Here is a 72,089-nt window from a genome sequence, read left to right as displayed (position 1 = left end):
CGGGGAAGAGTAATTTTTCAACATTGATCTCAGTACTAACAGTTCCGGTTATAAAGGCTACCCGCCGTTGGAGTCCCCTCCATATTTCGGCGTATCCGCCACAGAGAAAGCGGTGGATCAATGTGTCAACTGCGTCACATCGGGTGCACACAATCGTGTCACTAAGACCAATGGAGTGCAACTTTTCGTTAGTGGAAACTACATTATTAACAACTCGGTACCAGGTTGCCTGAATGTCGGAAGACAGTTCACGATTACTAATATTTTTCCAAATTCTTTTCCAGTCTTTGTCAGGATATCTGCACTCCATTTTGTTGACATGTTCTTTCGTTGTTAAGAGTTCCATTAATTTCCTGCAATTCCTTGATTGTGGATTCGTGACAATACTGTCCATGTAGCTAATCTCTAAAAAGAACTGGCGAATATATTTCAATTTATAATTAATTCCGCCTATATTTATGGGTGGACGTAAATTTTCTGGCTGTAGGAGTCGATACAGCCTGGCTGTAATACTATGTGGATGTTTTTCTATAATTTGTAGGGTCCTCTTTATATATAACGCCGTAGTCTTCCGCCATATATCTGTTAAACCTAGGCCACCTTCAGCGGAAGGTAACGTAACTGTACCGACTGCTACTCTAAAAATATTCCCTGTCCATATAAATCGGCAAATGATACTCATTATACGTTTGGCAATGGGTTTCGAAACTGGCAATATTTGACCTATATATATAGCTTTTGATAAAATGGACCAATTAATTATTCTGATTCGTAGTTTAATGTTCAGATGTCGGGTCTGATTGAGTATTGTGGCTCCTCTGATTGTATCCAGTACTTTCTTCCAATTGTAGGTCATGGTCTGAAGCGGACATCGGTAAAAGGTGACACCCAGAGCGGTGTGACGATCGACGGAGCGTGCCCATTCCAAACGGACATCTTGAAGACCTTTAAGATTTAAAAACGAACTCTTCACCTCGTTAACCCTAGCGCCTGTAGCTTCACAAAAGATCTGAATAATCGTAGTTAATTTCTCTAAATCTTCGTTACTACGAATAACCACTCCAACGTCATCAGCATATGCATTGGTGACATTGTTAACGCCAGATATCGTGATGCCCTCAAGATCGACATCGAGTCTCCTTAGTAAAGGCTCCAGTGCAACAACATACAGGAGCATTGACAAAGGACTTCCCTGCGGGACGCCGTTGCGAATTTCAATGGGTGGAGTGAAATGCCCATTTACAGACACTTGTGTTTTGATGCCTTCAACAATGTTAATTAAAACTTGCACAAAATGTTGACTAAAACCCACATAGGTCAACGTTCTGAACAAAAATAAGTGGTTGACCCTGTCAAAAGCCTTTGAGAAGTCGATAAAGGCAAGGCCTCCTGGTGAGGATGACGTTGCAAAAATTGCAGAGACATCCCTATATTCAGTTTTAAAAATATTCCGCCCCGAGAGACAGGTTTGGTGGTCACCTATGATCTTCTCCATTAGAGGTCTCAGTCTTTCCTTCAGTACACGTGCAATTATTTTATAATCCGAGTTCATCAAACATATTGGTCTCAATTGATTGAGATCTTTAACTGTCGCGTTCCTTCCCTTTGGTATTAGCACAGTTACGCTTTCTTTGAACTCGCGTGGAACAGTAACACCTTGCAACACTTCATTTATCACTTCTGTGAATTGATTACCGATGAGAGGCCAAAATTTACAATAAAACTCTACAGGTAAGCCATCAGGCCCTGGGGACTTACGGGTAGGCGAATATTTAAGTATATCAAACACCTCCTCACATGTGATCGCAGTGGTAAGGGACACATTGTCCTCGTCATTGATAACGTTGTCGATACCTGTAGTTCGTAGCAAATCGTTCGCACAGTCTAGATTATACCGGGTATCAGTATATAACGTACGATAAAATCCAGAAACTGCATTTAAAATGTCAGAGTGTTCCGTCAGCACCCGGTTATCGCCCACTCTAAGACAAGCAATAAACGCTCGTCTTCTATTTCTTTCATGTTCGAGTAAGTGGTACAGCGATGCGTTTTCGTCCTCCACCGTTGTCGGGACACGAGATTTAATTTTTAAACCCTCCAGCTGTTGTCGCTTGAGACTTATGAGGTGAGCCTTGATCTTCTTTATTTCAATGAAAACCTCATCAGTCATCTGCTGAGCTGATAGTTCCCTTAAGCATGTATAGTAAAATTCAACGGTATTGCGAGACCACATCGCTCGCTCCCTCCCGTAAGCTATTAGGGATGATCTCAATTTCTTTTTAGCACATGAGGTCCACCACGCAAGGCGAGAGCTGTATTTATGGCGCATACGTAGAGCAGCCTGCCATACCTCCGCTACTGTTCTTGATAGGGCACCCTCGAACAACATATGGGTATTCAGCTTCCATAAGGGGCGACCCCAATACGTTCCTTGCTTCTGAAACCGAATGCTGCATTTCACTGCGAGATGGTCCGAAAGGTAGTGGGAATTACTTCGATACTACTGATTTTATTTTCCAGGTTTGCTGTGACGTATATTCTGTCTATTCTGCTTTGCGAGCGACTACTGATGTACGTAAATTTGACTAACGTGGGGTATTTGCTTTCCCACACGTCTGTCCACTTCATGTTTGTCACCAAAGCCGCCAGTTCCCTGGAGAAGTTACAATTTGGTCGCTGATCCTTTTTGTGAAGTACACAATTAAAGTCACCACCGATTAAAGCGTCCGCCGGATTCCCCTTAAGTAAATAGACCATATCGTTCTTAAAAAAATTAGCCCTGTCATCTCTAGCGTTGTTACCAGAGGGGACATATACATTTAAAACAGTAGTAGTAAAAAATTTACAACTGATGCCCCTCCCATTTTCTAACAGACAGATATCCTTCACATCAATACCATCGTTGACAAGGATCGCAGTCCCACATGTGGCTTCCGGTGCAATATTTAAAATCTCTTGAAAACCTGGGACATAAAAGTTGTGGACATTAAATTCCTGTAGGAGGGCTATATCAGTATCCGACTGGTAAAGGAAATCTTTTAAAGAAGCGACTTTCTTTTCACTGCAAATCCGATTTATATTGATCGTGGTCACATTATATGTCAGTTCCGTTGGCATAGGTGCAGGTAAAAGAAATTGGCTAATGAAGTATACCCCATGCAGAGTCACGTCTGTACCATTCCATTCTGTCTGTCAGAAAGAAAAATAGACATTAAAAAAAAAATTAAATGCCACTAGCATGTGTCAGGTCCATCTCCATTCCGTGGTCGGTGCGATCTTCTTGGGCATCGGCCCAATCAAGTCCTTTTCCTGAGACAGTTCGGTCTAAATCCATAGTAGTGCCGGTCTGCAAACCTGCGACGCCAAGCGGTGCGCGAGGTTGTTGTTGAAGATCATCTGCATCGGCACGACTCATCTCCGCTTCAGTACACTCGTTAACTCGTGCTACTGGGCATTGTTCTCGTAGTCGTTCATTATCCCTTAAATGTTTTAACTTTTCCCGCAATGCAGGAGCTAAACTCTCTGCTGCTTTGTGTGCCAATCTCCTCTTCTTGCCTTTCTTCGAAGATCTCTTCGGCGATCTAGCAGGAGATGAAGTTTGCGACCTGTCAGGAGAAGTACCGGATGATACGTCTGACGTCGCCTGTTCCTTTTTTCGGACAAAAGTCCGCGTATCGCATTCCACAACGGCAGAAGGAGGCGCATCTTTTTCCATGGCTGCCACTGGTAGCAACCCAGTCTCCAATTCTACACTATCGCCCGTTGTGGTTTCCTTGACGCAAGTGTCTTCTGTGGGCGCCAACGTGAAGCCAATGTCCAGATTGCTATCTTCGTTCATAGTTCCCGCAGAGTGGATGCCTGGAGCGTCCACTCCTCGGAAGCTAGTGGCAATATCCTGACGTTGGTGGGAATCCTGACGACGCAAGGAAACCTCCGTTGCGGGTATTTGGGGATCTTCGGCCGAGTCCGCGGAAGAACGAGCAACCACAGTGGGAGAGTTGGAAAAAGTTGGCGTCGGCATAGATTCGAGGGGCGCGGAGCTGATCGGCAGACCATCACCAAATCTAGAGCTTGAAGCCGGAGTATCATCGACAACCGCCCGCGAGGCAGCAGGCTCCCCGCGCACAGGCGGCACCGACTCGCCTCGGCTGCGGAAGTCAGCAGCGGCAGCGTATGACAACTTCATACCAACAACAGGGCCGGAACTCGGCATCTCGTCACGCGGTAACTGCGGGACACGCCTCCGTGAACATTCTGCACGAATGTGTTCCGTGGAATTGCATAAAGCGCAAGTCCGCGGTTGCCCATCATAGATAATCAAAGCACGATACCCACAAATATTAAGATAAGAGGGGACATGCTTCTGTAATTCAATCTTAATTTGCCTTACGCCGTTCAAGACAGGAAACATATGAGCTTCAGACCACCTTTCTGCCACATTGGAAATAATTCTGCCATAAGGCCGAAGGGCAACATTAAGTTCTTCGGGCGGAATTTCAAAAGGGAGCTCAAACACTCTGATCGTACGAATCCCGTACCCAGCATGACTAACAGCAACGTCACTCACATTCCCATCAGAATGATTAAACTTCACGCTACCTCCGCAACGATCCACAATGGAACTACATAATTCTGGACTTTTCATCTTCAGATACACAGCATTTGTCACAAACGAGAGATAAACTCCGACAACATCATCACCGTTAATCAATACTTATTCGATAAACCATGCTTTAATTTCAAATGCTTTAGGTCGAACGAAATTTCGATCGAAAGTAAATTTGATTGTGTCTTTCCTCAAATAATTCGACCTATTCATTCTAGAACTTCATGAATACAAGTGCAACACGAATAGCGGCTTAGCAGCACCACTAACCTCAAACGCAGCGACTCAGCCTGTGTTTACTACAGCCAGACGTCCAGCTCCGCCACACGTCCGTCCCGCTCGGCGGCTGACTCGCAACTAAATCTGAGCTACGCCCGCCCCCCCGAAGACAAATGGTGCTACATACAGCCATATAGACGACACAGACCCTTGCACTCCCATTATTCAGCAGACAAACACTAATCTCTATGTATCCGTTAGGGTGTCTTTCAGGTTTCGTGCATTCTGTATCGAATCGTAGTTGGCCACAATGAAAGTGGCACGTATAACGTTGAAAATAGAGTTCGGACACCGCTCTGAGTAAGACGAACGTGTTGTCCACCCTCTAGACTTCAATGAGGTTAAGCCGTGGTACCTAAGACAGATCTGCACTCGATGACACCTCGATAACAGCCGGTCCCCACACTTACATCTTGCTCTCCTTACGTCAGTATACATCATATCAGTCTGTGACGCTGGCTTTGCAACATCGTGCGTGCCTTTAGGTTCGCCGCGACCAACACTTACCATGCACTGACCACAAAAAATGGAGGCGCCGCGGCTTGAACCCTGCGCCATTCAAATGCGAAGCGAACGCTCTACCAACTGAGCTACGCCCCATGCACGACCAAACTGCGCTATTCCCCATTCTTTGCGACTCTGATGCGCACGGACACGATGGTTGGTTGGATTGTAGCGGTGAAGGGAGCAGAGTACAAAGGCGCGGACACGTTCATATACACAAAAGTTCCAAGTAGTTTCGATGCACTGGTATTACAAATGTAAATTCCGTCTGTTTTTAACGTCTTAAATTGAAAGAGCCGTCACAAATTGCTCCGTTTTCACTCCTTTTCGACAGTCATACAGCACCTGAGGTAACAAACACATCTCGAGCCCCATTGTGCACTCCATTATTCATGCCAACTCAGTGCCTCGCTCTTTACTACTGTGTAACAATCTTGTCGTCCAACTGCAAAACACTGGGCCACAACAAGTTTCCATGTCTCCATTGCACTGTGCATACTACAAAACGCTCCCCAAACTTGGCACTCACCCACACAGCCGACTTTTCCGACATTCCACGAAGCTCACGCAACGCTCACGCTAGTGACAGCATTATTTATGGTTCGACGTCGCGCCAAAGCGAATGAGCACAGTTCGCCTACGGCTTAGGCCGCCCTCCTAGTGTGGCTGCTCGGTGTCTGCAGGCAGCGAGGGTCTGCTAGCTTCCTGTGTTCGCACCTATGTCACCTGTGCTTGCTTGTCAGAGACCGACTATCGCAAAACATACAACTCACTCCATGAATTGATTGCTACGGCATCTGTTATCAGCAGTCACAACTAGCAACACCAGTAGCAGCCGACTGCACGCAAAGAATAGGAATGTGCAGTGGGATTTACGTGAACTCGGCGCAAGGCAGATCTTTCCGACATAGGCTTGAGAATCTTACGGGAACACTTGTACTGTTTCTAAATAAAGTGTAGGCGTGGGAGGAGGGTGCTTCCCGCGCACTAATAACAGCACGCTTGCCAATTGTGGATGCTAATCATTCGCTTGTATCTTCCTAGACACATCTGCTGGCTGTGAATTATTCCACTTGCATGGCAAGGTGCGCATGTAGGTGTGTAAAAAATTCTGGAGGCACTGGGTATTGATCCCAGTACCTCTCACATACTAAGCGAGCGCTCTACCATCTGAGCTACGCCCCCCTCCCCCCCAAGACTAATGGTGCTACATACAGCCATATAGACGACACAGACCCTTGCACTCCCATTATTCAGCAGACAAACTCTACTCTCTATGTATCCGTTAGGTTGTCTTTCAGGTTTCGTGCATTCTGTATCGAATCGTACTTGGCCACAATGAAAGTGGCACTTATAACGTCGAAAATAGAGTTCGGACACCGCTCTGAGTAAGACGAACGTGTTGTCCACCCTCTAGACTTCAATGAGGTTAAGCCGTGATACCTAAGACAGATCTGCACTCGATGACACCTCGACAACAGCCGGTCCCCACACTTACATCTTGCTCTCCTTACGTCAGTATACATCATATCAGTCTGTGACGCTGGCTTTGCAACATTTTGAGTGCCTTTAGGTTCGCCGCGACCAACACTTACCATGCACTGACCACAAAAAATGGAGGCGCCGCGGCTTGAACCCTTGCCCTTTCACATGCGAAGCGAACGCTCTACCAACTGAGCTACGCCCCATGCACGACCAAATTGCGCTATTCCCCATTCTTTGCGACTCTGATGCACACGGACACGATGGTTGGTTGGTTTGTAGCGGTGAAGGGAGCAGAGTACAAAGGCGCGGACACGTTCATATACACAAAAGTTCCAAGTAGTTTCGATGCTCTGGTATTACAAATGCAAATTCCGTCTGTTTTTAACGTCTTAAATTGAAAGAGCCGTCACAAATTGCTCCGTTTTCACTCCTTGTCGACAATCATACAATACCTGAGGTAACAAACACATCTCGAGCCCCATTGTGCACTGCATTATTCATGCCAACTCAGTGCCTCGTTCTTTACTACTGTGTACCAATCTTGTCGTCCAACTGCAAAACACTGGGCCACAACAAGTTTCCGCGTCTCCACTGCACTGCGCATACTACAAAACGCTCCCCAAACTTGGCACTCACCCACGCAGCCGACTTTTCCGACTTTCCACGACGCTCACGCAACGCTCAAGCTAGTGACAGCATTATTTATAGTTCGACGTCGCGCCAAAGCGAATGAGCACATTTCGCCTACGGCTTAGGCCGCCCTCCTAGTGTGGCTGCTCGGTGTCTGCAGGCAGCGAGGGTCTGCTAGCTTCCTGTGTTCGCACCTATGTCACCTGTGCTTGCTTGTCAGAGACAGACTATCGAAAACATACAACTCACTCCATGAATTGATTGCTGCGGCATCTGTTATCAGCAGTCACAACTAGCAACACCAGTAGCAGCCGACTGCACGCAAAGAATAGGAATGTGCAGTGGGATTTACGTGAACTCGGCGCAAGGCAGATCTTTCCGACATAGGCTTGAGAATCTTACGGGAACACTTGTACTGTTACTAAATTAAGTGTAGGCGTGGGAGGAGGGTGCTTCCCGCGCACTAATAACAGCACGCTTGCCAATTGTGGATGCTAATCATTCGCTTGTATCTTCCTAGACACATCTGCAGGCTGAGAATTATTCCACTTCCATGGCAAGGTGCGCATGTAGGTGTGTTAAAAATTCTGGAGGCACTGGGTATTGATCCCAGTACCTCTCGCATACTAAGCGAGCGCTCTACCATCTGAGCTACGCCCCCCCCACCCAAGACTAATGGTGCTACATACAGCCATATAGACGACACAGACCCTTGCACTCCCATTATTCAGCAGACAAACTCTACTCTCTATGTATCCGTTAGGGTGTCTTTCAGGTTTCGTGCATTCTGTATCGAATCGTACTTGGCCACAATGAAAGTGGCACTTATAACGTCGAAAATAGAGTTCGGACACCGCTCTGAGTAAGACGAACGTGTTGTCCACCCTCTAGACTTCAATGAGGTTAAGCCGTGATACCTAAGACAGATCTGCACTCGATGACACCTCGATAACAGCCGGTCCCCACACTTACATCTTGCTCTCCTTACGTCAGTATACATCATATCAGTCTGTGACGCTGGCTTTGCAACATTTTGAGTGTCTTTAGGTTCGCCGCGACCAACACTTACCATGCACTGACCACAAAAAATGGAGGCGCCGCGGCTTGAACGCTGCACCTTTCACATGCGAAGCGAACGCTCTACCATCTGAGCTACGCCCCATGCACGACCAAACTGCGCTATTCCCATTCTTTGCGACTCTGATGCGCACGGACACGATGTTTGGTTGGTTTGTAGCGGTGAAGGGAGCAGAGTACAAAGGCGCGGACACGTTCATATACACAAAAGTTCCAAGTAGTTTCGATGCTCTGGTATTACAAATGCAAATTCCGTCTGTTTTTAACGTCTTAAATTGAAAGAGCCGTCACAAATTGCTCCGTTTTCACTCCTTGTCGACAATCATACAGCACCTGAGGTAACAAACACTTCTCGAGCCCCATTGTGCACTCCATTATTCATGCCAACTCAGTGCCTCGCTCTTTTGTACTGTGTACCTATCTTGTCGTCCAACTGCAAAACACTGGGCCACAACAAGTTTCCGCGTCTCCACTGCACTGCGCATACTACAAAACGCTCCCCAAACTTGGCACTCACCCACGCAGCCGACTTTTCCGACTTTCCACGACGCTCACGCAACGCTCAAGCTAGTGACAGCATTATTTATAGTTCGACGTCGCGCCAAAGCGAATGAGCACATTTCGCCTACGGCTTAGGCCGCCCTCCTAGTGTGGCTGCTCGGTGTCTGCAGGCAGCGAGGGTCTGCTAGCTTCCTGTGTTCGCACCTATGTCACCTGTGCTTGCTTGTCAGAGACAGACTATCGAAAACATACAACTCACTCCATGAATTGATTGTTGCGGCATCTGTTATCAGCAGTCACAACTAGCAACACCAGTAGCAGCCGACTGCACGCAAAGAATAGGAATGTGCAGTGGGATTTACGTGAACTCGGCGCAAGGCAGATCTTTCCGACATAGGCTTGAGAATCTTACGGGAACACTTGTACTGTTACTAAATTAAGTGTAGGCGTGGGAGGAGGGTGCTTCCCGCGCACTAATAACAGCACGCTTGCCAATTGTGGATGCTAATCATTCGCTTGTATCTTCCTAGACACATCTGCTGGCTGTGAATTATTCCACTTGCATGGCAAGGTGCGCATGTAGGTGTGTTAAAAATTCTGGAGGCACTGGGTATTGATCCCAGTACCTCTCGCATACTAAGTGAGCGCTCTACCATCTGAGCTACGCCCGCCCCCCACGAAGACTAATGGTGCTACATACAGCCATATAGACGACACAGACCCTTGCACTCCCATTATTCATCAGACAAACACTACTCTTTATGTATCCGTTAGGGTGTCTTTCAGGTTTCGTGCATTCTGTATCGAATCGTAGTTGGCCACAATGAAAGTGGCACGTATAACGTTGATAATAGAGTTCGGACACCGCTCTGAGTAAGACGAACGTGTTGTCCACCCTCCAGACTTCAATGAGGTTAAGCCGTGATACCTAAGACAGATCTGCACTCGATGACACCTCGATAACAGCCGGTCCCTACACTTACATCTTGCTCTCCTTACGTCAGTATACATCATATCAGTCTGTGACGCTGGCTTTGCAACATCTTGCGTGCCTTTAGGTTCGCCGCGACCAACACTTACCATGCACTGACCACAAAAAATGTAGGCGCCGCGGCTTGAACCCTGCACCTTTTACATGTGAAACGAACGCCCTACCAACTGAGCTACGCCACATGCACGTCCAAACTGCGCTATTCCCCATTCTTTGCGACTCTGATGCGCACGGACACGATGGTTGGTTGGTTTGTAGCGGTGAAGGGAGCAGAGTACAAAGGCGCGGACACGTTCATATACACAAAAGTTCCAAGTAATTTCGATGCTCTCGTATTACAAATGCAAATTCCGTCTGTTTTTAACGTCTCAAATTGAAAGAGCCGTCACAAATTGCTCCGTTTTCACTCCTTGTCGACAATCATACAGCACCTGAGGTAACAAACACATCTCGAGCCCCATTGTGCACTCCATTATTCATGCCAACTCAGTGCCTCGCTCTTTACTACTGTGTACCAATCTTGTCGTCCAACTGCAAAACACTGGGCCACAACAAGTTTCCGCGTCTTCATTGCACTGCGCTTACTACGAAACGCTCCCCAAACTTGGCACTCACCCACGCGGCCGACTTTTTCGACTTTCCACGACGCTCACGCTAGTGACAGCATTATTTATAGTTCGACGTCGCGCCAAAGCGAATGAGCACATTTCGCCTACGGCTTAGGCCGCCCTCCTAGTGTGGCTGCTCGGTGTCTGCAGGCAGCGAGGGTCTGCAAGCTTCCTGTGTTCGCACCTATGTCACCTGAGCTTGCTTGTCAGAGACAGACTATCGCAAAACATACAACTCACTCCATGAATTGATTGCTACGGTATCTGTTATCAGCAGTCACAACTAGCAACACCAGTAGCAGCCGACTGCACGCAAAGAATAGGAATGTGCAGTGGGATTTACGTGAACTCGGCGCAAGGCAGATCTTTCCGACATAGGCTTGAGAATCTTACGGGAACACTTGTACTGTTTCTAAATTAAGTGTAGGCGTGGGAGGAGGGTGCTTCCCGCGCACTAATAACAGCACGCTCGCCAATTGTGGATGCTAATCATTCGCTTGTATCTTTCTAGACACATCTGCTGGCTGTGAATTATTCCACTTGAATGGCAAGGTGCGCATGTGGGTGTGTTAAAAATTCTGGAGGCACTGGGTATTGATCCCAGAAGCTCTCGCATACTAAGCGAGTGCTCTACCATCTGAGCTACGCCCGCCTCCCCGAAGACTAAAGGTGCTACATACAGCCATATAGACGACACAGACCCTTGCACTCCCATTATTCAGCAGACAAACACTACTCTCTATGTATCCGTTAGGGTGTCTTTCAGGTTTCGTGCATTCTGTATCGAATCGTAGTTGGCCACAATGAAAGTGGCACGTATAACGTTGAAAATAGAGTTCGGACACCGCTCTGAGTAAGACGAACGTGTTGTCCACCCTCCAGACTTCAATGAGGTTAAGCCGTGATACCTAAGACAGATCTGCACTCAATGACACCTCGATAACAGCCGGTCCCCACACTTACATCTTGCTCTCCTTACGTCAGTATACATCATATCAGTCTGTGACGCTGGCTTTGCAACATCTTGCGTGCCTTTAGGTTCGCCGCGACCAACACTTACCATGCACTGACCACAAAAAATGTAGGCACCGCGGCTTGAACCCTGCACCTTTTACATGTGAAACGAACGCCCTACCAACTGAGCTACGCCACATGCACGACCAAACTGCGCTATTCCCCATTCTTTGCGACTCTGATGCGCACGGACACGATGGTTGGTTGGTTTGTAGCGGTGAAGGGAGCAGAGTACAAAGGCGCGGACACGTTCATATACACAAAAGTTCCAAGTAGTTTCGATGCTCTGGTATTACAAATGCAAATTCCGTCTGTTTTTAACGTCTTAAATTGAAAGAGCTTCCACCCATTGCTCCGTTTTCACCCCTTGTCGACAATCATACAGTACCTGAGGTAACAAACACATCTCGAGCCCCATTGTGCACTCCATTATTCATGCCAACTCAGTGCCTCGCTTTTACTACTGTGTACCAATCTTGTCGTCCAACTGCAAAACATTGGGCCACAACAACTTTCCGCGTCTCCATTGCACTGCGCATACTACAAAACGCTTCGCAAACTTGGCACTCACCCACGCAGCCGACTTTTCCGACTTTCCACGACGCTCACGCTAGTGACAGCATCATTTATAGTTCGACGTCGAACCAAACCGAATGAGCACATTTCGCCTACGGCTTAGGCCGCCCTCCTAGTGTGGCTGCTCGGTGTCTGCAGGCAGCGAGGGCCTGCTAGCTTCCTGTGTTCGCACCTTTGTCACCTGTGCTTGCTTGTCAGAGACAGACTATCGCTAAACATACAACTCACTCCATGAATTGATTGCTACGGCATCTGTTATCAGCAGTCACAACTAGCAACACCAGTAGCAGCCGACTGCACGCAAAGAATAGGAATTTGCAGTGGGATTTACGTGAACTCGGCGCAAGGCAGATCTTTCCGACATAGGCTTGAGAATCTTACGGGAACACTTGTACTGTTTCTAAATTAAGTGTAGGCGTGGGAGGAGGGTGCTTCCCATGCACTAATAACAGCACGCTTGCCAATTGTGGATGCTAATCATTCGCTTGTATCTACCTAGACACATCTGCAGGCTGAGAATTATTCCACTTGCATGGCAAGGTGCGCATGTAGGTGTGTTAAAACCTCTGGAGGCACTGGGTATTGATCATAGTACCTCTCGAATACTAAGTGAGCGCTCTACCATCTGAGCTATGCCCGCCACCCCCGTAGACTAATGGTGCTACATACAGCCATATAGATGACACAGACCCTTGCACTCCCATTATTCAGCAGACAAACACTACTCTCTATGTATCCGTTAGGGTGTCTTTCAGGTTTCGTGCATTCTGTATCGAATCGTAGTTGGCCACAATGAAAGTGGCACGTATAACGTTGAAAATAGAGTTCGGACACGGCTCTGAGTAAGACGAACGTGTTGTCCACCCTCTAGACTTCAATGAGGTTAAGCCGTGATACCTAAGACAGATCTGCACTCGATGACACCTCGATAACAGCCGGTCCCCACACTTACATCTCGCTCTCCTTACGTCAGTATACATCATATCAGTCTGTGACGCTGGCTTTGCAACATCTTGCGTGCCTTTAGGTTCGCCGGGACCAACACTTACCATGCACTGACCACAAAAAATGGAGGTGCCGCGTCTTGAACCCTGCAACTTTCACATGCGAGGCGAACGCTCTACCAACTGAGCTACGCCCCATGCACGACCAAACTGCGCTATTCCTCATTCTTTGCGACTCTGATGCGCACGGACACGATGGTTGGTTGGTTTGTAGCGGTGAAGGGAGCAGAGTACAAAGGCGCGGACACGTTCATATACACAAAAGTTCCAAGTAGTTTCGATGCTCTGGTATTACAAATGCAAATTCCGTCTGTTTTTAATGTCTTAAATTGAAAGAGCCGTCACAAATTGCTCCGATTTCACTCCTTGTCGTCAATCATACAGCACCTGAGGTAACAAACACATCTCGAGCCCCATTGTGCACTCCATTATTCATGCCAACTCAGTGACTCGCTCTTTACTACTGTGTACCAATCTTGTCGTCCAACTGCAAAACACTGGGCCACAACAAGTTTCCGCGTCTCCATTGCACTGCGCATACTACGAAACGCACCCCAAACTTGGCACTCATCCACGCAGCCGACTGTCCACGACGCTCACGCTAGTGACAGTATTATTTATAGTTCGACGTCGCGCCAAAGCGAATGAGCACAATTCGCCTACGGCTTAGGCCGCCCTCCTAGTGTGGCTGCTCGGTGTCTGCAGGCAGCGAGGGTCTGCAAGCTTCCTGTGTTCGCACCTATGTCACCTGTGCTTGCTTGTCAGAGACAGACTATCGAAAACATACAACTCACTCCATGAATTGATTGCTACGGCATCTGTTATCAGCAGTCACAACTAGCAACACCAGTAGCAGCCGACTGCATGCAAAGAATAGGAATGTGCAGTGGGATTTACGTGAACTCGGCGCAAGGCAGATATTTCCGACATAGGCTTGAGAATCTTACGGGAACACTTGCACTGTTCTAAATTAAGTGTAGGCGTGGGAGGAGGGTGCTTCCCGCGCACTAATAACAGCACGCTTGCCAATTGTGGATGCTAATCATTCGCTTGTATATTCCTAGACACATATGCTGGCTGTGAAGTATTCCACTTGCATGGTAATTTGCGCACGTAGGTGTGTTAAAAATTCTTGAGGCACTGGGTATTGATCCCAGTACCTCTCGCATTCTAAGCGAGCGCTCTACCATCTGAGCTACGCCCCCCCCACCCAAGACTAATGGTGCTACATACAGCAATATAGACGACACAGACCCTTGCACTCCCATTATTCAGCAGACAAACACTACTCTATATGTATCCGTTAGGGTGTCTTTCAGGTTTCGTGAATTCTGTATCGAATCGTAGTTGGCCACAATGTAAGTGGCACGTATAACGTCGAAAATAGAGTTCGGACACCGCTCTGAGTAAGACGAACGTGTTGTCCACCCTCTAGACTTCAATGAGGTTAAGCCGTGATACCTAAGACAGATCTGCACTCGATGACACCTCGATAACAGCCGGTCCCCACACTTACATCTTGCTCTCCTTACGTCAGCATACATCATATCAGTCTGTGACGCTGGCTTTGCAACATCTTGCTGTCTTTAGGTTCGCCGCGACCAACACTTACCATGCACTGACCACAAAAAATGGAGGCGCCGCGGCTTGAATCCTGGACTTTTCACTTGCTAAGCGAACCTTCTACCAACTGAACTACGCCACATGCACGACTAAACTGCGCTATTCCCCATTCATTCCGACTCTGATGCGCACGGACCCGATGGTTGGTTGGTTTGTAGCGGTGAAGGGAGCAGAGTACAAAGGCGCGGACACGTTCATATACACAAAAGTTCCAAGTAGTTTCGATGCTCTGGTATTACAAATGCAAATTCCGTCTGTTTTTAACGTCTTAAATTGAAAGAGCCGTCACAAATTGCACCGGTTTCACTTCTTGTCGACAATCATACAGCACCTGAGGTAACAAACACATCTCGAGCCCCATTGTGCACTCCATTATTCATGCCAACTCAGTGCCTCGCTCTTTACTACTGTGTACCAATCTTGTCGTCCAACTGCAAAACACTGGGCCACAACAAGTTTCCGCGTCTCCTTTGCACTGCGCATACTACGAAACGCTCCCCAAACTTGGCACTCACCCACGCAGCCGACTTTGCGGACTTTCCACGACGCTCACGCTAGTGACAGCATTATTTATAGTTCGACGTCGCGCCAAAGCGAATGAGCACATTTCGCCTACGGCTTAGGCCGCCCTCCTAGTGTGGCTGCTCGGTGTCTACAGGCAGCGAGTGTCTGCTAGCTTCCTGTGTTCGCACCTATGTCACCTGTGCTTGCTTGTCAGAGACAGACTATCGCAAAACATACAACTCACTCCATGAAATGATTGCTACGGCATCTGTTATCAGCGGTCACAACTAGCAACACCAGTAGCAGCCGACTGCACGCAAAGAATAGGAATGTGCAGTGGGATTTACGTGAACTCGGCGCAAGGCAGATCTTTCCGACATAGGCTTGAGAATCTTACGGGAACACTTGTACTGTTTCTAAATTAAGTGTAGGCGTGGGAGGAGGGTGCTTCCCGCGCACTAATAGCAGCACGCTTGCCAATTGTGGATGCTAATCATTCGCTTGTATCTTCCTAGACACATCTGCAGGCTGAGAATTATTCCACTTGCATGTCAAGGTGCGCATGTAGGTGTGTTAAAAATTCTGGAGGCACTGGGTATTGATCCCAGTACCTCTCGCATACTGAGCTACGCAGGCCAACCCAATGGTGCTACATACAGCCATATAGACGACACAGACCCTTGCACTCCCATTATTCAGCAGACAAACACTACTCTCTATGTATCCGTTAGGGTGTCTTTCAGGTTTCGTGCATTCTGTATCGAATCGTAGTTGGCCACAATGAAAGTGGCACGTATAACGTTGAAAATAGAGTTCGGACACCGCTCTGAGTAAGACGAACGTGTTGTCCACCCTCTAGACTTCAATGAGGTTAAGCCGTGATACCTAAGACAGATCTGCACTCGATGACACCTCGATAACAGCCGGTCCAAACACTTACATCTTGCTCTCCTTACGTCAGTATACATCATATCAGTCTGTGACGCTGGCTTTGCAACATCTTGCGTGCCTTTAGGTTCGCCGGGACCAACACTTACCATGCAGTGACCTCAAAAAATGGAGGCGCCGCGGCTTGAACCCTGGACCTTTCACATGCGAAGCGAACGCTCTACCAACTGAGCTACGCCACATGCACGACCAAACTGCGCTATTCCCCATTCTTTGCGACTCTGATGCGCACGGACACGATGGTTGGTTGGTTTGTAGCGGTGAAGGGAGCAGAGTACAAAGGCGCGGACACGTTCATATACACAAAAGTTCCAAGTAGTTTCGATGCTCTGGTATTACAAATGCAAATTCCGTCTGTTTTTAACGTCTTAAATTGAAAGAGCCGTCACAAATTGCTCCGTTTTCACTCCTTGTCCACAATCATACAGCTCCTGAGGTAACAAACACATTTCGAGCCCCATTGTGCACTCCATTATTCATGCCAACTCAGTGCCTCGCTCTTTACTACTGTGTACCAATCTTGTCGTCCAACTGCAAAACACTGGGCCACAACAAGTTTCCGCGTCTCCATTGCACTGCGCATACTGCGAAACGCTCCCCAAACTTGGCACTCACCCACGCAGCCGACTTTGCGGACTTTCCCCGACGCTCACGCTAGTGACAGCATTATTTAAAGTTCGACGTCGCGCCAAAGCGAATGAGCACATTTCGCCTACGGCTTAGGCCGCCCTCCTAGTGTGGCTGCTCGGTGTCTGCAGGCAGCGAGGGTCTGCTAGCTTCCTGTGTTCGCACCTATGTCACCTGTGCTTGCTTGTCAGAGACAGACTATCGCAAAACATACAACTCACTCCATGAATTGATTGCTACGGCATCTGTTATCAGCAGTCACAACTAGCAACACCAGTAGCAGCCGACTGCACGCAAAGAATAGGAATGTGCAGTGGGATTTACGTGAACTCGGCGCAAGGCAGATCTTTCCGACATAGGCTTGAGAATCTTACGGAAACCCTTGTACTGTTTCTAAATTAAGTGTAGGCGCGGGAGGAGGGTGCTTCCCGCGCACTAATAACAGCACGCTTGCCAATTGTGGATGCTAATCATTCGCTTGTATCTTCCTAGACACATCTGCAGGCTGAGAATTATTCCACTTGCATGGCAAGGTGCGCATGTAGGTGTGTTAAAAATTCTGGAGGCACTGGGCATTGATCCCAATACCTCTCGCATACTGAGCGAGCGCTCTACCATCTGAGCTACGCCCGCCACCCCGTAGACCAATGGTGCTACATACAGCCATATAGACGACACAGACCCTTGCACTCCCATTATTCAGCAGACAAACACTACTCTCTATGTATCCCTTAGGGTGTCATTCAGGTTTCGTGCATTCTGTATCGAATTGTAGTTGGCCACAATGAAAGTGGCACGTATAACGTTGAAAATAGAGTTCGGACACCGCTCTGAGTAAGACGAACGTGTTGTCCACCCTCTAGACTTCAATGAGGTTAAGCCGTGATACCTAAGACAGATCTGCACTCGATGACACCTCGATAACAGCCGGTCCCCTCACTTACATCTTGCTCTCCTTACGTCAGTATACATCATATCAGTATGTGACGCTGGCTTTGCAACATCTTGCGTGCCTTTAGGTTCGCCGGGACCAACACTTACCATGCACTGACCACAAAAAATGGAGGCGCCGCGGCTTGAACCCTACACATTTCACATGCGAAGCGAACGCTCTACCAACTGAGCTACGCCACATGCATGACCAAACTGCGCTATTCCCCATTCTTTGCGACTCTGATGCGCACGGACACGATGGTTGGTTGGTTTGTAGCGGTGAAGGGAGGAGAGTACAAGGGCGCGGACACGTTCATATACACAAAAGTTCCAAGTAGTTTCGATGCTCTGGTATTACAAATGCAAATTCCGTCTGTTTTTAACGTCTTAAATTGAAAGAGCCGTCACAAATTGCTCCGTTTTCACTCCTTGTCCACAATCATACAGCTCCTGAGGTAACAAACACATCTCGAGCCCCATTGTGCACTCCATTATTCATGCCAACCCAGTGCCTCGCTCTTTACTACTGTGTACCAATCTTGTCGTCCAACTGCAAAACACTGGGCCACAACAAGTTTCCGCGTCTCCATTGCACTGCGCATACTACAAAACAATCCCCAAACTTGGCACTCACCCACGCAGCCGACTTTTGCGACTTACCACGACGCTCACGCAACGCTCACGCTAGTGACAGCATTATTTATAGTTCGACGTCGCGCCAAAGCGAATGAGCACATTTCGCCTACGTCTTAGGCCGCCCTCCTAGTGTGGCTGCTCGGTGTCTGCAGGCAGCGAGGGTCTGCAAGCTTCCTGTGTTCGCACCTATGTCACCTGTGCTTGCTTGTCACAGACAGACTATCGCAAACCATACAACTCACTCCATGAATTGATTGCTACGGCATCTGTTATCAGCAGTCACAACTAGCAACACCAGTAGCAGCCGACTGCACGCAAAGAATAGGAATGTGCAGTGGGATTTACGTGAACTCGGCGCAAGGCAGATCTTTCCGACATAGGCTTGAGAATCTTACGGGAACACTTGTACTGTTTCTAAATTAAGTGTAGGCGTGGGAGGAGGGTGCTTCCCGCGCACTAATAACAGCACGCTTGCCAATTGTGGATGCTAATCATTCGCTTGTATCTTCCTAGACACATCTGCAGGCTGAGAATTATTCCACTTGCATGGCAAGGTGCGCATGTAGGTGTGTTAAAAATTCTGGAGGCACTGGATATTCATCCCAGTACCTCTCGCATACTAAGCGAGCGCTCTACCATCTCAGCTACGCCCGCCCCCCCGTAGACTAATGGTGCTACATACAGCCATATAGATGACACAGACCCTTGCACTCCCATTATTCAGCAGACAAACACTACTCTCTATGTATGCGTTATGGTGTCTTTCAGGTTTCGTGCATTCTGTATCGAATCGTAGTTGGCCACAATGAAAGTGGCACGTATAACGTTGAAAATAGAGTTCGGACACCGCTCTGAGTAAGACGAACGTGTTGTCCACCCTCTAGACTTCAATGAGGTTAAGCCGTGATACCTAAGACAGATCTGCACTCGATGACACCTCGATAACAGCCGGTCCCCACACTTACATCTTGCTCTCCTTACGTCAGTATACATCATATCAGTCTGTGACGCTGGCTTTGCAACATCTTGCGTGCCTTTAGGTTCGGCGCGACCAACACTTACCATGCACTGACCACAAAAAATGGAGGCGCCGCGGCTTGAACCCTGCACCTTTCACATGCGAAGCGAACGCTCTACAAAGTGAGATACGCCACATGCACGACCAAACTGCGCTATTCCCCATTCTTTGCGACTCTGATGCGCACGGACACGATGGTTGGTTGGTTTGTAGCGGTGAAGGGAGCAGAGTACAAAGGCGCGGACACGTTCATATACACAAAAGTTCCAAGTAGTTTCGATGCTCTGGTATTACAAATGCAAATTCCGTCTGTTTTTAACGTCTTAAATTGAAAGAGACGTCACAAATTGCTCCGTTTTCACTCCTTGTCGACAATCATACAGCACCTGAGGTAACAAACACATCTCGAGCCCCATTGTGCACTCCATTATTCATGCCAACTCAGTGCCTCGCTCTTTACTACTGTGTACCAATCTTGTCGTCCAACTGCAAAACACTGGGCCACAACAAGTTTCCGCGTCTCCATTGCACCGCGCATACTACAAAACGCTCCTAAAACTTGGCACTCACCCACGCAGCCGACTTTTCCGACATTCCACGACGCTCACGCTAGTGACAGCATTATTTATAGTTCGACGTCGCGCCAAAGCGAATGAGCACATTTCGCCTACGGCTTAGGCCGCCCTCCTAGTGTGGCTGCTCGGTGTCTTCAGGCAGTGAGGGTCTGCAAGCTTCCTGTGTTCGCACCTATGTCACCTGTGCTTGCTTGTCAGAGACAGACTATCGCAAAACATACAACTCACTCCATGAATTGATTGCTACGGCATCTGTTATCAGCAGTCACAACTAGCAACACCAGTAGCAACCGACTGCACGCAAAGAATAGGAATGTGCAGTGGGATTTACGTGAACTCGGCGCAAGGCAGATCTTTCCGACATAGGCTTGAGAATCTTACGCTAACACTTGTACTGTTTCTAAATTAAGTGTAGGCGTGGGAGGAGGGTGCTTCCCACGCACTAATAACATCACGCTTGCCAATTGTGGATGCTAATCATTCGCTTGTATCTTCCTAGACACATCTGCAGGCTGAGAATTATTCCACTTGCATGGCAAGGTGCGCATGTAGGTGTGTTAAAAATTCTGGAGCACTGGGTATTGATCCCAGTACCTCTCGCATACTAAGCGAGCGCTCTACAATCTGAGCTACGCCCCCCTCCCCGAAGACTAATGGTGCTACATACAGCCATATAGACGACACAGACCCTTGCACTCCCATTATTCAGCAGACAAACACTACTCTCTATGTATCCGTTAGGGTGTCTTTCAGGTTTCGTGCATTCTGTATGGAATCGTAGTTGGCCACAATGAAAGTGGCACGTATAACGTTGAAAATAGAGTTCAGACACCGCTCTGAGTTAGACGAACGTGTTGTCCACCCTCTAGACTTCAATGAGGTTCTGCCGTGATACCTAACACAGATCTGCACTCGATGACACTTCGATAACAGCCGGTCCCCACACTTACATCTTGCTCTCCTTACGTCAGTATACATCATATCAGTCTGTGACGCTGGCTTTGCAACATCTTGCGTGCCTTTAGGTTCGCCGCGACCAACACTTACCATGCACTGACCACAAAAAATGGAGGCGCCGCGGCTTGAACCCTGCACCTTTCACATGCGAAGCGAACGCGCTACCAACTGAGCTATGCCACATGCACGAGCAAACTGCGCTATTCCCCATTCTTTGCGACTCTGATGCGCACGGACACGATGGTTGGTTGGTTTGTAGCGGTGAAGGGAGCAGAGTACAAAGGCGCGGACACGTTCATATACACAAAAGTTCCAAGTAGTTTCGATGCTCTGGTATTACAAATGCAAATTCCGTCTGTTTTTAACGTCTTAAATTGAAAGAGCCGTCACAAATTGCTCCGTTTTCACTCCTTGTCGACATTCATACAGCACCTGAGGTAACAAACACATCTCGAGCCCCATTGTGCACTCAATTATTCATGCCAACTCAGTGCCTCGCTCTTTACTACTGTGTACCAATCTTGTCGTCCAACTGCAAAACACTGGGCCACAACAAGTGTCCGCGTCTCCATTGCACTGCGCATACTACAAAACGCTCCCCAAACTTGGCACTCACCCACGCAGCCGACTTTTCCGACTTTCCACGACGCTCACGCTAGTGACAGCATTATTTATAGTTCGACGTCGCGCCAAAGCGAATGAGCACATTTCGCCTACGGCTTAGGCCGCCCTCCTAGTGTGGCTGCTCGGTGTCTGCAGGCAGCGAGGGTCTGCTAGCTTCCTGTGTTCGCACCTGTGTCACCTGTGCTTGCTTGTCAGAGACAGACTATCGCAAAACATACAACTCACTCCATGAATTGATTGCTACGGCATCTGTTATCAGCAGTCACAACTAGCAACACCAGTAGCAGCCGACTGCACGCAAAGAATAGGAATGTGCAGTGGGATTTACGTGAACTAGGCGCAAGGCAGATCTTTCCGACATAGGCTTGAGAATCTTACGGGAACACTTGCACTGTTTCTAAATAAAGTGTAGGCGTGGGAGGAGGGTGCTTTCCGCGCACTAATAACAGCACGATTGCCAATTGTGGATGCTAATCATTCGCTTGTATCTTCCTAGACACATCTGCAGGCTGAGAATTATTCCACGTGCATGCAAGGTGCGCATGTAGGTGTGTTAAAAATTCTGGAGGCACTGGGTATTGATCCCAGTACCTCTCGCATACTAAGCGAGCGCTCTACCATCTGAGCTACGCCCGCACCCCTGAAGACTAATGGTACTACATACAGCCATATAGACGACACAGACCCTTGCACTCCCATTATTCAGCAGACAAAGACTACTCTCTATATATCCGTTAGGGTGTCTTTCAGGTTTCGTGCATTCTGTATCGAATCGTAGTTGGGCACAATGAAAGTGGCACGCATAACGTTGAAAATAGAGTTCGGATACCGCTCTGAGTAAGACGAACGTGTTGTCCACCCTCTAGACTTCAATGAGGTTAAGCCGTGATACCTAAGACAGATCTGCACTCGATGACACCTCGATAACAGCCGGTCCCCACACTTACATCTTGCTCTCCTTACGTCAGTATACATCATATCAGTCTGTGACGCTGGCTTTGCAACATCTTGCGTGCCTTTACGTTCGCCGCGACCAACACTTACCATGCACTGACCACAAAAAATGGAGGCGCCGCGGCTTGAACCCTGCACCTTTCACATGCAAAGCGATCGCTCTACCAACTGAGCTACGCCACATGCACGACCAAACTGCGCTATTCCCCATTCTTTCCGACTCTGATGCGCACGGACACGATGGTTGGTTGGTTTGTAGCGGTGAAGGGAGCAGAGTACAAAGGCGCGGACATGTTCATATACACAAAAGTTCCAAGTAGTTTCGATGCTCTGGTATTACAAATGCAAATTCCGTCTGTTTTTAACGTCTTAAATTGAAAGAGCCGTCACAAATTGCTCCGTTTTCACTCCTTGTCCACAATCATACAGCTCCTGAGGTAACAAACACATCTCGAGCCCCATTGTGCACTCCATTATTCATGCCAACCCAGTGCCTCGCTCTTTACTACTGTGTACCAATCTTGTCGTCCAACTGCAAAACACTGGGCCACAACAAGTTTCCGCGTCTCCATTGCACTGCGCATACTACAAAACAATCCCCAAACTTGGCACTCACCCACGCAGCCGACTTTTGCGACTTACCACGACGCTCACGCAACGCTCACGCTAGTGACAGCATTATTTATAGTTCGACGTCGCGCCAAAGCGAATGAGCACATTTCGCCTACGTCTTAGGCCGCCCTCCTAGTGTGGCTGCTCGGTGTCTGCAGGCAGCGAGGGTCTGCAAGCTTCCTGTGTTCGCACCTATGTCACCTGTGCTTGCTTGTCACAGACAGACTATCGCAAACCATACAACTCACTCCATGAATTGATTGCTACGGCATCTGTTATCAGCAGTCACAACTAGCAACACCAGTAGCAGCCGACTGCACGCAAAGAATAGGAATGTGCAGTGGGATTTACGTGAACTCGGCGCAAGGCAGATCTTTCCGACATAGGCTTGAGAATCTTACGGGAACACTTGTACTGTTTCTAAATTAAGTGTAGGCGTGGGAGGAGGGTGCTTCCCGCGCACTAATAACAGCACGCTTGCCAATTGTGGATGCTAATCATTCGCTTGTATCTTCCTAGACACATCTGCAGGCTGAGAATTATTCCACTTGCATGGCAAGGTGCGCATGTAGGTGTGTTAAAAATTCTGGAGGCACTGGATATTCATCCCAGTACCTCTCGCATACTAAGCGAGCGCTCTACCATCTCAGCTACGCCCGCCCCCCCGTAGACTAATGGTGCTACATACAGCCATATAGATGACACAGACCCTTGCACTCCCATTATTCAGCAGACAAACACTACTCTCTATGTATGCGTTATGGTGTCTTTCAGGTTTCGTGCATTCTGTATCGAATCGTAGTTGGCCACAATGAAAGTGGCACGTATAACGTTGAAAATAGAGTTCGGACACCGCTCTGAGTAAGACGAACGTGTTGTCCACCCTCTAGACTTCAATGAGGTTAAGCCGTGATACCTAAGACAGATCTGCACTCGATGACACCTCGATAACAGCCGGTCCCCACACTTACATCTTGCTCTCCTTACGTCAGTATACATCATATCAGTCTGTGACGCTGGCTTTGCAACATCTTGCGTGCCTTTAGGTTCGGCGCGACCAACACTTACCATGCACTGACCACAAAAAATGGAGGCGCCGCGGCTTGAACCCTGCACCTTTCACATGCGAAGCGAACGCTCTACAAAGTGAGATACGCCACATGCACGACCAAACTGCGCTATTCCCCATTCTTTGCGACTCTGATGCGCACGGACACGATGGTTGGTTGGTTTGTAGCGGTGAAGGGAGCAGAGTACAAAGGCGCGGACACGTTCATATACACAAAAGTTCCAAGTAGTTTCGATGCTCTGGTATTACAAATGCAAATTCCGTCTGTTTTTAACGTCTTAAATTGAAAGAGACGTCACAAATTGCTCCGTTTTCACTCCTTGTCGACAATCATACAGCACCTGAGGTAACAAACACATCTCGAGCCCCATTGTGCACTCCATTATTCATGCCAACTCAGTGCCTCGCTCTTTACTACTGTGTACCAATCTTGTCGTCCAACTGCAAAACACTGGGCCACAACAAGTTTCCGCGTCTCCATTGCACTGCGCATACTACGAAACGCTCCCCAAACTTGGCACTAACCCACGCAGCCGACTTTTCAGACTTTCCACGGCGCTCACGCAACGCTCACGCTAGTGACAGCATTATTTATAGTTCGACGTCGCGCCAAAGCGAATGAGCACATTTCGCCTACGGCTTAGGCCGCCCTCCTAGTGTGGCTGCTCGGTGTCTGCAGGCAGCGAGGGTCTGCAAACTTCCTGTGTTCGCACCAATGTCACCTGTGCTTCCAGAATGAGATTTTCACTCTGCAGCGGAGTGTGCGCTGATATGAAACTTCCTGTCAGATTAAAACTGTGTGCCCGACCGAAACTCGAACTCGGGACCTTTGCCTTTCGCGAGCAAGTGCTCTACCAACTGAGCTACCGAAGCACGACTCACGCCCGGTACTCACAGCTTTACTTCTGCCAGTATCCGTCTCCTACCTTCCAAACTTTACAGAAGCTCTTCTGCGAACCTTGCAGAACTAGCACTCCTGAAAGAAAGAATATTGCGGAGACATGGCTCAGCCACAGCCTGGAGGATGTTTCCAGAATGAGATTTTCACTCTGCAGCGGAGTGTGCGCTGATATGAAACCTCCTGGCAGATTAAAACTGTGTGCCCGACCGAGACCCGAACTCGGGACCTTTGCCTTTCGCGGGCAAGTGCTCCACCAACTGAGCTACCGAAGCACGACTCACGCCCGGTACTCACAGCTTTACTTCTGCCAGTATCCGTCTCCTACCTTCCAAACTTTACAGAAGCTCTTCTGCGAACCTTGCAGAACTAGCACTCCTGGAAGAAAGGATATTGCGGAGACATGGCTTAGCCACAGCCTGGGGGATGTTTCCAGAATGAGATTTTCTCCCTGCAGCGGAGTGTGCGCTGATATGAAACTTCCTGGCAGATTAAAACTGTGTGCCCGACCGAGACTCGAACTCGGGACCTTTGCCTTTCGCGGGCAAGTGCTCTACCAACTGAGCTACCGAAGCACGACTCACGCCCGGTACTCACAGCTTTACTTCTGCCAGTATCCGTCTCCTACCTTCCAAACTTTACAGAAGCACTTCTGCGAACCTTGCAGAACTAGCACTCCTGAAAGAAAGGATATTGCGGAGACATGGCTTAGCCACAGCCTGGGGGATGTTTCCAGAATGAGATTTTCACTCTGCAGCGGAGTGTGCGCTGATATAAAACTTCCTGGCAGATTAAAACTGTGTGCCCGACCGAGTCTCGAACTCGGGACCTTTGCCTTTCGCGGGCAAGTGCTCTACCAACTGAGCTACCGAAGCACGACTCACGCCCGGTACTCACAGCTTTACTTCTGCCAGTATCCGTCTCCTACCTTCCAAACTTTACAGAAGCTCTTCTGCGAACCTTGCAGAACTAGCACTCCTGAAAGAAAGGATATTGCGGAGATATGGCTTAGCCACAGCCTGGGGGATGTTTCCAGAATGAGATTTTCACTCTGCAGCGGAGTGTGCGCTGATATGAAACTTCCTGGCAGATTAAAACTGTGTGCCCGACCGAGACTCGAACTCGGGACCTTTGCCTTTCGCGGGCAAGTGCTCTACCAACTGAGCTACCGAAGCACGACTCACGCCCGGTACTCACAGCTTTACTTCTGCCAGTATCCGTCTCCTACCTTCCAAACTTTACAGAAGCTCTTCTGCGAACCTTGCAGAACTAGCACTCCTGAAAGAAAGGATATTGCGGAGACATGGCTTAGCCACAGCCTGGGGGATGTTTCCAGAATGAGATTTTCACTCTGCAGCGGAGTGTGCGCTGATATAAAACTTCCTGGCAGATTAAAACTGTGTGCCCGACCGAGACTCGAACTCGGGACCTTTGCCTTTCGCGGGCAAGTGCTCTACCAACTGAGCTACCGAAGCACGACTCACGCCCGGTACTCACAGCTTTACTTCTGCCAGTATCCGTCTCCTACCTTCCAAACTTTACAGAAGCTCTTCTGCGAACCTTGCAGAACTAGCACTCCTGAAAGAAAGGATATTGCGGAGATATGGCTTAGCCACAGCCTGGGGGATGTTTCCAGAATGAGATTTTCACTCTGCAGCGGAGTGTGCGCTGATATGAAACTTCCTGGCAGATTAAAACTGTGTGCCCGACCGAGACTCGAACTCGGGACCTTTGCCTTTCGCGGGCAAGTGCTCTACCAACTGAGCTACCGAAGCACGACTCACGCCCGGTACTCACAGCTTTACTTCTGCCAGTATCCGTCTCCTACCTTCCAAACTTTACAGAAGCTCTTCTGCGAACCTTGCAGAACTAGCACTCCTGAAAGAAAGGATATTGCGGAGACATGGCTTAGCCACAGCCTGGGGGATGTTTCCAGAATGAGATTTTCACTCTGCAGCGGAGTGTGCGCTGATATGAAACTTCCTGGCAGATTAAAACTGTGTGCCCGACCGAGACTCGAACTCGGGACCTTTGCCTTTCGCGGGCAAGTGCTCTACCAACTGAGCTACCGAAGCACGACTCACGCCCGGTACTCACAGCTTTACTTCTGCCAGTATCCGTCTCCTACCTTCCAAACTTTACAGAAGCTCTTCTGCGAACCTTGCAGAACTAGCACTCCTGAAAGAATGGATATTGCGGAGACATGGCTTAGCCACAGCCTGGGGGATGTTTCCAGAATGAGATTTTCACTCTGCAGCGGAGTGTGCGCTGATATGAAACTTCCTGGCAGATTAAAACTGTGTGCCCGACCGAGACTCGAACTCGGGACCTTTGCCTTTCACGGGCAAGTGCTCTACCAACTGAGCTACCGAAGCACGACTCACGCCCGGTACTCACAGCTTTACTTCTGCCAGTATCCGTCTCCTACCTTCCAAACTTTACAGAAGCTCTTCTGCGAACCTAGCAGAACTAGCACTCCTGAAAGAAAGGATATTGCGGAGACATGGCTTAGCCACAGCCTGGGGGATGTTTCCAGAATGAGATTTTCACTCTGCAGCGGAGTGTGCGCTGATATGATACTTCCTGGCAGATTAAAACTGTGTGCCCGACCGAGACTCGAACTCGGGACCTTTGCCTTTCGCGGGCAAGTGCTCTACCAACTGAGCTACCGAAGCACGACTCACGCCCGGTACTCACAGCTTTACTTCTGCCAGTATCCGTCTCCTACCTTCCAAACTTTACAGAAGCTCTTCTGCGAACCTTGCAGAACTAGCACTCCTGAAAGATAGGATATTGCGGAGACATGGCTTAGCCACAGCCTAGGGGATGTTTCCAGAATGGGATTTTCACTCTGCAGCGGAGTGTGCGCTGATATGAAACTTCCTGGCAGATTAAAACTGTGTGCCCGACCGAGACTCGAACTCGGGACCTTTGCCTTTCGCGGGCAAGTGCTCTACCAACTGAGCTACCGAAGCACGACTCACGCCCGGTACTCACAGCTTTACTTCTGCCAGTATCCGTCTCCTACCTTCCAAACTTTACAGAAGCTCTTCTGCGAACCTTGCAGAACTAGCACTCCTGAAAGAAAGGATATTGCGGAGACATGGCTTAGCCACAGCCTGGGGGATGTTTCCAGAATGAGATTTTCACTCTGCAGCGGAGTGTGCGCTGATATGAAACTTCCTGGCAGATTAAAACTGTGTGCCCGACCGAGACTCGAACTCGGGACCTTTGCCTTTCGCGGGCAAGTGCTCTACCAACTGAGCTACCGAAGCACGACTCACGCCTGGTACTCACAGCTTTACTTCTGCCGGTATCCGTCTCCTACCTTCCAAACTTTACAGAAGCTCTTCTGCGAACCTTGCAGAACTAGCACTCCTGAAAGAAAGGATATTGCGGAGACATGGCTTAGCCACAGCCTGGGGGATGTTTCCAGAATGAGATTTTCACTCTGCAGCGGAGTGTGCGCTGATATGAAACTTCCTGGCAGATTAAAACTGTGTGCCCGACCGAGACTCGAACTCGGGACCTTTGCTTTTCGCGGGCAAGTGCTCTACCAACTGAACTACCGAAGCACGACTCACGCCCGGTACTCACAGCTTTACTTCTGCCAGTATCCGTCTCCTACCTTCCAAACTTTACAGAAGCTCTTCTGCGAACCTTGCAGAACTAGCACTCCTGAAAGAAAGGATATTGCGGAGACATGGCTTAGCCACAGTCTGGGGGATGTTTCCAGAATGAGATTTTCACTCTGCAGCGGAGTGTGCGCTGATATGAAACTTCCTGGCAGATTAAAACTGTGTGCCCGACCGAGACTCGAACTCGGGACCTTTGCCTTTCGCGGGCAAGTGCTCTACCAACTGAGCTACCGAAGCACGACTCACGCCCGGTACTCACAGCTTTACTTCTGCCAGTATCCGTCTCCTACCTTCCAAACTTTACAGAAGCTCTTCTGCGAACCTTGCAGAACTAGCACTCCTGAAAGAAAGGATATTGCGGAGACATGGCTTAGCCACAGCCTGGGGGATGTTTCCAGAATGAGATTTTCACTCTGCAGCGGAGTGTGCGCTGATATGAAACTTCCTGGCAGATTAAAACTGTGTGCCCGACCGAGACTCGAACTCGGGACCTTTGCCTTTCGCGGGCAAGTGCTCTACCAACTGAGCTACCGAAGCACGACTCACGCCCGGTACTCACAGCTTTACTTCTGCCAGTATCCGTCTCCTACCTTCCAAACTTTACAGAAGCTCTTCTGCGAACCTTGCAGAACTAGCACTCCTGAAAGAAAGGATATTGCGGAGACATGGCTTAGCCAAAGCCTGGGGGATGTTTCCAGAATGAGATTTTCACTCTGCAGCGGAGTGTGCGCTGATATGAAACTTCCTGGCAGATTAAAACTGTGTGCCCGACCGAGACTCGAACTCGGGACCTTTGCCTTTCGCGGGCAAGTGCTCTACCAACTGAGCTACCGAAGCACGACTCACGCCCGGTACTCACAGCTTTACTTCTGCCAGTATCCGTCTCCTACCTTCCAAACTTTACAGAAGCTCTTCTGCGAACCTTGCAGAACTAACACTCCTGAAAGAAAGGATATTGCGGAGACATGGCTTAGCCACAGCCTGGGGGATGTTTCCAGAATGAGATTTTCACTCTGCAGCGGAGTGTGCGCTGTTATGAAACTTCCTGGCAGATTAAAACTGTGTGCCCGACCGAGACTCGAACTCGGGACCTTTGCCTTTCGCGGGCAAGTGCTCTACCAACTGAGCTACCGAAGCACGACTCACGCCCGGTACTCACAGCTTTACTTCTGCCAGTATCCGTCTCCTACCTTCCAAACTTTACAGAAGCTCTTCTGCGAAACTTGCAGAACTAGCACTCCTGAAAGAAAGGATATTGCGGAGACATGGCTTAGCCACAGCCTGGGGGATGTTTCCAGAATGAGATTTTCACTCTGCAGCGGAGTGTGCGCTGATATGAAACTTCCTGGCAGATTAAAACTGTGTGCCCGACCGAGACTGGAACTCGGGAACTTTGCCTTTCGCGGGCAAGTGCTCTACCAACTGAGTCGTGCTTTGGTAGCTCAGTATGTAGGGCACTTGCCCGCAAAAGGCAAAGGTCCCGAGTTCGAGTCTCGGTCGGGCACACAGTTCTAATCTGCCAGGAAGTTTCATATCAGCGCACACTCCTCTGCAGAGTGAAAATCTCATTCTGGAAACATCCCCCAGGCTGTGGCTAAGCCATGTCTCCGCAATATCCTTTCTTTCAGGAGTGCTAGTTCTGCAAGGTTCGCAGAAGAGCTTCTGTAAAGTTTGGAAGGTAGGAGACGGATACTGGCAGAAGTAAAGCTGTGAGTACCGGGCGTGAGTCGTGCTTCGGTAACTCAGTTGGTAGAGCACTTGCCCGCGAAAGGCAAAGGTCCCGAGTTCGAGTCTCGGTCGGGCACACAGTTTTAATCTGCCAGGAAGTTTCATATCAGCGCACACTCCGCTGCAGAGTGAAAATCTCAATCTGGAAACATCCCCCAGGCTGTGGCTAAGCCATGTCTCCGCAATATCCTTTCTCTCAGGAGTGCTAGTTCTGCAAGGTTCGCAGAAGAGCTTCTGTAAAGTTTCTAAGGTAGGAGACGGATACTGGCAAAAGTAAAGCTGTGAGTACCGGGCGTGAGTCGTGCTTCGGTAGCTCAGTTGGTAGAGCACTTGCCCGAGAAAGGCAAAGGTCCCGAGTTCGAGTCTCGGTCGGGCACACAGTTTTAATCTGCCAGGAAGTTTCACCTGTGCTTGCTTGTCAGAGACAGACTATCGCAAAACATACAACTCACTCCATGAATTGATTGCTACGGCATCTGTTATCAGCAGTCACAACTAGCAACACCAGTAGCAGCCGACCGCACGCAAAGAATAGGAATGTGCAGTGGGATTTACGTGAACTCGGCGCAAGGCAGATCTTTCCGACATAGGCTTGAAAATCTTACGGGAACACTTGTACTGTTTCTAAATTAAGTGTAGGCGTGGGAGGAGGGTGATTCCCACGCACTAATAACAGCACGCTTGCCAATTGTGGATGCTAATCATTCGCTTGTATCTTCCTAGACACATCTGCAGGCTGAGAATTATTCCACTTGCATGGCATGGTACGCATGTAGGTGTGTTAAAAATTCTGGAGGCACAGGGTATTGATCCCAGTACCTCTCGCACACTAAGCGAGCGCTCTACCATCTGAGCTACGCCCTCCTCACCGAAGACTAATGATGCTACATACAGCCATATAGACGACACAGACCCTTGCACTCCCATTATTCAGCAGACAAACTCTAAGAAACTTCCTGGCAGATTAAAACTGTGTGCCCGACCGAGACTCGAACTCGGGACCTTTGCCTTTCCCGGGCAAGTGCTCTACCATCTGAGCTACCGATGCACGACTCACGCCCGGTACTCACAGCTTTACTTCTGCCAGTATCTCGTCTCCTACCTTCCAAACTTTACAGAAGCTCTTCTGCGAACCTTGAAGAACTAGCACTCCTAAAAGAAAGGATATAGCGGAGACATGGCCAGGAAGTTTCATATCAGCGCACACTCCGCTGCAGAGTGAAAATCTCATTCTGGAAACATCCCCCAGGCTGTGGCTAAGCCATGTCTCCGCTATATCCTTTCTTTCATGAGTGCTAGTTCTGCAAGTTTCGCAGAAGAGCTTCTGTAAAGTTTGGAAGGTAGGAGACGAGATACTGGCAGAAGTAAAGCTGTGAGTACCGGGCGTGAGTCGTGCTTCGGTAGCTCAGATGGTAGAGCACTTGCCCGCGAAAGGCAAAGGTCCCGAGTTCGAGTCTCGGTCGGGCACACAGTTTTAATCTGCCAGGAAGTGTCATATCAGCGCACACTCCGCTGCAGAGTGAAAATCTCATTCTGGAGACAAACTCTACCCCCTATGTATCCGTTCGGGTGTCTTTCAGGTTTCGTGCATTCTGTATCGAATCGTAGTTGGCCACAATGAAAGTGGCACGTATAACGTTGAAAATAGAGTTCAGACACCGCTCTGAGTAAGACGAACGTGTTGTCCACCCTCTAGACTTCAATGAGGTTAAGCCGTGATACCTAAGACAGATCTGCACTCGATGACACCTCGATAACAGCCGGTCCCCACACTTACATCTTGCTCTCCTTACGTCAGTATACTTCATATCAGTCTGTGACGCTGGCTTTGCAACATCTTGTGTGCCTTTAGGTTCGCCGCGACCAACACTTACCATGCACTGACCACAAAAAATTGAGGCGCCGCGGCTTGAACCCTGCACCTTTCACATGCGAAGCGAACGCTCTACCAACTGAGCTACGCCACATGCACGACCAAACTGCGCTATTCCCCATTCTTTGCGACTCTGATGCGCACGGACACGATGGTTGGTTGGTTTGTAGCGGTGAAGGGAGCAGAGTACAAAGGCGCGGACACGTTCATATACACAAAAGTTCCAAGTAGTTTCGATGCTCTGGTATTACAAATGCAAATTCCGTCTGTTTTAAACGTCTTAAATTGAAAGAGCTGTCACAAATTGCTCCGTATTCACACCTTGTCGACAATCATACAGCACCTGAGGTAACAAACACATCTCGAGCCCCATTGTGCACTCCATTATTCATGCCAACTCAGTGCCTCGCTCTTTACTACTGTGTACCAATCTTGTCGTCCAACTGCAAAACACTGGGCCACAACAAGTTTCCGCGTCTCCATTGCACTGCGCATACTACGAAACGCTCGCCAAACTTGGCACTCACCCACGCAGCCGACTTTTCCGACTTTCCACGACGCTCACGCTAGTGACAGCATTATTTATAGTTCGACGTCGCGCCAAAGCGAATGAGCACATTTCGCCTACGGCTTAGGCCGCCCTCCTAGTGTGGCTGCTCGGTGTCTGCAGGCAGCGAGGGTCTGCAAGCTTCCTGTGTTCGCACCTATGTCACCTGAGCTTGCTTGTCAGAGACAGACTATCGCAAAACATACAACTCACTCCATGAATTGATTGCTACGGTATCTGTTATCAGCAGTCACAAATAGCAACACCAGTAGCAGCCGACTGCACGCATAGAATAGGAATGTGCAGTGGGATTTACGTGAACTCGGCGCAAGGCAGATCTTTCCGACATAGGCTTGAGAATCTTACGGGAACACTTGTACTGTTTCTAAATTAAGTGTAGGCGTGGGAGGAGGGTGCTTCCCGCGCACTAATAACAGCACGCTTGCCAATTGTGGATGCTAATCATTCGCTTGTATCTTCCTAGACACATCTGCAGGCTGAGAATTATTCCACTTGCATGGCAAGGTGCGCATGTAGGTGTGTTAAAAATTCTGGAGGCACTGGGTATTGATCCCAGTACCTCTCGCATATTAAGCGAGCGCTCTACCATCTGAGCTACGCCCGCACCCCTGAAGACTAATGGTGCTACATACAGCCATATAGACGACACAGACCCTTGCACTCCCATTATTCAGCAGACAAAAACTACTCTCTATGTATCCGTTAGGGTGTCTACCAGGTTTCGTGCATTCTGTATCGAATCGTAGTTGGCCACAATGAAAGTGGCACGTATAACGTTGAAAATAGAGTTCGGACACCGCTCTGAGTAAGACGAACGTGTTGTCCACCCTCTAGACTTCAATGAGGTTAAGCCGTGATACCTAAGACAGATCTGCACTCGATGACACCTCGATAACAGCCGGTCCCCACACTTACATCTTGCTCTCCTTACGTCAGTATACATCATATCAGTCTGTGACGCTGGCTTTGCAACATCTTGCGTGCCTTTAGGTTCGCCGCGACCAGCACTTACCATGCACTGACCACAAAAAATGGAGGCGCCGCGGTTTGAACCCTGCACCTTTCACATGCGAAGCGAACGCTCTACCAACTGAGCTACGCCTCATGCACGACAAACAGCGCTACTCCCCATTCTTTGCGACTCTGATGCGCACGGACACGATCGTTGGTTGGTTTGTAGCGGTGAAGGGAGCAGAGTACAAAGGCGCGGACACGTTCATATACACAAAAGTTCCAAGTAGTTTCGATGCTCTGGTATTACAAATGCAAATTCCGTCTGTTTTTAACGTCTCAAATTGAAAGAGTCGTCACAAATTGCACCGTTTTCACTCCTTGTCGACAATCATACAGCACCTGAGGTAACAAACACATCTCGAGCCCCATTGTGCACTCCATTATTCATACCAACTCAGTGCCTCGCTCTTTACTACTGTGTACCAATCTTGTCGTCCAACTGCAAAACACTCTGCCACAACAAGTTTCCGCGTCTCCATTGCACTGCGCATACTACAAAACGCTCCCCAAACTTGGCACTCACCCACGCAGCCGACTTTTCCGACTTTTTACGAAGCTCACGCAACGCTCACGCTAGTGACAGCATTATTTATAGTTCGACGTCGCGCCAAAGCGAATGAGCACATTTCGCCTACGGCTTAGGCCGCCCTCCTAGTGTGGTTGCTCGGTGTCTGCAGGCAGCGAGGGTCTGCAAGCTTCCTGTGTTCGCACCTATGTCACCTGTGCTTGCTTGTCAGAGACAGACTATCGCAAAACATACAACTCACTCCATGAATTGATTGCTACGGCATCTGTTATCAGCAGTCACAACTAGCAACACCAGTAGCAGCCGACTGCACGCAAAGAATAGGAATGTGCAGTGGGATTTACGTGAACTAGGCGCAAGGCAGATCTTTCCGACATAGGCTTGAGAATCTTACAGGAACACTTGTACTGTTTCTAAATAAAGTGTAGGCGTGGGAGGAGGGTGCTTCCCGCGCACTAATAACAGCACGCTTGCCAATTGTGGATGCTAATCATTCGCTTGTATCTTCCTAGACACATCTGCTGGCTGTGAATTATTCCACTTGCATGGCAAGGTGCGCATGTAGGTGTGTTAAAAATTCGGGAGGCACTGGTTATTGATCCCAGTACCTCTCGCATACTAAGCGAGCGCTCTACCATCTGAGCTATGCCCGCCCCCCCGAAGACTAATGGTGCTACATACAGCCATATAGACGACACAGACCCTTGCACTCCCATTATTCAGCAGACAAACACTACTCTCTATGTATCCGTTAGGGTGTCTTTCAGGTTTCGTGCATTCTGTATCGAATCGTAGTTGGAATGAAAGTGGCACGTATAACGTTGAAAATAGAGTTCGGACACCGCTCTGAGTAAGACGAACGTGTTGTCCACCCTCCAGACTTCAATGAGGTTAAGCCGTGATACCTAAGACAGATCTGCACTCGATGACACCTCGATAACAGCCGGTCCCCACACTTACATCTTGCTCTCCTTACGTCAGTATACATCATATCAGTCTGTGACGCTGGCTTTGCAACATCTTGCGTGCCTTTAGGTTCGCCGCGACCAACACTTACCATGCACTGACCACAAAAAATGGAGGCGCCGCGGCTTGAACCCTGCACCTTTCACATGCGAAGCGAACGCTCCACCAAGTTTTTTTTTTTTTTTTTTTTTTTTAATGTATAGGGCCTCCTTCCTCCCCTTCAGCCCCGCCTTGCGCTCGCCATAAATCGCCTTCGTCGGCGTCGGCTTCATCTGCCTTGATTTCTGAATTACTTATTCTTCTGAACTATTCCAATTTCCAAACCAAAGATACTTCTAAACCTAATGCATAGTCCCGCAATGGTGACAAAGTAGAATTTTTTTTTTTTTGTGCGTTTGTTGTATTCCATTTTCAGAGATTTGTCCTGGGCCTTCACGGCTACCGTAGCGGCGAGAGGGCCCACGAAGTCCCCACCGTACTTCACCCCAGGCAGCAATCCCCTACTTCTGGTCTGCAACACTCTTTCTGTTGTTTGTTGTTCTTTTTAGTGCTTTCGTTGTGTTGTTGGTTTTTTATCAACTTTTATAATTGTTTATTTTTTTATTATAATTTATTTATTCATTTATTTATTTATTTATTTGTTTTTTTTTAATAGAAAATGAAAAAAGGAACTCTGGTCCGCTAGAAAAACAGAAGAAAATAAAATAGTCCTTGTCGTAACACTGTTCAGTATACGTCACTGTGACATTTGAAGAAGAAAAGAAAAAAAAAACAAAGCAATGTTGAATGAAGGAAAGAAAAAAAATACTTCTTTCATCGAAGAACGACTTCTAAAAAATTCGCATATCGTTTCCTGTAATGTCTCGTCTGTGAAAGTATGTGAAACTGTAATTCCAGGTAAAGACAGAACGCCGCCTCACTCTTGGGTTCTTGCGTCTGTAAATAATGAACATAATGACTCTTCAACCAATTGACAGAGTTCCGTTTGGTGTTCGGGTACGGCACTGAATCCGGATACAGGAAATCTTCAGGTTTAATACAAAGCTGGGAAGTCCTCATAATCGTAGCCAGTTTTCGGCGAATGCATGGCCAAACTGCTTGGACAGTGGTGCACAAAACACGATGTTCATCAGTATCAGGCAAGTTGCACGTAAGGCACAAAGGTGAGTCAGCCAAATGTAGAGCATGAAGTCGTGAATTGGTACTTATTTTACGGTTCACGACCCTGTACCAAGAGGCTTTCACTGACGTTGGTAAATCACGGCTATGTATGTTTTTCCATATCACTGGCCAGCGATGATTGGGGTATTTGTGTTCGATGTTGTTCCTGTTCTTAGTTGCCAGTAGTTTATTATAAACTAACTTCACCACGGAAAGCTCATTTTCTGGGAGAGTTGACCGTACGTAACTGAACTCAATGAAAAAGCTCTTAAAGTGAGTCAGCGCAGGCGGAATATGTTGAACAGAGGCGGGAGGCTGCAGGCAGGCCGGCGCTATTTCGGTTAACAGGTGAGCCGTTAGACTGTTCGGTAACGACCTCCACCGTTTGTAGGTGGTGCATACGTACAATGCTCGTGATTTGGAACGAACATCCGTTAAATTCAGGCCTCCATCGGTCGTGGAGAGAGTGAGCGTATCGTACTTGACTTTAAAAATGTGTCCACGTGTGACAAAATGGCCTAGAGCGGACATCATACGCTTCGCTGTCTCCTGTGGCATGGGCAGTACTTGTGCAACGTAGTTAATCTTTGAGGTGAGGTAGACATTAGCGAAAGTGACTTTCTGCAGTTCATCAAGGCTCCTTAGGTAGTGGGTCTGCATGCAAGCACGCATACTTGCCAGGAGATTCCTATAGTTCACCGCAATTGTGTGTTGTATGTTGCTCCTGTACTCAATACCAAGGCATTTCATTCTAGAAAGTAGTTGCAACTGACCGTGATGGTGCAGCGAGATGCCGCGTCCTATGTTCATAATGCCAGATTTCCTGGCATTCAACTTCGCACCCGCAACAAGTTCGTAGTTTTTGACGATCTGAAGGGCTTCCTCGACTTCACCTTCGTCCATGACCAAAAATCCGACGTCATCCGCATATGCAGTACAAACAATCTTAATGCCGTGGATGGTTAATCCTTGTAGACGCTGTGTCAAGGTGACAAGCAAAGGCTCAATGGCAATGGCAAACAAGGCCATTGACATAGGGCATCCCTGTCGCACTGAATTAGTAATATTAATTGATGCGCTCAGCTGGCCATTCACCATGAGTCGAGTTACTCCTTTACGAAGGAGCTCATGTATAAGATTGATAAAACGTAGTGGAAATCCCATGGCATGCATCGTCCGGATGAGAAACTGATGGTTTACTCTGTCGAATGCCTTTGAAAAGTCAAGGGAAACTAGCGCACACCGTATCTTGCACGCATCTGCAATGGCTATGACGTCCCTGTATTGAGACAAATTTTGGAAGATCGTCCTACCGACACCTACACTGGTCTGGTACTGACCAATGACAGTATTCATCAACATTTTCAATCTATTAGAAATAATACGTGCTAAAATTTTGTAGTCACTGTTCAGTAAAGTAAGCGGCCGAAAATCGTCAACAGAACTGCACATTGGGCGTTTAGGGATTAATACCACGATGCCTTCCACGAGAGCCTGAGGAACATTAAAATCAGGCCGTAAAATTTCATTAAACATACTCAACAACTTGGGCTTTAATTTGTCGCGGAAAGTAAGATAAAATTCAGCAGTGAGACCGTCGGGTCCCGGCGATTTATTTTTCGGACTTCGTGATAGCGCAGAATCCATTTCGTCTTCATCAATTTCTCGCATGAGAGTTTCGACTTCAGCAGCACCCAAAGTCCTTTGCAAGTTATTGAGTAATTCATCGTGAGTTCCATCGTCGGTATGTGTCGTTGCCAGCAGATCTGCCAGGTGATTGTGAAGTGCGTTCCGTATGTCGTGTTGCCGCGTGAGCGCAACGCCTTCACTCAACTGAAGACGAGTTATTAATCTCCGCCGCCCCCTCTTATTTTCACGAATGACGTGAAACATGGATGTCATTTCGTCGTCTATCACATTCTGGGGCCTGGACCTTATTTGAAAGCCTTCTGCCTGCTGCCGCTGAAGTTTTAATAATTTTGCCTTAATCTTATTAATCTGCATAAAATTTTCAGGTACAGTCACATCGGACTGGTAAAGCTCCCTGAGACAAGTAAAATAAAACTCAGACGTTTGCCGTTGCCACCAGGATTTGTCCCGAGCGTAGCGTTTAAACATTTTTGATAAAGTTGGTTTGGCATGTGTTATCCACCATTCAGTAACGGAGGCATACTGTGCAACCCGTCTTTCACATGCCTCCCATGTTTCGTTAAAGGCACGGTGACAGTCAACATCGTTAAGGAGAGCATTGTTAAGTTTCCAGAAACTTCTGCCGCGAAATGTGCCTTGCTTGACCATGTTAACAGTACAAATATATGCGGCATGATCGGAAAAAATTGTGGGCCAAACTTCGGATTGGAGGACGTGAGTCTTCATACACGCCGATACATAGATTCTGTCTAGCCGGCTTGCAGAGTGGTTCGTGACATGAGTGAACCCAGGTGCCGCTCCCTGCGTATGCTCCCATGTGTCAATGAGGTTCATTTCTTGGACGATACGTTCTAGTTCTCCAGATTTGTTAAAATTAGGCGTCTGGTCTTTTGGACTTAAGACACAGTTGAAGTCACCCGCAAAAATTATACGATCGTAGGTTCCCCTAAAAAGTGGGACTATGGCGCTTGTGAAGAACTCAGCCCTAGCACGCCTATTGCTACTGCCGGACGGGGCGTAAACATTGATAATGCGTGTCCGATGGAAAGTGACAGCGATCCCTCTATGATCAGGCAGTTTTTCTGCGTCGGTCGCTACAATCCCTTCTTTTAACAGAATCGCTGTCCCTAAATTCGCACCGCTCCCGGAATTGGAGAGAGTAGTATAACCAGTTATTCGGTCAAGTTCAATCGCAGCGACTTCTTGAAGTAACAGAATATCGATATCCGCTGCGTATACAAAATCTTGTAAATTACGGAGCCGCCAGTACGACTGTATCTTATTGATGTTTAACGTGGCAATTTTATAGGCTTGGGGCTCGTTCATGGGAGAAAGCACATACTATTAATTAAACAGTCTTAGAAGGATGGCTAACGAAATTGAGGCCAAGCGCGTCAGTCGGAGCTCCTGTAGTTCCCGGTACGGTTGGTGTACGCTGCTCTGTGGGGGGTGCCGAAGATTCCGTCTCAATGGTCCGTATGACAGCCGCATCATTGCTCGTATCCAATACTTCCATTTCCTGTGCCCAATTCCCAGTGAGAGTGGCCTCTGACAAAAGCGATCCTGCGTTTCCTTGAGCGTGGGTATCCGGCAAAACGACTCTACTCGAGGTATCACTATCTTCCACCCGTCGTTGATTCACAGGGGGAGACACTACAGGATCAATGTCCATTCGACCAGACGCAGGGAGACCAACTTCAGAGGGTTCAGAAGTGTTCTGACTCATTTGGCTGCTTATTCGTTTCGCTTTTTCGCGGAGCTGTGGGGCGAGCTGATTGGCTCCTTGATGTGCAAGTCTCCGCTTCTTTTTGGAAGGCTTCCTGTTAGGGTTCGCAGTATCATCAACATCCGAAGTGGACTGTTGACTCTGGGGTTGATCCGCCGGGAACACAGCGTCTGCTTCATCCTCAGTACCAGTGGCATCAACCACTGGGGAGTCATCCGTCGTTACCTCCATCTCTGAGTGTGGTAGCGGCGGTGCCGCGTCAGCACTCGGTTCTTTGACGTTATCGGCCAAAACATCATTCAAACGAGGGGCATCTACAGGCGGGGTCGCGGGTGGAAGACCAGAAGCCGCGACAGCGTATGTCAGTGGCAGTGCCGTCGTCACAGGTGGGCTAGCGGCTTCACCGACAGGTATCTGCGTCACGCGTCTTTGTATACATTCAGAGCGCACGTGGCCGGGCGCACCACAGCCGGCACACGTTTTTGGCTGCCCATCATATATGACAATTCCGCGATGTCCACCTACGTAAATATATGAAGGTATGTGCTTCTGTAGATCGATCTTAACCTGCCTGACGCCGTTAAGCACCGGAAATTTGTGGGCTTTGGACCAACGCTCCGCAAAATTGTTAATGACCCTCCCGTAAGGTGTTAATGCAGAATTTATTTGCGCGGCTGATATTTCAAACGGGAGTTCGAAAATACGTGCCGTTCGGATGCCCAGTCCAGCATGCGTAATGCTGACGTCACTGACGGTACCATCGCTATGTTTAAACTTCAGTACACCTCCACTGGACTCGACAATTCTATCACACATTTCAGAGGACGTTAATTTCACATAAACAACACTAGTCACGATAGAGAAATTTATCCCTACAATGTCATCAAAAGTAATCTTAGCTGTTTCCTCTAACAATGCTTCAACTTCAAACGAATTTGGTTTCTAAAAGTTCCTATCAAAGGTAAACTTCAAGGTATCTTTCCTGTTAGTCGGATTCATAATTCCATATCAGATCCTACAGAACGGAACGAATACTAATAAGCAGACGCTGTAAGCACGCGACTCACCGCCTGACGTAAACACTTCCTGCCGCAGCGCGCTGGCCCTGGAGGTCCGCTCACCACCGCTGCCGCAGGCAGACTGTGAGCTGAGCTACGCCACATGCACGACCAAACTGCGCTATTCCCCATTTTTTTGCGACTCTGATGCGCACGGACAGGATGGTTGGTTGGTTTGTAGCGGTGAAGGGAGCAGAGTACAAAGGCGCAGACACGTTCATATACACAAAAGTTCCAAGTAGTTTCGATGCTCTGGTATTACAAATGCAAATTCCGTCTGTTTTTAACGTCTTAAATTGAAAGAGCCGTCACAAATTGCTCCGTTTTCACTCCTTGTCCACAATCATACAGCACCTGAGGTAACAAACACATCTCGAGCCCCATTGTGCACTCCATTATTCATGCCAACTCAGTGCCTCGCTCTTTACTACTGTGTACCAATCTTGTCGTCCAACTGCAAAACACTGGGCCACAACAAGTTTCCGCGTCTCCATTGCACTGCGCATACTACAAAACGCTCCCCAAACTTGGCACTCACCAACGCAGCCGACTTTTCTGACTTTCCACGACGCTCACGCAACGCTCACGCTAGTGACAGCATTATTTATAGTTCGACGTCGCGCCAAAGCGAATGAGCACATTTCGCCTACGGCTTAGGCCGCCCTCCTAGTGTGGCTGCTCGGTGACTGCAGGCAGCAAGGGTCTGCTAGCTTCCTGTGTTCGCACCTATGTCACCTGTGCTTGCTTGTCAGAGACAGACTATCGCAAAACATACAACTCACTCCATGAATTGATTGCTACGGCATCGGTTATCAGCAGTCACAACTAGCAACACCAATAGCAGCCGACTGCACGCAAAGAATAGGAACGTGCAGTGGGATTTACGTGGACTCGGCGCAAGGCAGATCTTTCCGACATGGGCTTGAGAATCTTACGGGAACACTTGTACTGTTTCTAAATTAAGTGTAGGCGTGGGAGGAGGGTGCTTCCCGCGCACTAATAACAGCACGCTTGCCAATTGTGGATGCTAATCATTCGCTTGTATCTTCCTAGACACATCTGCTGGCTGTGAATTATTCCACTTGCATGTTAAGGTGCGCATGTAGGTGTGTTAAAAATTCTGGTGACACTGGGTATTGAAACCAGTACCTCTCTCATACTAAGCGAGCGCTCTATCATCTGAGCTACGCCGGCCCCCCCGAAGACTAATGGTGCTACATACAGCCATATAGACGACACAGACCCTTGCACTCCCATTATTCAGCAGACGAACACTACTCTCTATGTATCCGTTAGGGTGTCTTTCAGGTTTCGTGCATTCTGTATCGAATGGTAGTTGGCCACAATGAAAGTGGCACGTATAACGTTGAAAATAGAGTTCGGACACCGCTCTGACTAAGACGAACGTGTTGTCCACCCTCTAGACTTCAATGAGGTTAAGCCGTGATACCTAAGACAGATCTGCACTCGATGACACCTCGATAACAGCCGGTCCCCACACTTACATCTTGCTCTCCCTACGTCAGTATACATCATATCAGTCTGTGACGCTGGCTTTGCAACATCTTGCGTGCCTTTAGGTTCGCCGCGACCAACACTTACCATGCACTGACCACAAAAAATGGAGGCGCCGCGGCTTGAACACTGCACCTTTCACATGCGAAGCGAACGCTCTACCAACTGAGCTACGCCACATGCACGACCAAGCTGCGCTCTTCCCCATTCTTTGCCACTCTGATGCGCACGGACACGATGGTTGGTTGGTTTGTAGCGGAGAAGGGAGCAGAGTACAAAGGCGCGGACACGTTCATATACACAAAAGTTCCAAGTAGTTTCGATGCTCTGGTATTACAAATGCAAATTCCGTCTGTTTTTAACGTCTTAAATTGAAAGAGCCGTCACAAATTGCTCCGTTTTCACTCCTTGTCGACAATCATACAGCACCTGAGGTAACAAACACATCTCGAGCCCCATTGTGCACTCCATTATTCATGCCAACTCAGTGCCCCGCTCTTTACTACTGTGTACCAATCTTGTCGTCCAACTGCAAAACACTGGGCCACAACAAGTTTCCGCGTCTCCATTGCACTGCGCATACTACAAAACGCTCCCCAAACTTGGCACTCACCCACGCAGCCGACTTTTCCGACTTTCCACGACGCTAACACTAGTGACAGCATTATTTATAGTTCGACGTCGCGCCAAAGCGAATGAGGTCATTTCGCCTACGGCTTAGGCCGCCCTTCTAGTGTGGCTGCTCGTTGTCTGCAGGCAGCGAGGGTCTGCAAGCTTCCTGTGTTTTTCACCTATGTCACCTGTGCTTGCTTGTCAGAGACAGACTATCGCAAAACATACAACTCACTCCATGAATTGATTGCTACGGCATCTGTTATCAGCAGTCACAACTAGCAACACCAGTAGCAGCCGACTGCACGCAAAGAATAGGAATGTGCATTGGGATTTACGTGAACTCGGCGCAAGGCAGATCTTTCCGACATAGGCTTGAGAATCTTATGGGAACACTTGTACTGTTTCTAAGTTAAGTGTAGGCGTGGGAGGAGGGTGCTTCCCGCGCACTTATAACAGCACGCATGCCAATTGTGGATGCTAATCATTCGCTTGTATCTTCCTAGACACATCTGCTGGCTGTGAATTATTCCACTTGCATGGCAAGGTGCGCATGTAGGTGTGTTAAAAATTCTGGAGGCACTGGGTATTGATCCAAGTACCTCTCGCATACTAAGCGAGCGCTCTACCATCTGAGCTACGCCCGCCCCGCCGAAGACTAATGGTGCTACATACAGTCATATAGACGACACAGACCCTTGCACTCCCATTATTCAGCAGACAAACAATACTCTCTATGTATCCGTTAGGGTGTCTTTCAGGTTTCGTGCATTCTGTATCGAATCGTAGTTTGCCACAATGAAATTGGCACGTATAACGTTGAAAATAGAGTTCGGACACCGCTCTGAGTAAGACGAACGTGTTGTCTACCCTCTAGACTTCAATGAGGTTAAGCTGTGATACCTAAGACAGATCTGCACTCGATGACACCTCGATAACAGCCGGTCCCCACACTTACATCTTGCTCTCCTTACGTCAGTATACATTATATCAGTCTGTGACGCTGGCTTTGCAACATCTTGCGTGCCTTTAGGTTCGCCGCGACCAACACTTACCATGCACTGACCACAAAAAATGGAGGCGCCGCGGCTTGAACCCTGCACCTTTCACATGCGAAGCGAACGCTCTACCAACTGAGCTACGCCACATGCACGACGAAACTGCGCTATTCCCCATTCTTTGCGACTCTGATGCGCACGGACACGATGGTTGGTTGGTTTGTAGCGGTGAAGGGAGCAGAGTACAAAGGTGCGAACACGTTCATATACACAAAAGTTCCAAGTTGTTTCGATGCTCTGGTATTACAAATGCAAATTACGTCTGTTTTTAACGTCTTAAATTGAAAGAGCCGTCACAAATTGCTCCGTTTTCACTCCTTGTCGACAATCATACAGCACCTGAGGTAACAAACACATCTCGAGCCCCATTGTACAATCCATTATTCATGCCAACTCAGTGCCTCGCTCTTTACTACTGTGTACCAATCTTGTCGTCCAACTGCAAAACACTGGGCCACAACAAGTTTCCGCGTCTCCATTGCACTGCGCATACTACGAAACGCTCCCCAAACTTGGCACTCACCCACGCAGCCGACTTTTCCGACTTTCCACGACGCTCACACTAGTGACAGCATTATTTATAGTTCGACGTCGCGCCAAAGCGAATGAGGTCATTTCGCCTACGGCTTAGGCCGCCCTTCTAGTGTGGCTGCTCGTTGTCTGCAGGCAGCGAGGGTCTGCAAGCTTCCTGTGTTTTTCACCTATGTCACCTGTGCTTGCTTGTCAGAGACAGACTATCGCAAAACATACAACTCACTCCATGAATTGATTGCTACGGCATCTGTTATCAGCAGTCACAACTAGCAACACCAGTAGCAGCCGACTGCACGCAAAGAATAGGAATGTGCATTGGGATTTACGTGAACTCGGCGCAAGGCAGATCTTTCCGACGTAGGCTTGAGAATCTTATGGGAACACTTGTACTGTTTCTAAATTAAGTGTAGGCGTGGGAGGAGGGTGCTTCCCGCGCACTAATAACAGCACGCTTGCCAATTGTGGATGCTAATCATTCGCTTGTATCTTCCAAGGCACATCTGCTGGTTGTGAATTATTCCACTTGCATGGCAAGGTTCGCATGTAGGTGTGTTAAAAATTCTGGAGGCACTGGGTATTGATCCCAGTACCTCTCGCATACTAAGCGAGCGCTCTACCGTCTGCGCTACGCCCGCCTCCCCCGAAGACTAGTGGTGCTACATACAGACATATAGACGACACAGACCCTTGCACTCCCATTATTCAGCAGACAAACACTACTCTCTATGTATCCGTTAGGGTCTCTTTCAGGTTTCGTGCATTCTGTATCGAATCGTAGTTGGCCACAATGAAAGTGGCACGTATAACGTTGAAAGTAGAGTTCGGACACCGCTCTGAGTAAGACGAACGTGTTGTCCACCCTCTAGACTTCAATGAGGTTAAGCCGTGATACCTAAGACAGATCTGCACTCGATGACACCTCGATAACAGCCGGTCCTCACACTTACATCTTGCTCTCCTTACGTCAGTATACATCATATCAGTCTGTGACGCTGGCTTTGCAACATCTTGCGTGCCTTTAGGTTCGCCGTGACCAACACTTACCATGCACTGACCACAAAAAATGGAGGCGCCGCGGCTTGAACCCTGCACCTTTCACATGCGAAGCGAACGCTCTACCAACTGAGCTACGCCCTATGGACGACCAAACTGCGCTATTCCCCATTCTTTGCGACTCTGATGCGCACGGACACGATGGTTGGTTGGTTTGTAGCGGTGAAGGGAGCAGAGTACAAAGGCGCGGACACGTTCATATACACAAAAGTTCCAAGTAGTTTCGATGCTCTGGTATTACAGATGCAAATTCCGTCTGTTTTTAACGTCTCAAACTGAAAGAGCCGTCACAAATTGCTCCGTTATCACTCCTTGTCGACAATCATACAGCACCTGAGGTAGCAAACACATATCGAGCCCCATTGTGCACTCCATTATTCATGCCAACTCAGTGCCTCGCTCTTTACAACTGTGTACCAATCTTGTCGTCCAACTGCAAAACACTGGGCCACAACAAGTTTCCGCGTCTCCATTGCACTGCGCATACTACAAAACGCTCCCCAAACTTGGCACTCACCATCGCAGCCGACTCTTCCGACTTTCCACGACGCTCACGCTAGTGACAGCATTATTTATAGTTCGACGTCGCGCCAAAGCGAATGAGCACATTTCGCCTACGGCTTAGGCCGCCCTCCTAGTGTCGCTGCTCGGTGTCTGCAGGCAGCGAGGGTCTGCTAGCTTCCTGTGTTCGCACCTATGTCACCTGTGCTTGCTTGTCAGACACAGACTATCGCAAAACATACAACTCACTCCATGAATTGATTGCTACGGCATCTGTTATCAGCAGTCACAACTAGCAACACCAGTAGCAGCCGACTGCACGCAAAGAATAGGAATGTGCAGTGGGATTTACGTGAACTCGGCGCAAGGCAGATCTTTCCGACATAGGCTTGAGAATCTTACGGGAACACTTGTACTGTTTCTAAATAAAGTGTAGGCGTGGGAGGAGGGTGCTTCCCGCGCACTAATAACAGCACGCTTGCCAATTGTGGATGCTAATCATTCGCTTGTATCTTCCTAGACACATCTGCTGGCTGTGAATTATTCCACTTGCATGGCAAGTTGCGCATGTAGGTGTTTTAAAAATTCTGGAGGCACTGGGTATTGAACCCAGTACCTCTCGCATACTAAGCGAGCGCTCTACCATCTGAGCTACGCCCGCCCCCCGAAGACTAATGGTGCTACATACAGCCATATAGACGACACAGACCCTTGCACTCCCATTATTCAGCAGACAAACACTACTCTCTATGTATCCGTTAGGGTGTCTTTCAGGTTTCGTGCATTCTGTATCGAATCGTAGTTGGCCACAATGAAAGTGGCACGTATAACGTTGAAAATAGAGTTCGGACACCGCTCTGAGTAAGACGAACGTGTTGTCCACCCTCTAGACTTCAATGAGGTTAAGCCGTGATACCTAAGACAGATCTGCACTCGATGACACCTCGATAACAGCCGGTCCCCTCACTTACATCTTGCTCTCCTTACGTCAGTATACATCATATCAGTCTGTGACGCTGGCTTTGCAACATCTTGCGTGCCTTTAGGTTCGCCGCGACCAACACTTACAATGCACTGACCACAAAAAATGGAGGCGCCGCGGCTTGAACCCTGCACCTTTCACTTGCGAAGCGAACGCTCTACCAACTGAGCTACGCCCCAGGCACGACCAAACTGCGCTATTCCCCATTCTTTGCGACTCTGATGCGCACGGACACGATGGTTGGTTGGTTTGTAGCGGTGAAGGGAGCAGAGTACAAAGGCGCGGACACGTTCATATACACCAAAGTTCCAAGTAGTTTCGATGCTCTGGTATTACAAATGCAAATTCCGTCTGTTTTTAACGTCTTAAATTGAAAGAGCCGTCACAAATTGCTCCGTTTTCACTCCTTGTCGACAATCATACAGCACCTGAGGTAACAAACACATCTCGAGTCCCATTGTGCACTCCATTATTCATGCCAACTCAGTGCCTCGCTCTTTACTACTGTGTACCAATCTTGTCGTCCAACTGCAAAACACTGGGCCACAACAAGTTTCCGCGTCTCCATTGCACTGCGCATACTACAAAACGCTCCCCAAACTTGGCACTCACCCACGCAGCCGACTTTTCCGACTTTCCACGACGCTCACGCTAGTGACAGCAGTATTTATAGTTCGACGTCGCGCCAAAGCGAATGAGCACATTTCGCCTACGGCTTAGGCCGCCCTCCTTGTGTGGCTGCTCGGTGTCTGCAGGCAGCGACGGTCTGCTAGCTTCCTGTGTTCGCACCTATGTCACCTGTGCTTGCTTGTCAGAGACAGACTATCGCAAAACATACAACTCACTCCATGAATTGATTGCTACGGCATCTGTTATCAGCAGTCACAACTAGCAACACCAGTAGCAGCCGACTGCACGCAAAGAATAGGAATGTGCAGTGGGATTTACGTGAACTCGGCGCAAGGCAGATATTTCCGACATAGGCTTGAGAATCTTACGGGAACACTTGAACTGTTTCTAAACAAAGTGTAGGCGTGGGAGGAGGATGCTTCCCGCGCACTAATAACAGCACGCTTGCCAATTGTGGATGCTAATCATTCGCTTGTATCTTCATAGACACATCTGCAGGCTGAGAATTATTCCACTTGCATGGCAAGGTGCGCATGTAGGTGTGTTAAAAATTCTGGATGCACTGGGTATTGATCCCAGTACCTCTCGCATACTAAGCGAGAGCTCTACCAACTGAGCTACGCCCGCCTCCCCGAAGACTAATGGTGCTACATACAGCCATATAGACGACATAGACCCTTGCACTCCCATTATTCAGCAGACAAACACTACTCTCTATTTATCCGTTAGAGTGTCTTTCAGGTTTCATGCATTCTGTATCGAATCGTAGTTGGCCACAATGAAAGTGGCACGTATAACGTTGAAAATAGAGTTCGGACACCGCTCTGAGTAAGACGAACGTGTTGTCCACCCTCTAGACTTCAATGAGGTTAAGCCGTGATACCTAAGACAGATCTGCACTCGATGACACCTCGATAACAGCCGGTCCCCACACTTACATTTTGCTCTCCTTACGTCAGTATACATCATATCAGTCTGTGACGCTGGCTTTGCAACATCTTGCGTGCCTTTAGGTTCGCCGCGACCAACACTTACCATGCACTGACCACAAAAAATGGAGGCGCCGCGGCTTGAACCCTGCACTTTTCAAATGCGAAGCGAACGCTCTACCAACTGAGCTACGCCACATGCACGACCAAACTGCGCTATTCCCATTTCTTTGCGACTCTGATGCGCACTGACACGATGGTTGGTTGGTTTGTAGCGGTGAAGGGAGCAGAGTACAAAGGCGCAGACACGTTCATATACACAAAAGTTCCAAGTAGTTTCGATGCTCTGGTATTACAAATGCAAATTCCGTCTGTTTTTAACGTCTTAAATTGAAAGAGCCGTCACAAATTGCTCCGTTTTCACTCCTTGTCGACAATCATACAGCACCTGAGGTAACAAACACATCTCGAGCCCCATTGTGCACTCCATTATTCATGCCAACTCAGTGCCTCGCTCTTTACTACTGTGTACCAATCTTGTCGTCCAACTGCAAAACACTGGGCCACAACAAGTTTCCGCGTCTCCATTGCACTGTGCATACTACAAAACGCTCCCCAAACTTGGCACTCACCCACGCAGCCGACTTTTCCGACTTTCCACGACGCTCACGCAACGCTCACGATAGTGACAGCATTATTTATAGTTCGACGTCGCACCAAAGCGAATGAGCACATTTCGCCTACGGCTTAGGCCGCCCTCCTAATGTGGCTGCTCGGTGTCTGCAGGCAGCGAGGGTCTGCTAGCTTCCTGTGTTCGCACCTATGTCACCTGTGCTTGCTTGTCAGAGACAGACTATCGCAAAACATACAACTCACTCCATGAATTGATTGCTACGGCATCTGTTATCAGCAGTCACAACTAGCAACACCAGTAGCAGCCGACTGCACGCAAAGAATAGGAATGTGCAGTGGGATTTACGTGAACTCAGCGCAAGGCAGATATTTCCGACATAGGCTTGAGAATCTTATGCGAACACTTGTACTGTTTCTAAACAAAGCGTAGGCGTCGGAGGAGGGTGCTTCCCGCGCACTAATAACAGCACGCTTGCCAATTGTGGATGCTAATCATTCGCTTGTATCTTCCTAGACACATCTGCAGGCTGAGAATTATTCCACTTGCATGGCAAGGTGCGCATGTAGGTGTGTTAAAAATTCTGGTGGCACTGGGTATTGATCCCAGTACCTCTCGCATACTAAGCTAGCGCTCTACCATCTGAGCTACGCCCACCCCCCCGAAGACTAATGGTGCTACATACAGCCATATAGACGACACAGACCCTTGCACTCCCATTATTCAGCAGACAAACACTACTCTCTATGTATCCGTTAGAGTGTCTTTCAAGTTTCGTGCATTCTGTATCGAATCGTAGTTGGCCACAATGAAAGTGGCACGTATAACGTTGAAAATAGAGTTCGGACACCGCTCTGAGTAAGCCGAACGTGTTGTCCACCCTCTAGACTTCAATGAGGTTAAGCCGTGATACCTAAGACAGATCTGCACTCGATGACACCTCGTTAGCAGCCGGTCCCCACACTTACATCTTGCTCTCCTTACGTCAGTATACATCATATCAGTCTGTGACGCTGGCTTTGCAACATATTGCGTGCCTTTAGGTTCGCCGCGACCAACACTTACCATGCACTGACCACAAAAAATTGCTGCGCCGCAGCTTGAACCCTGCACTTTTCAAATGCGAAGCGAACGCTCTACCAACTGAGCTACGCCACATGCACGACCAAACTGCGCTATTCCCCATTCTTTGCGACTCTGATGCGCACGGACACGATGGTTGGTTGGTTTGTAGCGGTGAAGGGAGCAGAGTACAAAGGCGCAGACACGTTCATATACACAAAAGTTCCAAGTAGTTTCGATGCTCTGGTATTACAAATGCAAATTCCGTCTGTTTTTAACGTCTTAAATTGAAAGAGCTGTCACAAATTGCTCCGTTTTCACTCCTTGTCGACAATCATACAGCATCTGAGGTAACAAACACATCTCGATCCCCATTGTGCACTCCATTATTCATGCCAACTCAGTGCCTCGCTCTTTACTACTCTGTAACAATCTTGTCGTCCAACTGCAAAACACTGGGCCACAACAAGTTTCCGCGTCTCCATTGCACTGCGCATGCTACAAAACGCTCCCCAAACTTGGCACTCACCCACGCAGCCGACTTTTCCGACTTTCCACGACGCTCACGCTAGTGACAGCATTATTCTTAGTTCGACGTCGCGCCAAAGCGAATGAGCACATTTCGCCTACCGCTTAGGCCGCCCTCCTAGTGTGGCTGCTCGGTGTCTGCAGGCAGCGAGGGTCTGCTAGCTTCCTGTGTTCGCACCTATGTCACCTGTGCTTGCTTGTCAGAGACAGACTATCGCAAAACATACAACTCACTCCATGAATTGATTGCTACGGCATTTTTTATCAGCAGTCACAACTAGCAACACCAGTAGCAGCCGACTGCACGCAAAGAATAGGAATGTGCAGTGGGATTTACGTGAACTCGGCGCAAGGCAGATCTTTCCGACATAGGCTTGAGAATCTTACGGGAACACTTGTACTGTTTCTAAATTAAGTGTAGGCGTGGGAGGAGGGTGCTTCCCGCGCACTAATAACAGCACGCTTGCCAATTGTGGATGCTAATCATTCGCTTGTATCTTCCTAGACACATTTGCAGGCTGAGAATTATTCCACTTGCATGGCAAGGTGCGCATGTAGGTGTGTTAAAAATTCTGGAGGCACTGGGTATTGATCCCAGCACCTCTCGCATACTAAGCGAGCGCTCTACCATCTGAGCTACGCCCGCCCTACTAAGCGAGCGCTCTACCATCTGAGCTACGCCCGCCCCCCCGAAGACTAATGGTGCTACATACAGCCATATAGACGACACAGACCCTTGCACTCCCATTATTCAGCAGACAAACACTACTCTCTATGTATCCGTTAGGGTATCTTTCAGGTTTCGTGCATTCTGTATCGAATCGTAGTTGGCCACAATGAAAGTGGGACGTATAACGTTGAAAATAGAGTTCGGACACCACTCTGAGTAACACGAACGTGTTGTCCACCCTCTAGACTTCGATGAGGTTAAGCCGTGATACCTAAGGCAGATCTGCACTCGATGACACCTCGATAACAGCCGGTCCCCACACTTACATCTTGCTCTCCTTACGTCAGTATACATCATATCAGTCTGTGACGCTGGCTTTGCAACATCTTGCGTGCCTTTAGGTTCGCCGCGACCAACACTTACCATGCACTGACCACAAAAAATGGAGGCGCCGCGGCTTGAACCCTGCACTTTTCACATGCGAAGCGAACGCTCTACCAATTGAGCTACGCCACATGCACGACCAAACTGCGCTCTTCCCCATTCTTTGCGACTCTGATGCGCACGGACACGATGGTTGGCTGGTTTGTAGCGGTGAAGGGAGCAGAGTACAAAGGTGCGGACACGTTCATATACACAAAAGTTCCAAGTAGTTTCGATGCTCTGGTATTACAAATGCAAATTCCGTCTGTTTTTAACGTCTTAAATTGAAAGAGCCGTCACAAATTGCTCCGTTTTCACTCCTTGTCGACAATCATACGGGACCTGAGGTAACAAACTCATCTCGAGCCCCTTTGTGCACTCCATTATTCATGCCAACTCAGTGCCTCGCTCTTTACTACTGTGTACCAATCTTGTCGTCCAACTGCAAAACACTGGGCCACAACAAGTTTCCGCGTCTCCATTGCACTGCGCATACTACAAAACGCTCCCCAAACTTGGCACTCACCCACGCAGCCGACTTTTCCGACTTTCCACGACGCTCACGCTAGTGACAGCAGTATTTATAGTTCGACGTCGCGCCAAAGCGAATGAGCACATTTCGCCTACGGCTTAGGCCGCCCTCCTTGTGTGGCTGCTCGGTGTCTGCAGGCAGCGAGGGTCTGCTAGCTTCCTGTGTTCGCACCTATGTCACCTGTGCTTGCTTGTCAGAGACAGACTATCGCAAAACATACAACTCACTCCATGAATTGATTGCTACGGCATCTGTTATCAGCAGTCACAACTAGCGACACCAGTAGCAGCCGACTGCACGCAAAGAATAGGAATGTGCAGTGGGATTTACGTGAACTCGGCGCAAGGCAGATATTTCCGACATAGGCTTGAGAATCTTACGGGAACACTTGAACTGTTTCTAAACAAAGTGTAGGCGTGGGAGGAGGGTGCTTCCCGCGCACTAATAACAGCACGCTTGCCAATTGTGGATGCTAATCATTCGCTTGTATCTTCATAGACACATCTGCAGGCTGAGAATTATTCCACTTGCATGGCAAGGTGCGCATGTAGTTGTGTTAAAAATTCTGGAGGCACTGGGTATTGATCCCAGTACCTCTCGCATACTAAGCGAGAGCTCTACCATCTGAGCTACGCCCGCCTCCCCGAAGACTAATGGTGCTACATACAGCCATATAGACGACATAGACCCTTGCACTCCCATTATTCAGCAGACAAACACTACTCTCTATTTATCCGTTAGAGTGTCTTTCAGGTTTCATGCATTCTGTATCGAATCGTAGTTGGCCACAATGAAAGTGGCACGTATAACGTTGAAAAAAGAGTTCGGACACCGCTCTGAGTAAGACGAACGTGTTGTCCACCCTCAAGACTTGAATGAGGTTAAGCCGTGATACCTAAGACAGATCTGCACTCGATGACACCTCGATAACAGCCGGTCCCCACACTTACATCTTGCTCTCCTTACGTCAGTATACATCATATCAGTCTGTGACGCTGGCTTTGCAACATCTTGCGTGCCTTTAGGTTCGCCGCGACCAACACTTACCATGCACTGACCACAAAAAATGGAGGCGCCGCGGCTTGAACCCTGCACTTTTCAAATGCGAAGCGAACGCTCTACCAACTGAGCTACGCCACATGCACGACCAAACTGCGCTATTCCCATTTCTTTGCGACTCTGATGCGCACTGACACGATGGTTGGTTGGTTTGTAGCGGTGAAGGGAGCAGAGTACAAAGGCGCAGACACGTTCATATACACAAAAGTTCCAAGTAGTTTCGATGCTCTGGTATTACAAATGCAAATTCCGTCTGTTTTTAACGTCTTAAATTGAAAGAGCCGTCACAAATTGCTCCGTTTTCACTCCTTGTCGACAATCATACAGCACCTGAGGTAACAAACACATCTCGAGCCCCATTGTGCACTCCATTATTCATGCCAACTCAGTGCCTCGCTCTTTACTACTGTGTACCAATCTTGTCGTCCAACTGCAAAACCCTGGGCCACAACAAGTTTCCGCGTCTCCATTGCACTGTGCATACTACAAAACGCTCCCCAAACTTGGCACTCACCCACGCAGCCGACTTTTCCGACTTTCCACGACGCTCACGCAACGCTCACGATAGTGACAGCATTATTTATAGTTCGACGTCGCACCAAAGCGAATGAGCACATTTCGCCTACGGCTTAGGCCGCCCTCCTAATGTGGCTGCTCGGTGTCTGCAGGCAGCGAGGGTCTGCTAGCTTCCTGTGTTCGCACCTATGTCACCTGTGCTTGCTTGTCAGAGACAGACTATCGCAAAACATACAACTCACTCCATGAATTGATTGCTACGGCATCTGTTATCAGCAGTCACAACTAGCAACACCAGTAGCAGCCGACTGCACGCAAAGAATAGGAATGTGCAGTGGGATTTACGTGAACTCAGCGCAAGGCAGATATTTCCGACATAGGCTTGAGAATCTTACGGGAACACTTGTACTGTTTCTAAACAAAGCGTAGGCGTCGGAGGAGGGTGCTTCCCGCGCACTAATAACAGCACGCTTGCCAATTGTGGATGCTAATCATTCGCTTGTATCTTCCTAGACACATCTGCAGGCTGAGAATTATTCCACTTGCATGGCAAGGTGCGCATGTAGGTGTGTTAAAAATTCTGGTGGCACTGGGTATTGATCCCAGTACCTCTCGCATACTAAGCTAGCGCTCTACCATCTGAGCTACGCCCACCTCCCCGAAGACTAATGGTGCTACATACAGCCATATAGACGACACAGACCCTTGCACTCCCATTATTCAGCAGACAAACACTACTCTCTATGTATCCGTTAGAGTGTCTTTCAGGTTTCGTGCATTCTGTATCGAATCGTAGTTGGCCACAATGAAAGTGGCACGTATAACGTTGAAAATAGAGTTCGGACACCGCTCTGAGTAAGACGAACGTGTTGTCCACCCTCTAGACTTCAATGAGGTTAAGCCGTGATACCTAAGACAGATCTGCACTCGATGACACCTCGTTAGCAGCCGGTCCCCACACTTACATCTTGCTCTCCTTACGTCAGTATACATCATATCAATCTGTGACGCTGGCTTTGCAACATATTGCGTGCCTTTAGGTTCGCCGCGACCAACACTTACCATGCACTGACCACAAAAAATGGAGGCGCCGCAGCTTGAACCCTGCACTTTTCAAATGCGAAGCGAACGCTCTACCAACTGAGCTACGCCACATGCACGACCAAACTGCGCTATTCCCCATTCTTTGCGACTCTGATGCGCACGGACACGATGGTTGGTTGGTTTGTAGCGGTGAAGGGAGCAGAGTACAAAGGCGCAGACACGTTCATATACACAAAAGTTCCAAGTAGTTTCGATGCTCTGGTATTACAAATGCAAATTCCGTCTGTTTCTAACGTCTTAAATAGAAAGAGCTGTCACAAATTGCTCCGTTTTCACTCCTTGTCGACAATCATACAGCATCTGAGGTAACAAACACATCTCGATCCCCATTGTGCACTCCATTATTCATGCCAACTCAGTGCCTCGCTCTTTACTACTCTGTAACAATCTTGTCGTCCAACTGCAAAACACTGGGCCACAACAAGTTTCCGCGTCTCCATTGCACTGCGCATGCTACAAAACGCTCCCCAAACTTGGCACTCACCCACGCAGCCGACTTTTCCGACTTTCCACGACGCTCACGCAACGCTCACGCTAGTGACAGCATTATTCTTAGTTCGACGTCGCGCCAAAGCGAATGAGCACATTTCGCCTACCGCTTAGGCCGCCCTCCTAGTGTGGCTGCTCGGTGTCTGCAGGCAGCGAGGGTCTGCTAGCTTCCTGTGTTCGCACCTATGTCACCTGTGCTTGCTTGTCAGAGACAGACTATCGCAAAACATACAACTCACTCCATGAATTGATTGCTACGGCATTTTTTATCAGCAGTCACAACTAGCAACACTAGTAGCAGCCGACTGCACGCAAAGAATAGGAATGTGCAGTGGGATTTACGTGATCTCGGCGCAAGGCAGATCTTTCCGACATAGGCTTGAGAATCTTACGGGAACACTTGTACTGTTTCTAAATTAAGTGTAGGCGTGGGAGGAGGGTGCTTCCCGCGCACTAATAACAGCACGCTTGCCAATTGTGGATGCTAATCATTCGCTTGTATCTTCCTAGACACATCTGCAGGCTGAGAATTATTCCACTTGCATGGCAAGGTGCGCATGTAGGTGTGTTAAAAATTCTGGAGGCACTGGGTATTGATCCCAGCACCTCTCGCATACTAAGCGAGCGCTCTACCATCTGAGCTACGCCCGCCCTACTAAGCGAGCGCTCTACCATCTGAGCTACGCCCGCCCCCCCGAAGACTAATGGTGCTACATACAGCCATATAGACGACACAGACCCTTGCACTCCCATTATTCAGCAGACAAACACTACTCTCTATGTATCCGTTAGGGTGTCTTTCAGGTTTCGTGCATTCTGTATCGAATCGTAGTTGGCCACAATGAAAGTGGGACGTATAACGTTGAAAATAGAGTTCGGACACCGCTCTGAGTAACACGAACGTGTTGTCCACCCTCTAGACTTCGATGAGGTTAAGCCGTTATACCTAAGACAGATCTGCACTCGATGACACCTCGATAACAGCCGGTCCCCACACTTACATCTTGCTCTCCTTACGTCAGTATACATCATATCAGTCTGTGACGCTGGCTTTGCAACATCTTGCGTGCCTTTAGGTTCGCCGCGACCAACACTTACCATGCACTGACCACAAAAAATGGAGACGCCGCGGCTTGAACCCTGCACATTTCACATGTGAAGCGAACGCTCTACTAACTGAGCTACGCCACATGCACGACCAAACTGCGCTATTCCCCATTCTTTGCGACTCTGATGCGCACGGACACGATGGTTGGCTGGTTTGTAGCGGTGAAGGGAGCAGAGTACAAAGGTGCGGACACGTTCATATACACAAAAGTTCCAAGTAGTTTCGATGCTCTGGTATTACAAATGCAAATTCCGTCTGTTTTTAACGTCTTAAATTGAAAGAGCCGTCACAAATTGCTCCGTTTTCACTCCTTGTCAACAATCACACGGCACCTGTGGTAACAAACACATCTCGAGCCCCATTGTGCACTCCATTATTCATGCCAACTCAGTGCCTCGCTCTTTACTACTGTGTACCAATCTTTTCGTCCAACTGCAAAACACTGGGCCACAACAAGTTTCCGCGTCTCCATTGCACTGCGCATACTACAAAACGCTCCCCAAACTTGGCACTCACCCACGCAGCCGACTTTTCCGACTTTCCACGACGCTCACGCTAGTGACAGCATTATTTATAGTTCGACGTCGCGCCAAAGCGAATGAGCACATTTCGCCTACAGCTTAGGCCGCCCTCCTAGTGTGGCTGCTCGGTGTCTGCAGGCAGCGACGGTCTGCTAGCTTCCTGTGTTCGCACCTATGTCACCTGTGCTTGCTTGTCAGAGACAGACTATCGCAAATCATACAACTCACTCCATGAATTGATTGCTACGGCATCTGTTATCAGCAGTCACAACTAGCAACACCAGTAGCAGCCGACTGCATGCAAAGAATAGGAATGTGCAGTGGGATTTACGTGAACTCGGCGCAAGGCAGATCTTTCCGACATAGGCTTGAGAATCTTACAGGAACACTTGTACTGTTTCTAAATTAAGTGTAGGCGTGGGAGGAGGGTGCTTCCCGCGCACTGATAACAGCACGCTTGCCAATTGTGGATGCTAATCATTCGCTTGTATCTTCCTAGACACATCTGCAGGCTGAGAATTATTCCACTTGCATGGCAAGGTGCGCATGTAGGTGTGTTAAAAATTCTGGAGGCACTGGGTATTGATCCCAGTACCTCTCGCATACTAAGCGAGCGCTCTACCATCTGAGCTACGCCACATGCACGACCAAACTGCGCTATTCCCCATTCATTGCGACTCTGATGCGCACGGACACGATGGTTGGTTGGTTTGTGGCGGTGAAGGGAGCAGAGTACAAAGGCGCGGACCCGTTCATATACACAAAAGTTCCAAGTAGTTTCGATGCTCTGGTATTACAAATGCAAATTCCGTATGTTTTTAACGTCTTAAATTGAAAGAGCCGTCACAAATTGCTCCGTTTTCACTCCTTGTCGACAATGATACAGCACCTGAGGTAACAAACACATCTCGAGCCCCATTGTGCACTCCATTATTCATGCCAACTCAGTGCCTCGCTCTTTACTACTGTGTACCAATCTTTTCGTCCAACTGCAAAACACTGGGCCACAACAAGTTTCCGCGTCTCCATTGCACTGCGCATACTACAAAACGCTCCCCAAACTTGGCACTCACCCACGCAGCCGACTTTTCCGACTTTCCACGACGCTCACGCTAGTGACAGCATTATTTATAGTTCGACGTCGCGCCAAAGCGAATGAGCACATTTCGCCTACAGCTTAGGCCGCCCTCCTAGTGTGGCTGCTCGGTGTCTGCAGGCAGCGACGGTCTGCTAGCTTCCTGTGTTCGCACCTATGTCACCTGTGCTTGCTTGTCAGAGACAGACTATCGCAAATCATACAACTCACTCCATGAATTGATTGCTACGGCATCTGTTATCAGCAGTCACAACTAGCAACACCAGTAGCAGCCGACTGCATGCAAAGAATAGGAATGTGCAGTGGGATTTACGTGAACTCGGCACAAGGCAGATCTTTCCGACATAGGCTTGAGAATCTTACAGGAACACTTGTACTGTTTCTAAATTAAGTGTAGGCGTGGGAGGAGGGTGCTTCCCGCGCACTGATAACAGCACGCTTGCCAATTGTGGATGCTAATCATTCGCTTGTATCTTCCTAGACACATCTGCAGGCTGAGAATTATTCCACTTGCATGGCAAGGTGCGCATGTAGGTGTGTTAAAAATTCTGGAGGCACTGGGTATTGATCCCAGTACCTCTCGCATACTAAGCGAGCGCTCTACCATCTGAGCTACGCCACATGCACGACCAAACTGCGCTATTCCCCATTCATTGCGACTCTGATGCGCACGGACACGATGGTTGGTTGGTTTGTAGCGGTGAAGGGAGCAGAGTACAAAGGCGCGGACACGTTCATATACACAAAAGTTCCAAGTAGTTTCGATGCTCTGGTATTACAAATGCAAATTCCGTCTGTTTTTAACGTCTTAAATTGAAAGAGCCGTCACAAATTGCTCCGTTTTCACTCCTTGTCGACAATCATACAGCACCTGAGGTAACAAACACATCTCGAGCCCCATTGTGCACTCCATTATTCATGCCAACTCAGTGCCTCGCTCTTTACTACTGTGTTCCAATCTTGTCGTCCAACTGCAAAACACTGGGCCACAACAAGTTTCCGCGTCTCCATTGCACTGCGCATACTACAAAACGCTCCCCAAACTTGGCACTCGCCCACGCAGCCGAGTTTTCCGACTTTCCACGACACTCACGCAACGCTCACGCTAGTGACAGCATTATTTATAGTTCGACGTCGCGCCAAAGCGAATGAGCACATTTCGCCTACGGCTTAGGCCGCCCTCCTAGTGTGGCTGCTCGGTGTCTGCAGGCAGCGAGGGTCTGCTAGCTTCCTGTGTTCGCACCTATGTCACCTGTGCTTGCTTGTCAGAGGCAGTCTATCGCAAAACATACAACTCACTCCATGAATTGATTGCTACGGCATTTGTTATCAGCAGTCACAACTAGCAACACCAGTAGCAGCCGACTGCAAGCAAAGAATAGGAATGTGCAGTGGGATTTACGTGAACTCGGCACAAGGCAGATCTTTCCGACATAGGCTTGAGAATCTTACGGGAACACTTGTACTGTTTCTAAATGAAGTGTAGGCGTGGGAGGAGGGTGCTTCCCTCGCACTAATAAAAGCACGCTTGCCAATTGTGGATGCTAATCATTCGCTTGTATCTTCCTAGACACATCTGCAGGCTGAGAATTATCCCACTTGCATGGCAAGGTGCGCATGTAGGTGTGTTAAAAATTCTTGAGGCACTGGGTATTGATCCCAGCACCTCTCGCATACTAAGCGAGCGCTCTACAATCTGAGCTACGCCCGTCCCTCCCGAAGACTATTGGTGCTACATACAGCCATATAGACGACACAGACCTTGCACTCCCATTATTCAGCAGACAAACACTACTCTCTATGTATCCGTTAGGGAGTCTTTCAGGTTTCGTGCATTCTGTATCGAATCGTACTTGGCCACAATGAAAGTGGCACGTATAACGTTGAAAATAGAGTTCGGACACTGCTCTGAGTAAGACGAACGTGTTGTCCACCCTCTAGACTTCAATGAGGTTAAGTCGTGATACCTACGACAGATCTGCACTCGATGACACCTCGATAACAGCCGGTCCCCACACTTACATCTTGCTCTCCTTACGTCAGTATACATCATATCAGTCTGTGACGCTGGCTTTGCAACATCTTGCGTGCCTTTAGGTTCGCCGCGACCAACACTTACCATGCACTGACCACAAAAAATGGAGGCGCCGCGGCTTGAACCCTGCACTTTTCAAATGCGAAGCGAACGCTCTACCAACTGAGCTACGCCACATGCACGACCAAACTGCGCTATTCCCCATTCTTTGCGACTCTGATGCGCACTGACACGATGGTTGGTTGGTTTGTAGCGGTGAAGGGAGCAGAGTACAAAGGCGCAGACACGTTCATATACACAAAAGTTCCAAGTAGTTTCGATGCTCTGGTATTACAAATGCAAATTCCGTCTGTTTTTAACGTCTTAAATTGAAAGAGCCGTCACAAATTGCTCCGTTTTCACTCCTTGTCGACAATCATACAGCACCTGAGGTAACAAACACATCTCGAGCCCCATTGTGCACTCCATTATTCATGCCAACTCAGTGTCTCGCTCTTTACTACTGTGTACCAATCTTGTCGTCCAACTGCAAAACACTGGGCCACAACAAGTTTCCGCGTCTCCATTGCACTGTGCATACTACAAAACGCTCCCCAAACTTGGCACTCACCCACGCAGCCGACTTTCCCGACTTTCCACGACGCTCACGCTAGTGACAGCATTATTTATAGTTCGACGTCGCACCAAAGCGAATGAGCACATTTCGCCTACGGCTTAGGCCGCCCTCCTAGTGTGGCTGCTCGGTGTCTGCAGGCAGCGAGGGTCTGCTAGCTTCCTGTGTTCGCACCTATGTCACCTGTGCTTGCTTGTCAGAGACAGACTATCGCAAAACATACAACTCACTCCATGAATTGATTGCTACGGCATCTGTTATCAGCAGTCACAACTAGCAACACCAGTAGCAGCCGACTGCACGCAAAGAATAGGAATGTGCAGTGGGATTTACGTGAACTCGGCGGAAGGCAGATCTTTCCGTCATAGGCTTGAGAATCTTACGGGAACACTTGTACTGTTTCTAAATAAAGTGTAGGCGTGGGAGGAGGGTGCTTCCCGCGCACTAATAACAGCACGCTTGCCAATTGTGGATGCTAATCATTCGCTTGTATCTTCCTAGACACATCTGCAGGCTGAGAATTATTCCACTTGCATGGCAAGGTGCGCATGTAGGTGTGTTAAAATTTCTGGGGGCACTGGGTATTGATCCAAGTACCTCTCGCAGACTAAGCGAGCGCTCTACCATCTGAGCTACGCCCGCCCCCCAGGAAGAGTAATGGTGCTACATACAGTCATATAGACGACACAGACCCTTGCACTCCCATTATTCAGCAGACAAACACTACTCTCTATGTATCCGTTAGAGTGTCTTTCAGGTTTCGTGCATTCTGTATCGAATCGTAGTTGGCCACAATGAAAGTGGCACGTATAACGTTGAAAATAGAGTTCGGACACCGCTCTGAGTAAGACGAACGTGTTGTCCACCCTCTAGACTTCAATGAGGTTAAGCCGTGATACCTAAGACAGATCTGCACTCGATGACACCTCGATAACAGCCGGTCCCCACACTTACATCTTGCTCTCCTTACGTCAGTATACATCATATCAGTCTGTGACTCTGGCTTTGCAACATCTTGCGTGCCTTTAGGTTCGCCGCGACCAACACTTACCATGCACTGACCACAAAAAATAGAGGCGCCGCAGCTTGAAACCTGCACCTTTCAAATGCGAAGCGAACGCTCTACCAACTGAGCTACGCCACATGCACGAGCAAACTGCGCTATTCCCCAATCTTTGCGACTCTGATGCGCACGGACACGATGGTTGGTTGGTTTGTAGCGGTGAAGGGAGCAGAGTACAAAGGCGCGGACACGTTCATATACACAAAAGTTTCAAGTAGTTTCGATGCTCTGGTATTACAAATGCAAATTCCGTCTGTTTTTAACGTCTTAAATTGAAAGAGCCGTCACAAATTGCTCCGTTTTTACTCCTTGTCGACAATCATACAGCACCTGAGGTAACAAACACATCTCGAGCCCCATTGTGCACTCCATTATTCATGCCAACTCAGTGCCTCGCTCTTTACTACTGTGTACCAATCTTGTCGAACTGCAAAACACTGGGCCACAACAAGTTTCCGCGTCTCCATTGCACTGCGCATACTACAAAACGCTCCCCAAACTTGGCACTCACCCACACAGCCGTTTTTTCCGACTTTCCACGACGCTCACGCTAGTGACAGCATTATTTATAGTTCGACGTCGCACCAAAGCGAATGAGCACATTTCGCCTACGGCTTAGGCCGCCCTCCTAGTGTGGCTGCTCGGTGTCTGCAGGCAGCGAGGGTCTGCTAGCTTCCTGTGTTCGCACCTATGTCACCTGTGCTTGCTTGTCAGAGACAGACTATCGCTAAACATACAACTCACTCCATGAATTGATTGCTACGGCATCTGTTACCAGCAGTCACATATAGCAACACCAGTAGCAGCCGACTGCACGCAAAGAATAGGAATGTGCAGTGGGATTTACGTGAACTCGGCGCAAGGCACATCTTTCCGTCATAGGCTTGAGAATCTTACGGGAACACTTGTACTGTTTCTAAATAAAGTGTAGGCGTGGGAGGAGGGTGCTTCCCGCGCACTAATAACAGCACGCTTGCCAATTGTGGATGCTAATCATTCGCTTGTTTCTTCCTAGACACATCTGCAGGCTGAGAATTATTCCACTTGCATGGCAAGGTGCGCTTGTAGGTGTGTTAAAAATTCTGGAGGCACTGGGTATTGATCCCAGTACCTCTCGCATACTAAGCGATCGCTCTAACATCTGAGCTACGCCCGCAACCCCCCCCCCCCCCCGAAGACTAATGGTGCTACATACAGCCATATAGACGACACAGACCCTTGCACTCCCATTATTCAGCAGACAAACACTACTCTCTATGTATCCGTTAGGGTGTCTTTCAGGGTTCGTGCATTCTGTATCGAATCGTAGTTGGCCACAATGAAAGTGGCACGTATAACGTCGAAAATAGAGTTCGGACACCGCTCTGAGTAAGACGAACGTGTTGTCCACCCTCTAGGCTTCAATGAGGTTAAGCCGTGATACCTAAGACAGATCTGCACTCGATGACACCTCGATAACAGCCGGTCCCCACACTTACATCTTGCTCTCCTTACGTCAGTATACATCATATCAGTCTGAGACGCTGGCTTTGCAACATCTTGCGTGCCTTTATGTTCGCCGCGACCAACACTTACCATGCACTGACCACAAAAAATGGAGGCGCCGCGGCTTGAACCCCGCACCTTTCTCATGCGAAGCGAACGCTCTACGCCCCAGGCACGACCAAACTGCGCTATTCCCCATTCATTGCGACTCTGATGCGCACGGACACGATGGTTGGTTGGTTTGTAGCGGTGAAGGGAGCAGAGTACAAAGGCGCGGACACGTTCATATACACAAAAGTTCCAAGTAGTTTCGATGCTCTGGTATTACAAATGCGAATTCGGTCTGTTTTTAACGTCTTAAATTGAAAGAGCCGTCACAAATTGCTCCGTTTTCACTCCTTGTCGACAATCATACAGCACCTGAGGTAACAAACACATCTCGAGCCCCATTGTGCACTCCATTATTCATGCCAACTCAGTGCCTCGCTCTTTACTACTGTGTACTACTCTTGTCGTCCAACTGCAAAACACTGGGCCACAACAAGTTTCCGCGTCTCCATTGCACTGCGCATACTACAAAACGCTCCCCAAATTGGGCACTCACCCACGCAGCCGACTTTTCCGACTTTCCACGACGCTCACGCTAGTGACAGCATTATTTATAGTTCGACGTCGCGCCAAAGCGAATGAGCACATTTCGCCTACGGCTTAGGCCGCCCTCCTAGTGTGGCTGCTCGGTGTCTGCAGGCAGCGAGGGTCTGCTAGCTTCCTGTGTTCGCACCTATGTCACCTGTGCTTGCTTGTCAGAGACAGACTATCGCAAAACATACAACTCACTCCATGAATTGATTGCTACGGCATCTGTTATCAGCAGTCACAACTAGCAACACCAGTAGCAGCCGACTGCACGCAAAGAATAGGAATGTGCAGTGGGATTTACGTGAACTCGGCGCAAGGCAGATCTTTCCGACATAGGCTTGAGAATCTTACGGGAACACTTGTTCTGTTTCTAAATAAAGTGTAGGCGTGGGAGGAGTGTGCTTCCCGCGCACTAATAACAGCACGCTTGCCAATTGTGGATGCTAATCATTCGCTTGTATCTTCCTAGACACATCTGCAGGCTGAGAATTATTCCACTTGCATGGCAAGGTGCGCATGTAGGTGTGTTAAAAATTCTGGAGGCACTGGGTATTGATCCCAGTACCTCTCGCATACTAAGCGAGCGCTCTACCATCTGAGCTAAGCCCGCCCCCCGAAGACTAATGGTGCTACATACAGCCATATAGACGACACAGACCCTTGCACTCCCATTATTCAGCAGACAAACACTACTCTCTATGTATCCGTTAGGGTGTCTTTCAGGTTTCGTGCATTCTGTATCGAATCGTAGTTGGCCACAATGAAAGTGGCACGTATAACGTCGAAAATAGAGTTCGGACACCACTCTGAGTAAGACGAACGTGTTGTCCACCCTCTAGACTTCAATGAGGTTAAGCCGTGATACCTAAGACAGATCTGCACTCGATGACACCTCGATAACAGCCGGTCCCCACACTTACATCTTGCTCTCCTTACGTCAGTATACATCATATCAGTCTGTGACGATGGCTTTGCAACATCTTGCGTGCCTTTAGGTTCGCCGCGACCAACACTTACAATGCACTGACCACAAAAAATGGAGGCGCTGCGGCTTGAACCCTGCACCTCTCTCTTGTGAAGCGAACGCTCTACCAACTAAGCTACGCCCCAGGCACGACCAAACTGCGCTATTCCCCAATCTTTGCGACTCTGATGCGCACAGACACGATGGTTGGTTGGTTTGTAGCGGTGAAGGGAGCAGAGTACAAAGGCGCGGAAACGTTCATATACACAAAAGTTCCAAGTAGTTTCGATGCTCTGGTATTACAAATGCAAATTCCGTCTGTTTTTAACGTCTTAAATTGAAAGAGCCGTCACAAATTGCTCCGTTTTCACTCCTTGTCGACAATCATACAGCACCTGAGGTAACAAACACATCTCGAGCCCCATTGTGCACTCCATTATTCATGCCAACTCAGTGCCTCGCTCTTTACTACTGTGTACTAATCTTGTCGTCCAGCTGCAAAACACTGGGCCACAACAAGTTTCCGCGTCTCCATTGCACTGCGCATACTACAAAACGCTCCCCAAACTTGGCACTCACCCACGCAGCCGACTTTTCCGACTTTCCACGACGCTCACGCTAGTGACAGCATTATTTATAGTTCGACGTCGCGCCAAAGCGAATGAGCACATTTCGCCTACGGCTTAGGCCGCCCTCCTAGTGTGGCTGCTCGGTGTCTGCAGGCAGCGAGGGTCTGCTAGCTTCCTGTGTTCGCACCTATGTCACCTGTGCTTGCTTGTCAGAGACAGACTATCGCAAAACATACAACTCACTCCATGAATTGATTGCTACGGCATCTGTTATCAGCAGTCACAACTAGCAACACCAGTAGCAGCCGACTGCACGCAAAGAATAGGAATGTGCAGTGGGATTTACGTGAACTCGGCGCAACGCAGATCTTTCCGACATAGGCTTGAGAATCTTACGGGAACACTTGTTCTGTTTCTAAATAAAGTGTAGGCGTGGGAGGAGTGTGCTTCCCGCGCACTAATAACAGCACGCTTGCCAATTGTGGATGCTAATCATTCGCTTGTATCTTCCTAGACACATCTGCAGGCTGAGAATTATTCCACTTGCATGGCAAGGTGCGCATGTAGGTGTGTTAAAAATTCTGGAGGCACTGGGTATTGATCCCAGTACCTCTCGCATACTAAGCGAGCGCTCTACCATCTGAGCTAAGCCCGCCCCCGAAGACTAATGGTGCTACATACAGCCATATAGACGACACAGACCCTTGCACTCCCATTATTCAGCAGACAAACACTACTCTCTATGTATCCGTTAGGGTGTCTTTCAGGTTTCGTGCATTCTGTATCGAATCGTAGTTGGCCACAATGAAAGTGGCACGTATAACGTCGAAAATAGAGTTCGGACACCACTCTGAGTAAGACGAACGTGTTGTCCACCCTCTAGACTTCAATGAGGTTAAGCCGTGATACCTAAGACAGATCTGCACTCGATGACACCTCGATAACAGCCGGTCCCCACACTTACATCTTGCTCTCCTTACGTCAGTATACATCATATCAGTCTGTGACGATGGCTTTGCAACATCTTGCGTGCCTTTAGGTTCGCCGCGACCAACACTTACAATGCACTGACCACAAAAAATGGAGGCGCTGCGGCTTGAACCCTGCACCTCTCTCTTGTGAAGCGAACGCTCTACCAACTAAGCTACGCCCCAGGCACGACCAAACTGCGCTATTCCCCAATCTTTGCGACTCTGATGCGCACAGACACGATGGTTGGTTGGTTTGTAGCGGTGAAGGGAGCAGAGTACAAAGGCGCGGAAACGTTCATATACACAAAAGTTCCAAGTAGTTTCGATGCTCTGGTATTACAAATGCAAATTCCGTCTGTTTTTAACGTCTTAAATTGAAAGAGCCGTCACAAATTGCTCCGTTTTCACTCCTTGTCGACAATCATACAGCACCTGAGGTAACAAACACATCTCGAGCCCCATTGTGCACTCCATTATTCATGCCAACTCAGTGCCTCGCTCTTTACTACTGTGTACTAATCTTGTCGTCCAGCTGCAAAACACTGGGCCACAACAAGTTTCCGCGTCTCCATTGCACTGCGCATACTACAAAACGCTCCCCAAACTTGGCACTCACCCACGCAGCCGACTTTTCCGACTTTCCACGACGCTCACGCTAGTGACAGCATTATTTATAGTTCGACGTCGCGCCAAAGCGAATGAGCACATTTCGCCTACGGCTTAGGCCGCCCTCCTAGTGTGGCTGCTCGGTGTCTGCAGGCAGCGAGGGTCTGCTAGCTTCCTGTGTTCGCACCTATGTCACCTGTGCTTGCTTGTCAGAGACAGACTATCGCAAAACATACAACTCACTCCATGAATTGATTGCTACGGCATCTGTTATCAGCAGTCACAACTAGCAACACCAGTAGCAGCCGACTGCACGCAAAGAATAGGAATGTGCAGTGGGATTTACGTGAACTCGGCGCAACGCAGATCTTTCCGACATAGGCTTGAGAATCTTACGGGAACACTTGTACTGTTTCTAAATAAAGTGTAGGCGTGGGAGGAGGGTGCTTCCCGCGCACTAATAACAGCACGCTTGCCAATTGTGGATGCTAATCATTCGCTTGTATCTTCCTAGACACATCTACAGGCTGTGAATTATTCCACTTGCATGGCAAGGTGCGCATGTAGGTGTGTTAAAAATTCTGGAGGCACTGGGTATTGATCCCACTACCTCTCGCATACTAAGCGAGCGCTCTACCATCTGAGCTAAGCCCGCCCCCCGATGACTAATGGTGCTACATACAGCAATATAGACGACGCAGAACCTTGCACTCCCATTATTCAGCAGACAAACACTACTCTCTATGTATCTGTTAGGGTGTCTTTCAGGTATCGTGCATTCTGTATCGAATCGTAGTTGGCCACAATGAAAGTGGCACGTATAACGTCGAAAATAGAGTTCGGACACCACTCTGAGTAAGACGAACGTGTTGTCCACCCTCTAGACTTCAATGAGGTTAAGCCGTGATACCTAAGACAGCCATATAGACGACACAGACCCTTGCACTCCCATTATTCAGCAGACAAACACTACTCTCTATGTATCCGTTAGGGTGTCTTTCAGGTTTCGTGCATTCTGTATCGAATCGTAGTTGGCCACAATGAAAGTGGCACGTAGTACGTCGAAAATAGAGTTCGGACACCACTCTGAGTAAGACGAACGTGTTGTCCACCCTCTAGACTTCAATGAGGTTAAGCCGTGATACCTAAGACAGATCTGCACTCGATGACACCTCGATAACAGCCGGTCCCCACACTTACATCTTGCTCTCCTTACGTCAGTATACATCATATCAGTCTGTGACGCTGGCTTTGCAACATCTTGCGTGCCTTTAGGTTCGCCGCGACCAACACTTACAATGCACTGAACACAAAAAATGGAGGCGCCGCGGCTTGAACCCTGCACCTTTCTCATGCGAAGCGAACACTCTACTAACTGAGCTACGCCCCAGGCACGACCAAACTGCGCTATTCCCCATTCTTTGCGACTCTGATGCGCACGGACACGATGGTTGGTTGGTTTGTAGCGGTGAAGGGAGCAGAGTACAAAGGCGCGGACACGTTCATATACACAAAAGTTCCAAGTAGTTTCGATGCTCTGGTATTACAAATGCAAATTCCGTCTGTTTTTAACGTCTTAAATTGAAAGAGCCGTCACAAATTGCTACGTTTTCACTCCTTGTCGACAATCGTACAGCACCTGAGGTAACAAACACATTTCGAGCCCCATTGTGTCCTCCATTATTCATGTCAACTCAGTGCCTCGCTCTTTGCTACTGTGTACCAATGTTGTCGTCCAACTGCAAAACACTAGGCCACAACAAGTTTCCGCATCTCCATTGCACTGCGCATACTACAAAACGCTCCCCAAACTTGGCACTCACCCACGCAGCCGACTTTTCCGACTTTCCACGACGCTCACGCTAGTGACAGCATTATTTATAGTTCGACGTCGCGCCAAAGCGAATGAGCACATTTCGCCTACGGCTTAGGCCGCCCTCCTAGTGTGGCTGCTCGGTGTCTGCAGGCAGCGAGCGTCTGCTAGCTTCCTGTGTTCGCACCTATGTCACCTGTGCTTGCTTGTCAGAGACAGACTATTGCAAAACATACAACTCACTCCATGAATTGATTGCTACGGCATCTGTTATCAGCAGTCACAACTAGCAACACCAGTAGCAGCCGACTGCACGCAAAGAATAGGAATGTGCAGTGGGATTTACGTGAACTCGGCGCAACGCAGATCTTTCCGACATAGGCTTGAGAATCTTACGGGAACACTTGTACTGTTTCTAAATAAAGTGTAGGCGTGGGAGGAGGGTGCTTCCCGCGCACTAATAACAGCACGCTTGCCAATTGTGGATGCTAATCATTCGCTTGTATCTTCCTAGACACATCTACAGGCTGAGAATTATTCCACTTGCATGGCAAGGTGCGCATGTAGGTGTGTTAAAAGTTCTGGAAGCACTGGGTATTGATCCCAGTACCTCTCGCATACTAAGCGAGCGCTCTACCATCTGAGCTACGCCCGCCCCCCGAAGACTAATGGTGCTACATACAGCCATATAGACGACACAGACCCTTGCACTCCCATTATTCAGCAGACAAACACTACTCTCTATGTATCCGTTAGGGTGTCTTTCAGGTTTCGTGCATTCTGTATCGAATCGTAGTTGGCCACAATGAAAGTGGCACGTATAACGTCGAAAATAGAGTTCGGACACCGCTCTGAGTAAGACGAACGTGTTGTCCACCCTCTAGACTTCAATGAGGTTAAGCCGTGATACCTAAGACAGATCTGCACTCGATGACACCTCGATAATAGCCGGTCCCCACACTTACATCTTGCTTTCCTTACGTCAGTATACATCACATCAGTCTGTGACGCTGGCTTTGCAACATCTTGCGTGCCTTTAGGTTCGCCGCGACCAACACTTACAATGCACTGACCACAAAAAATGGAGGCGCCGCGGCTTGAACCCTGGACCTTTCACATGCGAAGCGAACGCTCTACCAACTGAGCTACGCCCCAGGCACGTCCAAACTGCGCTATTCCCCTTTCATTGCGACTCTGATGCGCACGGACACGATGGTTGGTTGGTTTGTAGCGGTGAAGGGAGCAGAGTACAAAGGCGCGGACACGTTCATATACACAAAAGTTCCAAGTAGTTTCGATGCTCTGGTATTACAAATGCAAATTCCGTCTGTTTTTAACGTCTTAAATTGAAAGAGCCGTCACAAATTGCTCCGTTTTCACTCCTTTTCGACAATCATACAGCACCTGAGGTAAGAAACACATCTCGAGCCCCATTGTGCACTCCATTATTCATGCCAACTCAGTGCCTCGCTCTTTACCACTGTGTACTAATCTTGTCGTCCAACTGCAAAACACTGGACCACAACAAGTTTCCGCGTCTCCATTGCACTGCGCATACTACAAAACGCTCCCCAAACTTGGCACTCACCCACGCAGCCGACTTTTCCGACTTTCCACGACGCTCACGCAACTCTCACGCTAGTGACAGCATTATTTATAGTTCGACGTCGCGCCAAAGCGAATAAGCACATTTCGCCTACGGCTTAGGCCGCCCTCCTAGTGTGGCTGCTCGGTGTCTGCAGGCAGCGAGGGTCTGCTAGCTTCCTGTGTTCGCACCTATGTCACCTGTGCTTGCTTGTCAGAGACAGACTATCGCAAAACATACAACTCACTCCATGAATTGATTGCTACGGCATCTGTTATCAGCAGTCACAACTAGCAACACCAGTAGCAGCCGACTGCACGCAAAGAATAGGAATGTGCAGTGGGATTTACGTGAACTCGGCGCAACGCAGATCTTTCCGACATAGGCTTTAGAATCTTACGGGAACACTTGTACTGTTTCTAAATAAAGTGTAGGCGTGGGAGGAGGGTGCTTCCCGCGCACTAATAACAGCACGCTTGCCAATTGTGGATGCTAATCATTCGCTTGTATCTTCCTAGACACATCTACAGGCTGAGAATTATTCCTCTTGCATGGCAAGGTGCGAATGTAGGTGTGTTAAAAATTCTGGAGGCACTGGGTATTGATCCCAGTACCTGTCGCATACTAAGCGAGCGCTCTACCATCTGAGCTAAGCCCGCCCCCCGAAAACTAATGGTGCTACATACAGCAATATAGACGACGCAGAACCTTGCACTCCCATTATTCAGCAGACGAACACTACTCTCTATGTATCTGTTAGGGTGTCTTTCAGGTTTCGTTCATTCTGTATCGAATCGTAGTTGGCCACAATGAAAGTGGCACGTATAACGTCGAAAATAGAGTTCGGACACCACTCTGAGTAAGACGAACGTGTTGTCCACCCTCTAGACTTCAATGAGGTTAAGCCGTGATACCTAAGACAGATCTGCACTCGATGACACCTCGATAACAGCCGGTCCCCACACTTACATCTTGCTCTCCTTACGTCAGTATACATCATATCAGTCTGTGACGATGGCTTTGCTACATCTT

General features: G+C 48.6%; 5 non-coding genes across 5 annotated transcripts; 1 reads left to right on the top strand and 4 right to left on the bottom strand.

Annotated features, from left to right (window-relative positions):
- Positions 1-6,501: 6,501 nt before the first annotated feature.
- Positions 6,502-6,574, bottom strand: Trnat-agu (transfer RNA threonine (anticodon AGU)). The gene has a single exon. It is a non-coding gene; the product is annotated as a tRNA-Thr (tRNA).
- A 1,518-nt stretch (positions 6,575-8,092) lies between these two features.
- Trnat-agu (transfer RNA threonine (anticodon AGU)) lies at positions 8,093-8,165 on the bottom strand. Its single transcript has one exon. It is a non-coding gene; the product is annotated as a tRNA-Thr (tRNA).
- Positions 8,166-27,554: 19,389 nt separating this feature from the next.
- Positions 27,555-27,629, bottom strand: Trnas-uga (transfer RNA serine (anticodon UGA)). Its single transcript has one exon. It is a non-coding gene; the product is annotated as a tRNA-Ser (tRNA).
- Positions 27,630-30,921: 3,292 nt separating this feature from the next.
- On the top strand, positions 30,922-30,996 carry Trnas-aga (transfer RNA serine (anticodon AGA)). The gene has a single exon. It is a non-coding gene; the product is annotated as a tRNA-Ser (tRNA).
- Positions 30,997-47,022: 16,026 nt separating this feature from the next.
- Positions 47,023-47,096, bottom strand: Trnat-agu (transfer RNA threonine (anticodon AGU)). The gene has a single exon. It is a non-coding gene; the product is annotated as a tRNA-Thr (tRNA).
- Between the last annotated feature and the right edge of the window lie 24,993 nt (positions 47,097-72,089).

This window comes from Schistocerca gregaria, unplaced genomic scaffold, assembly GCF_023897955.1.
Source record: "Schistocerca gregaria isolate iqSchGreg1 unplaced genomic scaffold, iqSchGreg1.2 ptg000156l, whole genome shotgun sequence".
Classification (NCBI taxonomy): domain Eukaryota; kingdom Metazoa; phylum Arthropoda; class Insecta; order Orthoptera; family Acrididae; genus Schistocerca; species Schistocerca gregaria.
The sequence above is the reverse complement of the archived record's forward strand: the minus strand, read 5'-3'. Positions and strand labels throughout refer to the sequence as shown.